This window comes from Scomber scombrus, chromosome 7, assembly GCF_963691925.1.
Source record: "Scomber scombrus chromosome 7, fScoSco1.1, whole genome shotgun sequence".
NCBI classification, from domain to species: Eukaryota; Metazoa; Chordata; class Actinopteri; order Scombriformes; family Scombridae; genus Scomber; species Scomber scombrus.
In genome coordinates this window covers 186156-258244 of record NC_084976.1, presented here as the reverse complement: position 1 = coordinate 258244, position 72089 = coordinate 186156, and the positions used below count along the sequence as shown (strand labels likewise).

The window sequence follows — 72089 nt, the reverse complement described above, 5'->3', positions numbered from 1 at the left end:
AAGAGAGGCAGGAGTGGAGGAGGGTGGGGGCTGCAGGGCCAGCCTTGTGTACAAGAACAGTGGAAAGACAGAGACTGGAAGTGCACAGGCCTGCTGCTGTCCACACTGCAGCGTCACTCGTGGACAGGACTGTCTATCCACAGGCTGAACCTCTGGACTTTGTTCTAACTGGATGTCATCATTTCTGATTTCAGATGAATTTTGTGGGACCTATGTAAGATTTCACATGTCCCACTGCATTCCCTTAATGGGATGCATTGGGATCAGATTCAGAAGTGCTGCTGTGATGTCACAGGACAGTATTAAATGAAGTACAGTTTGTACTGTTAATTAGCCTTTATTTTTCTTTTGGTTTGCCATTGCCAAGATATGTTTATCCATGAACAGTAGCTCTGTCTCATCTTAGATGCTACCTGTCTGCCTCTGAAAACCAATAACAGGTTGATATGGCTCAGAGAAATGCTGCCTTATTTAGCCAGGATTAAAATAACATGTATCATTGGAAGTCTTCAGTATTTGGATTGCATAACTGCATTTGAGCAGTATTTATCACCTCATATTGTCAGGGAATATATAAGATAACCAAATTATAATGTGAAGGTGTTTGTGATGAGGTTGTCATCAGTATCTGTTAAACCCATCATACGAAGTAGTATGAAATGCTGTTGCAGACTGTAGAAGGAACGTATAAACTCCTCTGTTTGTTCCTGTTAGTAGCCTGTTCAGCAAAACATGTTAAACTGTTAGAAGGATTAGAGAGGCAGAGTTTAAGCAATTTCTTTAATCTATAGTCAGCCACATGAACAATAATTAGTTTAATAATCTCCACAAATGTATGAAATACAGTAGATGTTTTTCCATGATGTTTTTTATCTATTGACGAACTATATTAAATGCAAAATCAGAGTACATTATACACTGGTTAAATAAGTATTGAACACGTCACCATTTTTCTTAGTAAATACATTTCTAAAGGTGCTATTGACATGACATTTTCACCAGACGTCAGTAACAACCCATGCAATCCACACATGCACAGAAATAAAACCATAGGTGTCCATAAATTAAGTTATGTGTTATTATGTGAAATGACACAGGGGAAAAGTATTGGAACACATGAAGAAAGGGATGTTCAAAAAGGCATAGAAAGCCAAAACACCAGCTAAAATCTATCAGTAATAGAACAGAAAAGACAGCAATCCTGCCACTTGCAAATCCATATCAACTGGTTCATTCCCAACTGATGGCCAATAAAAAGGTGTCTCATTACCAAGGTGTCATACAAGAAACATCTCATGATGGGTAAAAGCAAAGAGCTCTCTCAAGACCTTTGCAACCTTATTGTTGCAAAACATACTGATGGCATTAATTACAGAAAGATGTCTAAGCTTCTGAATGTTCCAGTGAGCACTGTTGGGGTTATAATCTGGAATAGGAAAGAACATCATTTCACCATAAACCAGCCACGACCAGGTGCTCCTCGCAAGATTTCTGACAGGAGCGAAAATAATTATCAGAAGAGTTGTCCAAGAGCCAAGGACTATTTGTGAATACCTTCAGAAAGACCTGGAATTAGCAGGTACAATTGTTTCAAAGAAAATAAGTAATGCACTCAACCACCATGGCCTGTATGCAAGCTCACCACGCAACACTCAATTGCTGAAGAAAAAGCATGTTGAAGCGCGTTTAAAGTTTGCTGCACAACATTTAGACAAGTCTGTAAAATACATTTTTTACAGGTGCTATTGACATGAAATTTTCTCCAGACGTCAGTAACAACCCATGCAATCCACACAGAAATCAAACCGTAGGTGTCCATAAATTAAGTTGTGTAATAATGTGAAATGACACAGGGGAAAAGTATTGAACACATGAAGAAAGGGAGGTGCAAAAAGTCATAGAAAGCCAAAACACCAGCTAAAATCTATCAGTAATAGAACAGAAAAGACAGCAATCCTGCCACTTGCAAATCAATATCAACTGGTTCATTCCCAACTGATGGCCAATAAAAAGGTGTCTCATTCTCAATTGCTGAAGAAAAAGCATGTTGAAGAGCGTTTAAAGTTTGCTGCACAACATTTAGACAAGCCTGTGAAATACTGGGAGAATATAGTCTGGTCAGTTTGGAGGTCAAATGGCACTGCACATCACCCCAAAAGCACCATACCAACAGTGAAGTTTGGAGGTGGGAACATCATGGTGTGGGGCTGTTTTTCAGCATACAGCACTGGCAAACTTCATATAATTGAAGGAAGGATGAATGGTAAAATGTACTGAGACATTCTTGATAAAAATCTGCCACCATCTACCAGGATGATGAAGATGAAACAAGGGTGGACATTTCATCAAGACAATGACACCAAACACACAGCCAAGGAAACTCTCAATTGGTTTCAGAGAAAGAAAATAAAGCTGCTACAATGGCCCAGCCAATCACCTGACTTGAATCCAATAGAAAATCTATGGAATGAACTAAAGATCAGAGCTCATAGAAGAGGCCCACGGAATCTTCAAGATTTGAAGACTGTTTGTGTGGAACAATGGGCCAAAATCACACCTGAGCAATGCATGGGACTAGTTTCTCCATACAAGAGGCGTCTTGAAGCTGTTATTACCAACAAAGGCTTTTGTCGAAGTATTAAATAAATTTCACTAAGCGCGTTCAATATTTTTTCCCTGTGTCATTCCATTTTATTAAACATAACTTAATTTCTGAACTTATTTATTTTGGTTTCTTGTATGTAGAGGTTACTTGGGTTGTTCCTGACATCTGGTGAAAATTTCATGTCGATAGCACCTATGGAAATATATTTACTGAGAAAAATGGTGATGTGTTCAATACTTATTTTAGCCACTGTATATTTAAATAACGGATTAAGCAAACACAAATTTTCTTGAATTATAAAGTACAGTATGAAATATTGACTTTGTTTATAATTTCTTCCACTCACATCTCACACTATTCAACAATTCGCCAGACAAAATGTACAACAGCAAAGTATTAAACACACCAAACAGCGGCACAACTTCCAGCTTCATTGGAGAACATACATTTTGTTCAGACTTGACATCTTGGACATGTCTTACAATTTTAACAAATGTTTTATGTAACAAATGTTATTTACTGTTGAAAACAGAAGTTTTGTAATCCTCAGCCACAATGAAAGCCTTTATGGGCAGTCTGCTCATACACTTTTAACTCAGCTCATTAAACAGCAAGAGGTACATCCAGAAACTACAGTACATTTACTGACAGTTACACTGCCCATTCATCATCTATTCACCAATAACCTGGTAACATTTCTTGCAAGTCAATCGTCATGTGTTGAAGTGTATCATCACAACTGATAGGCTACTGTAAATGTAGGTATCGTGGAACTCACCACTTGGGGTTTACACCTATTTATTTTCCACAAAAAGTAAATTTGTGTGTAGAATTTAGTTATTTGTTTTTTCTTCATAATTATCATATTCATTCCATTTGTCCTTGCTCCATCCACACTTCTTTGAATACAGTTGTGATACTAAATTGGACGTTGTTACAAGTCAGTTACAGGGATAAGCTCATTTAAATGACAGATGGATTTAATGGATTTGGTTCTGATTCGGGATAGAGATGTGTGATATACCTCAGCTTTCGCCTTTTACACAATGTTATGTTATTATGGTGGTAAGAATGTTCAACTTTTTGAGTTGATGAGGAACACATTAACTTTTATATCTGAAGACGTAGATTTATGCTTCTATATTAATATGTTCCAGATGAATGTTCCCCAGATGCCGATGCCTGTACCACCACTGCAATACAGACAGTTGTAATGTGTATTTGTTATATTTCCAAATTGTTCATCCCTACATCTTTCATTCACTTTGGTCGAAGTACATAGCCTGATTAAATATAACACTGAGGATTCTAAATTAGATTTTAACTGAATTTTTTAATTCAGTTAAAAAAGGGACCTTGCAAATGAGAAGGACCTTAGTCAGTTCATAAATGTATAGTTTGTTTACAAAAAATATCTCAGGAATTACCTTAAATAACTGGTGATGTAGTTTTTTAGCAAACATTACCAAAACAGGAGATAATAGTGTATTTGTTGGGGACTACTTTTAGGAGCAGATTAATCCACATCTAGTGCTCTAGTCACTAGAGTCTAGTGAGTATTTCTGGCTGCAGGATGGTGTGTGGGATTGAGTCAAAAAATTTAAAAAACACTGCATTTATGCTAAAGAAAGAACATGTCACCCAGTGTAATAGTGTGGCTTATTGATCTGTTTTAATCGTTTCTGGACAATAATGGAGCTCTATGACACACAGGAATAAGCTATATCGGTCTAGTACAGTCTGGACATTGTAATTTGGTACTACTTAAAATGTATATTGTCTGTTTGCCAGCAGTAACACATGTGAAATAAAACTGTTTATAGTGTAAATTTAAATTAAACGTTAATATTATGCACATTCAAACAGTGGAAGTGTCAAGAGTTTCAGATAATTAAAAAAAAAAAGCATAATAATGGAATATGCAGAGAGTGAAAAAAAGCAAGCACATCCAAGAAGAAACATAGTTGAAGCAAGCCAACAGGGTTATGTTGAGATGACATTATGTGGGGCGTAGGAATTTAGATTCTTGACTGTACTATGTGTGGAAAGCAGCACCAGTTTGGTTCCACTGAGGCACCACTGAACCCTGCTGTGTGCATACACAGTATATGTGTTTTCATTCCAATCCTTCCTCCTCATGTTTTTCCATTTCCATACCACTGACATGCCTCCTTTGACATTAAGCTGTAATAATAAACTGAACAAATGATTGCTGTAATATTCTAGTTTTTTGTGCTCTGTTGTCATCATAATATGAAATGTTGTTAGCTCAGAGCTGGAACGCAAGTATTTACTTTTACTTCATATATATCTGCATTCATTGTTTTTCGTTGTTTCTTTGCTTTTGGGTTTCTTTTGTTTGGGGTTTTTTTGGGCCCAATGGGGCAGAAGAACAAACTGACAAGCAATATTTGACACATCACCTTCTTTATTTAGCAGGTTATTTAGATCAAAAAGCTACAAAAAAACACAGCCCCAGTTGACTAGGAAAATACTAGTGCCTATACAATGTCAGGAAAGTCAGCACTGAAACAAGTAATGCTTTCATGAAGATTAGGAATTCAGAGGATTGGAATTTTGTTTGGTAGTAGTAAATATAGAAATAAAGCTGTACAATGCTTTTAAAAAGTGCTCTGATTTAATATATATGTTCCCATTATGTACACAAAAAGTGGAAGCTCACACATAGAACACCATAAAGTGCTGACTTAAATGTTTCCACACAATTGAACTGTCTCAGTCTCGGCTGTCTGTATGTAGTGAATTAGGGTAATGTGGGACACGTTTTGTAGTTCTCACATGTGTACCATTTTTGTACATGAAGCAAATACAATATATCAACACTTTATATAATTTTGAAATTCCCAAGATGTTCTCTTATTAAATCAGAAGACAATTTTCAGATAGTGTACTCAAGGGGAACATGGAACATATATTAATATTCCTTGTATCATCTTGTTTCAGAATTTATTTTGTAATCTGGGACACCTTGTGTTGAAATCTGGGACACTAGTTTTTATTTAAAATAATGTATTACAAATGTCAAATTTCAAGCAGCAAGAATTATAATAAACATGTTATGAAGTAATAAATGTAGCATTGTATTTAAAAAAGATAATCATTTTACATTGCATTTAATAATTAATTAAGTTAATATATGGATAATAAAATATATTTGTTCAATGCACTGAATTAACTGGTATATACATAAACATGGCATGTAACATTTGATGTCAGACTAAAACCTATTTCTTTGACTTGGCTATATAGGTAGCTAGTTGGCTAAACGGTATGCTAACAGTGAGCTAAGTGGCAAATCACAACTGTGTTTTAAATCCTGATCTTAAAACAAATACAATTGGTACATTTCAAGCCAAAAGTAAATAAAATATACATGGAGATATTTAACTTTAATAAATGCATATTTTCCTCAATCAAATAACATAGTACCAACTGTCCCACATTAGTCAAACCATGCTGTCCCATTTTTGAAACAACTGTTTCTAAAGTGGGACGACTAAAGATTGTGGTAAAACACCTTTTTTTTACTGTCATAATTACAAGTACCAGTACCTATAGTGCAAATTCACATGTTTTGCTGTGTTTTGATTTAGATATGTTTTGCTGTGTTTTTCTGTTTGCTGTTTTTCTTAATTTGGACATTGATTTGCTGGAAGTGCACATACGGGAACTTGGGACTGCATAATTATGAACAGCTGTGATTTGATTTGCCGAACCCTTTCTCTGCTACAATGATTGAGACTTGATTGAAGACAGGTGCGGGGTCGAGGCGGCGGGAAAAGAGATAAGAGACACAGATCAGCAGGATGTCGAGAGATGAGCAGCACGTCGGAGCAGCAGAGGGAGAGCTACACTCACCGAGAGCCGAACTGTCTGGTGGCGCGGCTTTCCTAGAGGGACTTCGTCAGTGTAGAGTTGACTTACGTGAGAGGAGCTGCTGGTACAGAGGGAGGACCGGGATCGATGTGATTCACCGTTGATGTAGAGCCAGTGCTGTGCCTCCAGGGACCTGAGCTGCAGGAGAAGCGGAGTTTGATGCTGCGCAAAATCTGAGATAAGTAAAGGAACATATTCACTTCCTCTCTCATATGTGTGTATGTGCCATCTCTGGGTGTGTATATGACTAAGCGCCTGCCTGTGTCCCTGTCAGTGCCGGCTTGCAAGGACCCGAGCTGCAGGTGATGTGGAGCTGCCTGAGATGCTGCGTATGAGCCAACGGTGGGGCCAATAGCTGTGGGGCCGGAGTCAAAGCCCCCATTGCTGCTCCCTGCTTCTTTTGTTGCTACTGGGACTGGACTTTTGGGCTGACTAAGGCCTGTGTATGAACAGTGACTTATTTGGACTCTTCTTGTATTGCCATGGGTCTCTGATCGAGTTTGGATCCCAGGAGTCTTAGTGCTTTTAATAGCTGAATAGTTTTATCTCACTGTTTATTTATTGTAATTTGTATTTTAATAAACTTGTAAAACTGAAAGAGGGTTACAGCCCCAACCCCAAGAAATGACCTTAATTATTTGGAACAATTTAAAAGCCAGCTACGCGCAGAGCTACAGCAGGGCCTGATGAGGGAAGTAAAGGAGCAGATGAAGGCTCTTTCAGCTAGTCTCATGGAGGAAGTTAAAGCCCACCTTACAACACGGGCTCCCAGTAGCCGATCCATGAACCGTGCGATGGCCTCAGCACGTGTCCCCCAGACACCTCCTCCCTATCAGGGCATAGCCAAGCTACCACGTCAGCAGCCAGTGATCATCCCTCCTCAGTCAGAGATGGTGGGGCCAGGCGGGGGAGTTCCGGTCCTCTGAAATGATGCCAACGCGGAAGTAACTTAAAACTGCATTCTATCAAAAGGCCACCAGGGGGCGACCGTTTTGGTGTCAAAAGGACTTACAAGTCAATGAAGAATTCACCAACTTCTCACTTGATTTATAACCTCAGTAAACGTTTTCAAAATGTGTTTATAGTCTCAAACGCTAGTTTAAAGCCTTCTTCAATGCAGTATGATGTTCATTTGTGAAATGTTGGCCTCCCTGATTTTATATTTGACGATAAAGCAGGGTATGCATTAGGGTGTGGCTACGTCGTGATTGACAGGTTGATTGGTTCACGATTCAGGAGGGCGCCTCATGCCCCTCCTGATGCCCATATAAGTAGAATCCGTGTTTTTATTTTTCCCGGCATGCACCGGAAATTTTCAAGATGGTGCTGCCCAGATCCGAAACTATAGGCTTCCGAGCAGCAGTCCACAAACCAATGGGTGACGTCACAGATGTTACGTCCATTTCTTATATACAGTCTATAGTTTGGACACAGGTATCGGAAGGTGCAACTAACCAGTCTTGCAGTGTCATTGTAGAACCTCTCCCCAACCAAGCAAAAGAGTGGTGCGTGGGGCGAACGCTGGCAACGCTGAATGCAGGTCGAGTGCCCTGCCGGTTATGCAACCCCAACCCGTACCCAGTGGAAGTGCCTCAGTGCCAACCCCTGGCCCAGGTGACAGAGGTAACAATGGCAGATATCCAAGGAGAACAAGAGCTCGTCTTTAGTAGTGTGGCATCAGACGTGGTGGAATTAGAGGTGAGACAAATTGGGGCTATGGGTGTTAACGATGTTACTGAACCACATCCTGCGCTGTCTTTACAGTGGGATGGGCTGACTAAAGACCAGCAGGGGGAATTGACCAGCCTGCTGTGCAAATGGATAAAGGTATTTGCCAGCCACAAGGAAGATTGTGGCTGTACTGGAGTGGTGAAACACCAGATACCTACTGGTTCTGCACCCCCTAGTCGTGAGAGGTATCGGCCCATTCCCCCAAGCCTGTACATAGAACTGCGAGCCTTACTACAGAACATGCTGGAGAGCGGCATGTCGAGGGAAAGTGCCAGCCCCTGGGCAGCGCCAATTGTGTTCGTAAAAAAAAAAAGATTCAAGTTGGAGATACTGTGTAGATTACCGTAGGCTTAATGCTGTCACCCACAAAGATGCTTACTCGCTGCCCCGTATTTAGGAGGCTCTGACCGGGCTCAAATCTGCCCAGTGGTATTCTACATTAGATCTGCAAGTGGCTATTGTCAAGTAGAAATGGACCCACTGGATAGAGAGAAAACGGATGGTTACAGAGGTAACCGTGGTTCTATGAATGAAGGTCAACACGCCACCGTATGGGTCACTCTCTCCGAGGGTGAGCTGTTTCAGGAGACAATGTAGCAAATTAACACCTCCACCCCACGGGCGCAATCAGAGCCTATTAATACAGCTGTGCGATCACCTGCTCACTCTCTTTTTCTCGACTGAGGCCGAACTAGCGTCCTGAATGACTGTTGACCCATACGGTGGCGTGTTGACCTTCATTCATAGAAGCACGGTTACCTCTGTAACCATCCGTTCTATTTCATATCTGGTCATACGGTGGCGTGTTGACCTTCATATATAGAACCACGGTTACCTCTGTAACCATCCGTTGTATTTCATATCTGGTCAACACGCCACCGTATGGGTCAACAGTATAGCAAATAAGGTCAGGCAGGAGGTGTAGTGAGGCAAAAAACATTCAGGACAACCAGTTCACAGATCAGACCACATTTTAATGAAGAAAATTAATCTTCAGGTTTGTGGTTCCAGGTTCGCGACACAATAGTCAAAGGCAGACGAAGGCCACCTGCTGTGAAAGAAAACACTTTCCACTGAAAAGGAAAAAGGTCCCCATAACAGAACATCCTTAATAAAGGTGAACACCAACCCTGAAGCCAAGGTCCAGCATGGCAGCGACCAAACATCTCACTGGCCTGCTTGCAGAACAGCAGAGGCTATGGATGAAGCAACATTTAGGCTGTGTTCGAAACCGCATACTAAATACTACATACTTCTATACTACATACTTCTATACTACACACTACACACTAAACGACCAGATAGTAAGCAGACCGTTTACACTGTAGTAAACTACACGATAACCCACAATGCGTTTCTTCCCTACCTATTTTGGGTTTTGGGTTTTTTCAGAAGTTACGTTGTATCTTGGGTAATTTGACCCAGAGCGCCCATGAGGTAGTCATCCCTCTGGTGGAGTGGGCCACCACCCCCCTAGGTGGGGGGACCCCAGCACTATCATAGGCCAGAGCTATGGCCTGGACAACCCAGCGGGCCAAACGCTGTTTGGATAGAGCTTGGCCCACCTTAGCACCCCCATAACAGACAAAGAGCTGATCAGTCTGTCTAACGGGGTTTGTACGGGCGATGTACACCCTCAGGGACCGGACTGGACAGACCAAGTGTAACCCGGCCGCCTCCACAGATGCCTAGGGTGGAGGATGAAAGGGCTCCAGAACCAAGGGCCTTAAAAAAAAAGACCAAGGGAACACCTTAGGTAAGAAGGCTGGATTTGGCAGGAGAGAGACGGCAGAGCCCTCTTCTCCCAACCTCAAACAAGACGGATGCACAGACAGGGCATGCAGTTCAGAGACCCGCTTTGCCGAGGCCAGGGCAAGAAGAAAAACCGTCTTGAGGGAAAGAAGCTCCAGCCACAAACTGGTCAAAGGCTCAAAAGGAGGCCCAGACGGAGCCTGCAACACCACCTGCAAATCCCATGATGGGACAATGCAGGACCTTGGTGGCCGGATACGCCTAGCCCCCTTCAAAAACTGGCCAATAAGGGGCTGCAAGCCCATTGTCCTACCCTCAATAGGCATGTGACGGTCACATAGCCCTTAAGGGGGACTCAATCCTCTCTCCAACAGTGACTGCAAAAATAAGAGGACCGCCTGTGTCCCACAAGAGACTGGGTCCCACCCTTCTCTGCACACCACTGGCAAAACCGTTTCCATCTGCCAGCATAAAGCACCCTGGTAGAGGGAGCTCTGGCTGCCTGCAGGGTAGCCATAACAGCAGGACTCAAGCTGCTGAGCGGCTCCCAGCCAGAGGCCAGACATGCAGCCTGTAAATCCCTGGATTCTGGTGCCAGAGCTGTCCTTGAGCCTGTGACAGCATGTCCGGCCTGACTGGGAGGCACCATGGGGTTCCTGCCAGCAGCCTCTGCAAAGTTGCCATCCATGGTTGATGTGGCCAATCTGGGGCCACAAGCAGAACCCTGGCCTCCATCATCCCCAACCTGGCCAGAACGGCTGGTACGAGGGGAAAGGGAGGAAATGCATACAACAGGCCCTGGGGCCCTGCTGCCACGTTCACGTCCCCCGGCAAGTAGATGGCCCTCAGGGACACACCCTGAGCATGATCCCAGAGGGAGGAGCTTGTGTGCCAAGTCGTGCAGGGACCCCGACCTCAGTCCACCCTGGCGGTTGACGTAAGCGACCACAGTTGAATTGTCGGTCCAAACCAACACATGCTTCCCCAGAATCGCAGGAAGGAAATACACCAAGCCTCGATACACTGCCTCCAGTTCGAGCAGGTTGATGTGAGCCCCTCTCCAAAAGGGACACCACAGGCCCAGGGCCGGGTGGGTCTCCCATATGTTCCCCCAGCCTGCTTCTGAGGCGTCGGTAGTCATGGTCACCCTTGAGCACACCGGACCCAGTGGAACTCCTTCCCTGAGGCCTAGGGCTGTGGTCCACCACGCAAGTGCTGGAAGGCAAATCGCAGACTACAGGATAGCCATCAGGCCATCTGCGTGGGGGCATACTTTGTGCCTGGCAAGCCAACGCTGCAGTGTCCGCATGTGAAGCAACCCCAGGGGCATCACCCTCCGGCCACGCTTCACTGAGACAAGTGACAAGCTGTCCATCAGTACCGCTGTCCTATTCAAGGTGAGGACAGCTCTCATTAAGGTAGAATCCAGAACCAAACCCAGATACTCCACCCTCCTCGATGGAACAAGGCAACTCTTCTCCCTGTTCAAGGCCAGCCCCAGTTTCTTGAGGTGGTTCAACACCGTCAAGGTGTCGAGCCGGGCCTGGCGTTCCGACGGGGAGCAAACCAGCCAATCGTCCAGGTAATTCAAAATATAAATGCTCTGGCGACGCAGAGGGGCCAGCGCTGCCTCCATGCACCACATAATTAAGAGTTTCTGCTCCAGCTTCCTGAAACATTGATGTTTCCTGGACAGTAGTGGTCCCTGATATGAGCGAATTGGGCAAGTGCCCAGGGCGGCATTTTGTCATGACTCATGGGGGGTGGCACAAAACCTTCAAAAAAAAAAATTCTTTGCACTCCGAAGCGTTTTTCTATTATTTGCACATTGAGTAAATCTATCACTGTATGCCGGGGAATTGGCAAAGTGGCGCCCCCTCTGTTGTGCAGGTGCCCCTGCTTGCTGAGATGGTGCCGCGCACACAGAAGCTGTGAGGTCAACCATGTCCCAGGAACGTCTAACTGGCCTTGGCATCATTAGTATCAATCACGAAATAGGGGAGCAGATTTCATATGATGACATCATTGAAGATTTTGCATCAAGGAAGGCCAGAAGGGTCAGGTTGTAGTTGGCTGTTGTGCTATTTAAACAGTGTGTTTGCTGTTCTAAGTGCAATAGTGTAATAATTAGATTCTCTTCAGTGTGTTTTCCCATTTGTGTAGAAAGGATTTGTTTTATTAAGAATATGTATTCTCTATTTTATTTGTATTCTATTATTATTCTTGCTTTCTGCTCTTCTCCATTTCTCGGGGGTCTCGCCCAGGGTGTCATTCAAACTAGAACCGCCACTGTTCCTGGAGTCCATTTCAGGATCACTTTATGCTCTATCAGATATAAGATGTTAACAATTATGTCTGTTATCAGATTATGTGCAGCAATAACAGCAGTACTTTGCACAGCCTTGATCTTACAGTACATGCACTATAAAAACGTCAACTTGATTAATGTTGACTAAATTAATTTAGTGTTGTTGGGCCAACTTGTTATAACTTAATTAGTTGAGACAACATGTTATATTGTGTTGTTAAAATATTGGAAGATACATACTGAGTGAATGCATAGTTTTAAGTTGAGCCAACTATTACCTACACTGTGGCGTGCTGACTCGCCTTTACATCTAAAGAAATACTGAACAAAAAAGAAGAGCAAACAAATAGTGTCTTTAATCTTTATACAACATAAATTGTTATTTAATGTTATTTAAGCATTTTGAATTTTCAAAATCCGATGTTTCTTGTTTAAAACATTTTATCAGGCAGACTAACTAAAGAATAAAAACTAACATTAATGTGCAGTAATTTATTTATTTTAACACTGCAGTGCATGTATATATTATTATGCTATTTTTAAATATTTTTCCCACTACCTTTGCCCTTTGCCCTTTGCCCTGGCCCACAGATATCCCTGCGCATTAGAGAAGTGTAGCAGTAAATTGTCTCAGCCTCTACCTTCAAGAAACAATGACAGTGGTGCAGACCTGTCAGGTAAGCTGATCTGTGGACAGTATGGATGTTTTTAAGCAAGTCTGACATAACAGCTGTTATTAAAACCTCAAACTGTGACCAGTATTTTGCATTCAGGTCCTGAGTGTGTTGAAATGATTTGTCTAAATAAAATGTGTGCACAAATCTATCATGGATGTCATATGAAACCATGAGTGGTTTTCTATGATGATCACTTTAGAATTGCAAAGGCATTTTTTTCACACTATGGACTGGTTGCACAGAAGACATTTTGACTCATCACAGCAGGTTAAGTACAGGGGGACAATGATGTTTCTGTTCCATTAAGTGTCCCAGTAACAGTAACAGTGAACCAGCACATACAATAACAGACCTCTCTTAAGTGGAATGCTCAGTCATTAATACACTTGTGAGTTTCCTGCTATGACATGTCAAAATGTTTGCTCAGTGTCCAGTCAGTGGTATTCAGCCATGAACAGTCACTTCATAAAGTATGAAGTGACCCCTTCCTCTATTGCATACTTTATAGTTTTATAGTGTATATTTCATTTTGAATAAATAAAATAAGTAATATCTTTTTTTTCTCTTGAGACATTTGTATACATTTCTGAAAATGTGTTCACTTTTCATTATGGGTAATTAAGTTGATATTGATGGGAAACAACCAATTTTATTCATTTAAATTAAATGTACAACACTATAAAGTGTGCAACAAGTGAAAGGGTCTTAATACCTACTGAGGAGACTAGATAGCTTCTGCTTTGTGTGGCAAGCTTTCAAGATATTTTCTGAAATGCATGTTACATTGTTGAACCACATTTATAATATTTTCATTGTTTTCTTCAACCAAAGGAGCGCTAATGTGGAGCAGAGCATCAGAGGGATGATGGTGGGCCTTCTGTAGCTGCTTGAGGAGCAAATAAACCCTGAACTGTGCAGTATTTTTTTTTTCTGTTACCTTTTAAAATGGTTGACCTGAGACTGTTGTTGTATTCTATTTTTGAAGGAAAACTTTTTTTAATGAGGGATGTAATTATAAACAGTTTTTTAAAAATTAAGATTTTAAATTGAGATGCTTGTATATTTAATTGTTGTGGTGATAACTGTGTTAGGTTAACTTACTTTCATAGAAAAACAATGAGTAGGAACAACAACTGAAGGGTTGAGCTAATTAAATATTTTGACTAGAAAAAAAGTTGGGCCAACTTGTCCTGAGAGAGAAATAATTATTTTACCCAAAAACATAATGGGTTGAGATAACTTACAGCTTGCAGAGAAGTTGGGCCAACTAGCTCTAAGAGAAGTGAATCAGATGAGCCAACTTAGATTTTTGAATTAGCAAAAGGTTGTGCCCATTTTGAACTGCATGCACATTGTGTCAACTAAATGGCAATGTAGAATTTTACATATGGTCAACAATTGTTCTAAAACTTGAGTAAACTCAAAAAAGTTGCACAACTAGTTACTTAACTTTTTTAAGTTGTCCCACCTTATTTATTTTTATAGTGTGAGGCACAAAAGTGTTTCTCCCATTTATTGTTTTATTCTATGCTTATTTCTTCTAAACCTGTTTACTCCTCTGTATCTATATCATATGTTTTATTAATGATAGTTTTATGACTATCTTAAAATTTTATTTTCTTTTGTACTTTGTAGCATAGTCAAAAAAGGGGTTATAAAACTAAGCTTATCATTAGCCTATTACATGATGCTTTATATAAACCATGCAGCTGATGTGTGAGGTGATTGTTTTGAAAATGGATCCTGCATCCTACCTGCATGAAAAATAAATCAATATTCCATACTTACCTGAAAAATGCAATATCAGTGTGGTTGAGGGGTTTGCTCTCTCCAGTGAACCACAAGCTACTGCCCACAACAATACAGCTGTGTTTACAAGTTGGTGGTTTCAGTGGAATCCTTGCCTCATTTTCTGGCAGAGATAGAAAAAAGCTCTGCACTGAAAGGGTGATAAGTTTTTCTCTGATGCTGATGTTGAAGGTTCTGGATATTGTGTAGCTGTCTTGGTTGACAATGTCTGCAATGTTTAATGGTGGTAGTAAACAACAGTTGCGGGGTTACTGGAGGATGTGCTCCACTTACAGCAGCAATGATATTGCATAACCATCTACCCAGTGTATCTTGTGCATGGTACTATGGGAGTCTGAGATGGCTGTTAGCCATTACAAACAATTCAGTCCTTGTATAACCAGGGACCTGTTTTTGTAGTCTCATCTCAGTGGCAGTTGGTTTCAGTATTCTTTTTGTTGGTGATGTGGTTCTGCTGGCTTTACACTGTGATCTATAGCAGTGATTCCCAACTGAGGGGGGCGGGTGCGACCCCCTCAGGGGTGCGCTAGAGTTCCACTGGGGGTCGTGAAGCCCTCTTGATTTTAAGGGCATGTGTAACGTGAACATTCCTCCTGCAGGATACACGGAGATTAGCTAGTAACGTAAACAGGGAGCAGATTGAGAAATGTGAAGCGTCAGGGAGAAAAGATGCAGGCCTGAGCAGTAGAGAGACAAGCAGGTGGAGAGTTGACACAACAAGTAAACTCGTTACGTTGCTGTAAGTGCAATAAGAGCTCTGTGAGTAAAAAGCCAAGAAGAGTCATTTATTAATTTATCAATGCAATCAGTGCAAAATATGGGCAGACTCATAATGATGAAAATTATTGCGGTAAAGAATGTGATTTGTGCAAAAACAAAATGAATGATAGATCATAATAGGAAACAGAAAAATGAGAATGACCACTGGTCTCAGAGTTTCTGTTGAAAGCCAGTAACTGACAAAACTGCCACTCCTAAAGTCCGGTAACTATCAAATGGCTTCCACCTTCTTATAATGCTGTTCCTTTGATGTTTAATTCTGTCACAGATATAACATAATATATAGCCTACTCAAATCAACTAAAATTAAAATGGGATTTAAAAATAGGCAGTATATCCAATATATGTTTTGATTTCTGCATCCAGCCTCGAACATATAAGCTGAGAAAATAATCATGTCAATCATTTTCAGCACACACATATATGACAGTGAAATAAAAAGGAAAAGGAAATCATAAATTGTGTTGTGTTTACAATGGTATGGGTTCCTCAAGAAAAGGTTGGGAACCACCAATCTATAGTATGTACTGGGGCTATTTGCAGCCAGGTGTGAAGCAGCCCTTTTTCAAGCAGTGGGAGCATCAGTTTATGGAGAATACATTACTAGCTTAATGCATCAATAACTGTGAACCGTTCCTCACAAGTAGTACTTTCACTTATGATGTAGTACATTTGACTGTAAATACTTTCTTTTATGTTTACTTAAATAAAATGAATGCCTGCCTTTTAGCTCACTGTGGCATTAATTCTTGTATTCATGTAAAGAATTTGAGTGCTTTTTTTCTACCACTGGCAATACCATAATGTTTTGCTGGATTATTTGCTGGGATGGGGATCAGATGATGAGGAAACAACAAGCTTAAAATGCCAGTTCAGATTAGCTTCAGTGAGCAGGAAGAGAGAGACCTGCTGTGTGAGCTGCGACAGGTCAAACCTGCAAGACATGAAGGAATTTCACTATATTCAATAAAGGACTATATCTGAATGTTTTAATAAAAAGAATATCATTTCAATAAAGTCTGTGGAGAAACTGGGTTGCTGCAGCAAATCTTTTTTGTTTGTTTTTTACACCACTGAAACACACACACACACCCACACACACACATTTAGATTACTACCTATGATATGTATACAAGTTATGACACTTTCATTAGATTTTAATTTGATCAAAGTAGTTTTAATGGCAGTTCATTGTTTATGGTAGTCAGAGGTTACTAACAGATCATTTAGCCAATGGCACAAAGAAACAAAAGTTACTTTTTCTTGAGTGATCATCAGATGACACATATCTACAGTATGTACATATTTGATATTACATATTTGAGGGCATACAGAGCAAATATGTCAGTATATATTTGGCACAATAGAACTGCTGTGTTGGTCTTACAAGTGACTTTATGTGCTCCATGTTTAAAAAAACATATTTTACAGAGAAAGTACCATGGCAGATGTCAGCCCTTATAAAACAGATATAAAACTAGTTATCAAAAAACACTTATCACACACATATAAATCCACTGACCAGACAACGCAATACAAACAATTATTAGATTTGAAAACCTACATCTTTCACTCTATCACTCTATCATTAAGTCCAACATAGTACCCCCCCCCCCCCCCCCCCCCCCCCCCCCAATGCGAATGTGATGTGATATTCTGCCAAATTGACTTTTTTGTTGTTGTTGAAATATTCAGTAATAATGATTTAAACTGCCTCGTTCTCACATGATTTTTTCTAAACCTAAATGCAGTAACAAGTGCTATTAATCCGAGTACTGCTGGACTTTCTATAATCCTATTTGTGGATGATAATCCCATTGTGGGATTTTGTATTTCTACAAATAAACTTGACTTGACTTTACCCTGAATTACACACCACCACCATGTAATAAGATATGAAAACAATAATGAATGACAACCATATTTGCTGTAAATGTTTGGAAATTAAACAAACTATATCAACACTAATAATATTTTCCACAGTTAAACTGTGGAAACATCTAAGTGAATTATTCCCACCTATATGTAGAATGTGGGGTGACTCTATTTCAATGTACACAATATTTATACGTGGCCAGAGATGTGACTTCAGTACTAAGAGAAATTACACAACATGTATACGTATAAAAATATTGTTAAGGCGCATCATTTTTTTTCTTTTGCTGAAGAAAAAAAATCAAAAAAGGAGCAAAAAATGTTAATCTGATTGTTATCTTGATTTGATATCCTTGTCTTCAATTTTTGCATGAACATTTTTTGTGAAAGTGAAAAGAGGAAAACAATGTTCTGTTATTCCTTGTTGTACATGAGAAGTGAAGGAGTGTTGCTGTGTTCAGTTGGAGGACAGAGCTATGTAGATAGTGATGGTGGGAGGTTAATCTCAGTAAATGTGCGCTATATTATCACCTGCTTACTAAGCTGATACTGTGCTTACAGTACGCTGCCTCTTGTGATGGCCATGTTTCCTCTTCCTGCAGTACACATACAGAGCTGTGAGGGGAACACAGCTGACTGATGACACCAGCAGCAGCCCAATGAAGACTTGACCAAAAACAGGATACTCGGTCACCACTGACTTTCCCTAAAAAAAACAGATACAGTTTATGCCTCCAGAAAAAAAGAATCTTTTGAATTTGGTTACCAACAGTCAGTCACTTTGGTTTGTAATCAGATCTGGTCATTTTTTTGTCCTAAGAATTGCATATGTTTTGAACATTTTGGGACACTTCTCTCAGGGACATGTCACAAAATGAGCAACTTGCTAGTGTTGAAAAATGACAAAAGTTGTATAGCCTGTTCAGGGTCCTGGATTGGCTGGACAAATCCTTGACCTACACACATTCAAACTGGTGATCTACTAAATCTGGTAGTACAAATCAAATTTAAAGCTCTAATCATTTACATCGGTCTGACTCGATACACAACAAACAAACTTATGGAATGGTAAGAATTTTGCACAAGAGACAATAAAAGTAAACTTGAATAAATTCAAACCCAAAATAAAATGAAAATACAATAGAGCACTGTAACACATTAATTAGCAAAAATATACAATCAATGTACAGAGCCCATCTAGATCTGTCACTAATCCTCACTGATATATATCCAAAAGCCGTGTTTCCATTACATTAAGGGGGCGGCTGTGGCTCAGGAGGTAGAGCGGTCATCCTCCAATTGGAAGATTGGCAGTTCGATTCCCGGCTCCTCCAGTCTACATATCGATGTGTCCTTGGGCAAGACACTTAACCCCTAGTTGCTCCCGTTGCTGTGCCAACGGTGTATGAATGCGAGTGAATGGTTAGATTCCTCCTGATGTGCAGGTTGGCACCCTGCGTGGTAGCTGCCTGTCATCAGTGTATGAATGTGTGTGAATGCGGTGAATGAGTTGTAGTGTAAAGCGCTTTGAGTGGTCGAAAAGACTAGAAAGGCGCTATATAAGTACAGGCCATTTACCATTTACCATTTACCATTAAAAAAATAATTGCAAACAAACTTTTGAAATGTTGCAAAAAAAGAAAATGCGAATTAGGTTCATTTCCATCAACTGGTTTGAAGCACATAAACTAGGCTACACAACACATAGTTTCATCAGAGGATGGTGGTCTAGGCTTAAATGATCTGTCAGTAAACAGTAGAAGTAGAGGTTGCCAATCAGAAACAAAACACAGTTAAATGGCCTTGATGACAGAAAAATGGAGAGAGGTCTTCAGGAATTTAAGTTGTTTCAACTGGGCAAGCTCTTTCATGTCAGCTAAAATTGGCCATGTTATCCAGAGATACCAGGAGTGAAAACAGCTGATCAGTCATGTGAGATCAAGCTGAGCTTTGACTTGCTTACTCATTCACCCCATTCACACACATTCATACACTGATGGCAGGGGCTACCGCAGGGTGCCAACCTGCATGGAAGTTAACCATTTACACACATTTATACACCGTTGGCACAGCAACAGGAGTTAAATACCACAAGGACACATCGACTTGTGGACTGGGGGAGCTGGGAATTGAACTGCCAATCTTCCAACTGGAGGACGACTGCTCTACATCATGAGCCACAGCCACCCTGCCTAATAAGCAGGTGAAATTCAGTACCGGCTGTGTTTGGCCCAGTTTAATCCTTGCACTTATGCACAATTTTCCTGCTTGTAAAGCAGTATGTACAAAACATCAGAAATGGAGAGGAAAAAAAGCCAAGGCTCACCAGTTCTTTGTTCCATGCTTGATAGGTTGGTGTCCCTCCCTGGATGTAGTTAACGATGTAGAAGATGAAGAGGGTGATAAGGAGAAGAGGACTAACTCCTGCCCACATGATCTTCCAAAACCAGTGGGGACGATGGCCAATCATGTCTTCTATGTCTTTTTCAAATCTAGAATGAGTAGATAACAGCACAATAATAATCTCATTCTATATAGTTTGCGTAAGAGTGATAATTATTTTAAACTTTAAACATATGCCACTATCCATTAGTGGAGCCATAACAAAAGCTGACCTGAAGGCAAAGAATTGTGGTGACTACCACATAAAAAAACACTGACCTTCTGATTCCGTAGATGTAACTGACAGTTATGACCTCAATGAGGACAATGAAGAGCAGGGAAAAAGTGGCTCCGTAGTCATTGAACATGGTAAACCAGTAATTCCCTGATGTGGTGGTGAAGCCCAGGCCAAGCAGCAGACAGAACAAACACACTAAACCTGCAAGCAAAGCACAGCACTCAGTCACGATACCCATTCGTTTACAAGTTTAACATTCACTGCATAGCAACATGTACTATGTGGTAGTAACCTGCAGACAAAACCTGCCGCCTGAACAATGTTAATAAGGAATTCTCGGAGTGCTCTGGTTGTCGAGTGGTTAGAGGGCATGCCACATAATTGCAGTGTTCCTGGTTCGAATCTGGCCTCTCTCTGCTGCAGGTCATTCCCCTCTTTCTCGCTCCCTGATTTTTTTTTTTTAAAGATTTTCTTTCTCTTTTTCTTCGAACGAGAAAGAGAGGTGTGACATGAAGCAAAGGACCTCCAGCCAGGATTCGAACCGGGGTCGGCTGCGTATGTGGCGTGCGCTCTAACAACTTGACCACCTGCACGCCTCTCTCCCTGATTCTTGTCGGCCTCTCTGCCAGTTACTAACTAAAAAAATAAAGGCATAAAAAGCCCCCCAAAAAAAGATGAAAAAAAGAGATAATTCTCACCTTAGTTCAAATGCAAGGCAAACTTTGTTTGTCTGGCTGCACAGACAAGTCAAATCAATTTTATTTGTATAATACAATATCACAAATTACAAATTTTAGTGACGGAAGAAAAATCAATGAATTCAATAAATAAATCCATCTCATGGATCCAAACACAATTCTCCCTAATAAAACTCAGAACCTCTTTATGGAGTCTTAAGCAGCTCCTCAAAAAGTAAATGTTAGTGGGTTCCTCTGTCAGTGGTTCCCAAACTGGAGAGTAACTCAGATAGCAAAATTGCCAACACACCTTAATCCAGCCCACATACTGCAGGAAGTGATGGCACATGGGAAATTTGCTCCTGTTAACCATATCTGGGCCACAAGGAAACCATAGCAATGTGACATCTCAACCAAAAACGAATCAAATAAGCCAAATCTGTACCACAGTTCTTTTTTATTTCAGCCCTGATCCGGCCCACATAACATATGGAATGATGAAATTTGGGCAGTCCACTCCTATTTGCTAGATTTGATTTTCAATTGCAAAAAATGTATTGTATAGTGTTTTGCCATATCATATGTGGGCCACTATAAGTTCACATCCAGATAAGCCCGCGCTTACTGTGTCGTATCCCATCATACTGTGCCTATGCCGTTTTGTCAAAACTGGCCATTCCACTAACAATCTGTATACAACTTCATTTAGAATGAACTGAATCATTCTGATAGAAATTCTTTTCAATTTGAAAGTGGGGATTAAAAGCATTCTGGTGACAAGATGAAAACCCTGTAATGTAAATTTTTTTATGTAAATATTCTATTGATATATCTGTTACTATGAAAATAGTTTAAAAGTTTAATTATTATGATGAAAATCTCTTAATATTCCATAATCTACAATTACAATTACTTACTGTTTTTGTAAATGCTCACTTAGTTGAGAAAAGTCTGTCATATTCCCCTAGAATATATAGATTATATTATGATGAAACTGATATTGAAACACAGCAATATCATAGTCAATAGGTCTCCATTGTGGAGAATTCGATTTGGTGTTGCTCTTTACTGTGGTGTGAGTAAACAGGACACTGTGATCAGATTTTGTTTGTAACTACAACCAGTTTGAATAACACCAACATGGCTACAGTTTAAAAGGCCTTTATAATCCACCAACACAAGCTGAAAGAATGTGCAATCAACATCAGTCTAGATCTTACCATTGAACATCTCATTGCTCATGCGAGATATGACCTTGAAGTCTCGTAGCGGGGTGATAATGGCAGTGATATTGCCCAGCATGCTGCCCATTCCTAGCAGCAGAAGCATGATGAAGTACAGCACTGACCACAGCTGAGATAATGGCATGTTCTTAATGGCTTCACTGTATACTATGAAGGCCAGACCTGTCCCTTCTACTGCCTGAAACAGATAAGTCAGAGAAACAAACAGACTGAGAAAGTTGACGATTCTGACCTATTTGCAAGGGTTTACTGCATTCTGGATTTTACTCTATAAATTAAAGGTGACAAAGGGCAAGGGTTAATGCACATTAGTCAAACCCCAGTATGTGATTACTGTTAGGGGACAAATCAGTCCCTCTGCCTCTTTATATTTCTCAATGTCAAATTGATGGTGATTTAATGTCACAATGTTTAATAGAATTTTTCCAAAGGGCTGAGTGAACATTTGTTTCCAACAACTACTGAAAAGTATCACAAGTGATAATCCATCACTTGATCACATGATCATTTGTTATTTTACTGGGAATGATTGCAGAAAGGACTTCTGAACACAGCTTGGCTAAATTTTGTCTTGATGGGGTGTATGAGCCATGTAGCCATGTATATATATAAATTCTTAAAATGTTATATTTTGTGCATATACACATATATATATATATATATATATATATATATATATATATATATATATATATATATATATATATATACACACCTGTACATGATGTGTGTGTGTGTGTGTGTGTGTGTGCAGGTAAGAATATTTGCATGCACGCTCCTAAAAATTGTGTTGTGGTTTTTGTCAAGGTGGACTGGATTTACTTTTTTGTCACTCTACACACAATAATGTGTGGGCATGGATCTTGATACCTTTCAGCCCCAATGTATATGCATACGTGTATGGTATCTTGCATGTATATATAATTTATTATTATTCTTTCTACCATATTATGTTTTTTATGTTTTTGACTGTTTATACAGAACTTCCATCCTTTTTTATACATTATTTGTCACAATAAATACACGAATTAAAAAATATCATGGGTAGACAAGTATATAATAACTTCCTACTTTATAATAAAGCAGCCACCAATCTTGTTTGTGCCATTTGTGGAAAAATATGTGCACTCACCATCTCTTAATTCTTATGTCTGAGTCACTGTTATCAAACGTGTAGTTAAAAGTCATTAAAAAACAAATGAAGGGGCACCCTGGTGGCTTACTGGTTTAAGGCACTGGCCACAAGCTGTTATGAAGCCCCCTCAGGATATTTGTTGCACATTATCCCACATGCCTGTTTTTCTTCCTGTCTTGCTAAATGAATTCTTATTCACACAAAAACAGAACAAAAAAAATTCCTCCTTTGCGTTTCCACAGTGCTTTTCATTTCCTAGATGCGTCCAGTGTTCTTACATAAATCAATAAAAAGTCACTCTACTGTTCCTATTTATTTATTTTTTAACGTTTTCTCTCTCGCTATTTGTGTAAAGCAATTTTATTCTCATTATCAAAATAATTGTAAATACGTCACTGTAAAATGAGTGTAATGATGAGGAACATACAGTGTCTAGTTCACTCTCCAGGTCACAGTTTTCCAGTTTGTTGGCAAGTTCAGCAAACTGCTGCGGGTATGTTGTGTTTAGTTTTTCAATCCACTCAAAGACATTGTCCAAAGTGATGCTGTCCTCTGCTAGACTGAAGGCATTCAAAAGCAGCAAGCGCGTCCTGGGAGAGGGAATAAAAAGACTGTAAGATGAAGGGTATACTATATTAACCCCGGCATTCACCCATAATATTAAATACTTGCAACTTCTTCCTGAAGTTCACCACATCAGTCTCAAACCGTAACACTGTGACCTGCTACACTTGAAGTGTACTCATATATATTTATATGAGCACAAAATTAGCAAACCTCTCTAGGCAGTCCTCATAGTTGATGGTGGCCTTGAACCCATAAATTGCAAAGGTGACAATGCTGGCAAAGATGGAGGTTCCACTGTTGATAAGAGAAACAATGATGGCCTGGCGCTCGAAGTTGTTGTTGTATTGGTTGTAGCTGGCAAAAGCTATGAGTGACCCGAAACCCAAACCCAGAGAGAAAAAGATCTGAGTGGCTGCATTGATCCATGTAGTGGGGTTGGCAAGCTGTTCCATCTACAATCAGGCAAAGGCACAGGTACAGATACATGCATGTACACATGCACACGCACACACACATGCACACACACAGACAGGCACATGTAAGCACAAAATATAACATTTTAAGAATTTATTAAACAATTATTTTTTTTACACTTCTGCAGAGGCTTTTCAGGTCAATGCACCTGCTGTATGCCACATTAGGCATAATAAGGTGATAATTAATGCGCTGCGTGTGTTAATTGTACATTATTCACAATATGACAGAAAGTACACTTACTCAGTGGATTACCGTACTTTTAACGTACGATTAACGTATTTTCTAGCCCTTTGTAATAAAACAGTTTTTAAATAGAAACTTTTTTCGTTGGAAAATGTCAACAAACCCCACTGTGCAGACATCACAAGCAACCTAAAAATAATGTTAAGGAACAAATGGAGTAAAATCGAGTATCAGAATCAGGTTCATTGCCAAGTAAGTTTGCACATACAGGGAACATGCCTTAGTGTTGTGGTACATAACAATCTACAAAGTAAGGTAAATAAAACAAGTACCATAAATCAGGAATTCATCAATGAAAACATAAATGTACAATAAAATATATAAAACAAATAATATTTTTTTTAAAGAGATGTAGAATTTGAAATGAAGAGAATGGAATGTATATACAGTATATTAACTATGAATATAAAATTGTCTATGATGTAAACAGTATATGCAACAATAACAAATATGGAATTGCATTAATATAACACACACAGAGTGTTGGCAGTTTGTATGCGTACATATATGGGTGCCTAGGCTATAATGAAAGGCACCCATATATGTACGCATACATGCCTATTGCCAAATCAACTCAACCTTACCTTGGGTGTGAACATGTATTTGACACCGTTGATGGCACCATGAAGAGTGACACCCCGGATCAGATAGATAAAGAGGACCACATATGGAAATGTGGCTGTGAAATACACCGCCTACAAAGGCAAAGAGGATGCTAAAGGTAGGTAGGTAGAGAGAGAGATAGATAGAGAGATAGATAGAGAGATAGATAGAGAGATAGATAGATAGATAGATAGATAGATAGAGAGAGAGAGAGAGAGAGAGAGAGAGAGAGACACACACACACACACACACACAAAATACCCTTAATGGGCTAGGACCAAGCTACATTGCTAACTTCCTATCTGCCGTCAGGAGCCCTGCGATCTTCTGCTGCTGGTTTGTTAGACATTCCCAGCAACATGCTATGGAACACAGTACTGACAGATATCAGGCTCCATAAATGTTTTTAAATTAAAGCTAAAAACTTACGTCATCACTTTAGCCTTTAAACTGTTAGTCAGCTTCTCATTTATGCACTACTGCACTTCTTTTAAAATGTTGTATGTTCCTTATTATTTTTTCACTTTGTTTTATTACATTTTATTCTTAAATTATTTATCTATTTTATCTTACTTTTATCATCAAGTTCGCTTTATTTTCAATCTTATGTTACACAGGTGCTGAGATCAGTGGTTGATAGAATTGAGAAAAAAGACTGTAGTGTGTTTGTTTAACCCCCATAGCACCACAATTTACAGACTGTGCACATGGTGAATATTCACAGTTTGTGTCTGTTACGTCTCCAATTACTACCACTTCATTCTATGAAGGTGCATGTAATTGCTTTAATTATTATTATTATTATTATGATTGTTATTATTACTACTACCTGCATGATAAGATACAGTTAACTTATCTAAACCTTCTGGTTTACAGTGCATCCGGAAAGTATTCACACCCCTTCACTTTCCCCACATTTTGTTATGTTACAGCCTTATTCCAAAATGGATTAAATTCCTTTTTTCCCTCATCAATCTACACACAATACCCCATAATGACAATGCGAAAAAGGTTGTTTAGATTTTTTTGCAAATGTATTAGAAAATAAAAAGCTGAAATATCGCATGTACATGGGTCAATGACGTATAAGGATTTTCAACAACTCAATTTTAGAATAATAAAAACAAGCATATCTAATGCAGTAGTTCAAACATTCAGAATGTTGTGTACCTGACAATTCATATCACAATTTGAAAGTGATTTTAGTGAGTTTTTCAAGATTAATTGGCACTAGCCTTAAAAAAAGTCATGTGGTGCGACCATGATTCATTTTGAAATATCTTATATGAATAAAAGATCATCATTTACAAACACTTTATATTACTGAAAACTTGTAAAAAAAAAAAAAAGAGATGTGAAGCATGTTACATAAATTAATTTATTTCAAGATGAATCATGGTCGCACCACATGACTTTTTTTAAGGCCAGTGCAAATTAATCTTGAAAAACCCACTAAAATCACTTAATTTCAAATTTATAATATGGATCTTCAGGTACACAACATTCTGAATGTTTGAACTACTGCATTAGATATGCTTGTTTTTATCATTCTACAATTGAGTTGTTGTAAATCCTTATACGTCATTGGCCCACATACGTATTCACACCCTTTACTCAGTACTTTGTTGAGGCACCCTTGGCAGCGATTACAGCCTCAAGTCTTGGGTATGAAGCTACAAGCTTGGCACACCTGTATTTGGGGTATTTCTCCCATTCTTCTCTGCAGATCCTCTCAAGCTCTGTCAGGTTAGATGGGGAGCGTTGCTGCACAGCTATTTTCAGCTCTTTCCAGGAATGTTCAATCGGGTTCAAGTCTGGGCTCTGGCTGGCCACTCAAGGACATTCACAGACTTATTCTGAAGCCACTCCTTCGTTGTCTTGGCTGTGTGCTTAGGGTTGTTGTCCTGTTGGAAGGTAAACCTTTGCCCTAGTCTGAGGTCCTGAGCGCTCTGGAGCAGGTTTTCATCAAGGATCTCTCTGTACTTTGCTCTGTTCATCTTTCCCTCGATCCTAACTAGTCTCCCAGTTTCTGTCGCTGAAAAACATCCCCACAGCATGATGCTGCCACCACCATGCTTCACCGTAGGGATGGTATTAGCCAGGTGATGAGAGGTGTCTGGTTTCTTCCAGACGTGACACTTGTCATTCAGGCCAAAGAGTTCAATCTTGGTTTCATCAGACCAGAGAATCTTGTTTCTCATGGTCTGAGAGTCCTTTAGGTGCCTTCTGGCAGACTCCAAGTGGGCTATCATGTGCCTTTTACTGAGCAGAGGCTTCCGTCTGGCCACTCTACCATAAAGGCCTCAAGGATGATCAGTGGAAACAGGATGCACCTGAGCTCAATTTTGAGTGTCATAGCAAAGGTAGTGAATACTTATGCACATGCATACATTTGAAAGAATTTACGCATTTATGCAACCTTTTTCACTTTGTCATTATGGGGTATTATGTGTAGATTGATAAGAAAAAAAAGGAATTTAATAAATTTTGGAACACGGCTGTACAAAACAACAAAATGTGGGGGAAGTGAAGGGGTGTGAATACTTTCCAGATACACTGTATATCTTTAATTATATATTGCATCCCTTAGTTTATCCCTCTTACCTTCCCAGTTGACTTTACTCCTTGGACAATGAACAGGTAAGTAATCACCCAGGCAAGAAGGAGGCACAATGCCTGGCCTGTATGAATCCCTCCATTCTCTTCAATTGAAGAGGAGATGTCCAATGTTTCCCTGTAGAAGAAGTACTGGGTGGGTGTAGCCCTTTGACACTCCTCTATAGGTGCTGTCCGATTGGAATTGATGGGGCACTCTGCCCAGGGAAGGACAGACTGGAAATGAGTAAAGTTTGGCACAATAGAGTATAGGTTTTTTCAGCTTAGTGTCCAAATGAGGTTAAACATTTTGTGAGCATATATCTGCTTTTGAAAATGTTCCAGTAATTTGTTAATTAGCGGCTTACTTGAAATGAATGAAAGAGGTACCAGAAACTCCATGCATTGATGACGTTGTAATAGAGACACAGATACAGGGATGTCACAACACTAGCAAGACCTATAACAAGAAGATTATACAAAAAGTACATTAATTAAAATGAGAAATGTATTTCTCATTTTAATTATCCTACATCCACCTTTTAATTTGTAATGCTACCAAGTCACATGTGAGTCAAAGCTGTATGATCTTTTTATAGTGTAAAGATTCCAGTTGAAGCTAACAATAAAATATTTCACTCTGAACCACAAATGATGGTAGATGAAAGGAAACATGATCCCCAGTCAATAGGATTCATCTTCTGGGGTCCATGAATGTTGGGAACATTTTTTATTGACAGTCAGTATGTTAGTACAGCTTGGGCTGCCCTTTGACATATCCAATTCACAACCCTAACATGTCTGAAATACAACAGACTGCACTGGGGACTGCATCATCCTTATTTCCTACCTTTCATCTATCCCAGACTGAACTTCTTGAGAAATTCTCACAGAAAAGGAAAGTGATTTAATCTCCAAGCCAATGGCATATATTGCTGTGTGTCCACATGGTTGGTATACATATGGTGGGACACTATAATAGACTTGGCATTACATATTTTGTGACCAGTTCAAACAAGATGAAGTTGATCCTTTTCAGATATTTTTGGTGTTTTGGGGCATTTTCAGACCTATAGTTTGATTGTTTAGTCCGCAGCAGGCAATAAATTGTTACAATGTAGCATACAGACTTTGGTGCGGTTCGGTTTCACATACGCATACTTCTAAATGAACCAAAATACGTAATAGTTCAGCTGACTACACCTCATAGGTTACTTTGGTGTTTATCTTCCGGACATAGATAAACATGTATTGCAATGTCATTAAGGGCCTTTGAAAGTCTGGCATCTCTGGCAAAGTAAGCAAGTGGTTCTCAACCTTGGAGGTGCAACCCCTTGGATTTATCTTGTAACTGCTACGGGTGTTAGACAGTAATGCATCACATACTCATTGAGTCAGCACTTACCCACGCCTCCCAAATAAGGGCTGATGGCAGACCAGGCCCCTATGCTACCCAGACGCATCTTCTGACCGATGGCAAGCTCCATGTAGAACAGGGGCACACCCTCCAAAAACAGCATGAGAAAATATGGAATCAAGAACCCCCCTGAAGGAGGAAAAATAAGTGCTCTTATAATCAACTTAGAAAAACAAAAATAAAGCAAAACCTGTGTGAGTTTCAAGTATAATAATAATAGCAATGCAATTTTATTTATAGAGCACTTTTAAAAATATTCAAAGATGCAGTCTGAACTATTGCCACCAAGTTGCAAGTCTAAGCATTCAGTATCTATACGGGGTGTAAAAATACAAAGAATTGGAACAAAGAATGCATTTTGTATCCAGCTCCTGTAGTTTCTCTTAAAGGCTCAGGAAATCACAGGTACTATACAACGAGTTACCAACCTTAACCTTATGGAGGACCACAAGGGTCACGGAAAGAGGAATAAAGCATTTCATTAATTAATAAGTACTTGTACAATTAAAAAGAGGAGTTATAGGAGTGCTTTAATAGCCTAGTGGTTACCGCGCATGCCGCATAATTGCAGCGTCCCTGGTTCGATTCTGGCAAGGGACCTTTGCTGCAAGTCAATCCCCTCTCTCTTCCTGTTTCCTGTCAGCCTCTGTGCCATTGACTGTCAAATAAAGGCAAAAAAATTAAATAGTGAAAAGTAGAAAGGAAATAGAAATACAAATAGAAAATGGATTTGCCTGATTAAATGTTGTATTCTTAATTCAGTTATTTATTTCTGTTTTTAAAACTGATTTTGAAATTCTATTGAGGAATACATTGATGTATTTCCTAAATTATGTTTTTCATGACTATTTGAAAGTTGTTTTTATAAATCCCTTTTTATAATTCCTATTTTTAATTGTACAATTACTTCATCTCGCTTAGCCTGGCAAGACAGTCTTAAAATATATAAGAAGGCCCCCTGTAATGCTAGAGCCGCCTGCTACTTGTCACTAATAGAGGAGAATAAAAACAGTCTGAGGTTTCTTTTCAGCACATTGGCTAAGCTGACAAAACAGTCTCAACTCTATTGACCCATGTCTAGCTCTATATAGCTCCTATAGCTCTCAGTAGTGATGACTTCATGAGTTTCTTTAATGATAAAATTCTAAATATTAGGGACAAAATTAATCACCTCCTTCCCTCAATAGGCACTCATTTCTCCTCAAACACAGGAAACTTAGAAACTGCTGTTAAACCTGATATTTATTTAGACTGTTAGACTGTAACTTCAATGGTTATTCATCTAAACCATCAACCTATCCCTTAGACTCAATTCCAACTAGGCTTCTTAAGTAAGTCTTTTCCTCAATTCGTACTTCTTTATTAGATTGGATCAATCTGTCTTTAGTAACAGGATATGTACCACAGTCCTGTAGAGTAGCTACAATTAAACCACTTAAGAAGCCTACCCTTGATTCAGAGGTTTTAGCCAACTATAGACCTATATCTAACCTCCCCTTCCTCTCCAAGATACTTGAGAAATGAGTTGCCAATCAGTTGTGTGACTTTCTACATAGTAATAGTTTATTTAAGGATTTTCTGTCTGGATTTAGAGCCCATCATAGCAGAGAGACAGCACTGGTGAAAGTTACAAATACCCTCTTAACCCTCTCTGTCCTGGTCCTGTTAGATCTTAGTGCTGCTTTGTAACCATTTACCATCAAATCCTGTTTTTGAGACTTGAACACTAAATCAGCATTAAACTGAATTAAACTGGTTTAAGTCCTATTTATCAGATCGATTTAAACTTGTACATGTTAATGATAAATCCTTCTTGCAAACAAAAGTCAAACACAGTGTTCCTCAGGGTTCAGTTCTTGGACCAATACAGTTTTCACCGAATAATATTACCTTAAGGAAGTATATGCTTCCTTTAGGTAATATTATTCGGAAACATATTTCCATTGTTATGCGGACGATAACAACTTGGGCACTGGCATGTAAGTCCACGCTAAAGTCTGTCGAAATTGCATACAAACAAGCTCTGAAAATTCTAAATAAAAAGCCCAACACATACCATCATTATGTCATCTTGAAGAAATATGAACTCCTGAGTTGGGAAAAAATAATAAAATATGCAGATTGTATCCTGGTCAATAAATTCCTCAGCGGACTAGCTCCACCTCCGTTAAAGGAATTTATAAAGAAAAACACAAATAGGTCAACCAGAGCAGGATCCAGGGGTGACTGTCTGGTCCCATTTAGGAAAACTGTTTTTGGGCAGTCAGCGTTCTCATACCGAGCGTCGCATACATGGAACACGATACCGAGTGACATACGAGATATACCAACCCTTACCTCATTCACTAAACACTTAAAAATATGGTTCCTAAACAATCAATACTGTACTCATAACCTATCTTAAAAATCCTCTGTATGTGCTGTATGTATTTGTGCGCTGTATATGTGGGTTTATTTGTTGGGGTGTAATTTGGGGATGTTGCTGGTGTCAAACCAGTCTTGTGACCTTGTGTACACACATACTTCTATTTATGTAGTTGATTACTGTGCAATAGTGCGTACACAAGTACATCTGTGTACATTCACCCAGTGCAATAATATCTGAGTGAAAGAAATAAGTGCAATAGGGCATTGTACAATAGACACTAGCACTTCTACACTTTTGTGCAATAGGGCCATGTGCAATATAATCAACACACTGAAACGGACAATGTGTAATAACAGCCGTTTTTAATATAACACTTAGCACTTAAGCACTCAAGCACTTTAGCACCTAAACACTTTAGCACTTAGCACTTTATGATCCCCCAAATTCTGGTCCTGTCAAGACTAACAAGGTTTTCTGTTCATTGTTTATCTGTCTGATTACATATTATTATTATTTATTTTATTTTATTATTTTTTTTCTTTCTTTCTCTATTTCCCTTTCTCTTCTTTCCTTTAAAGAACGTTATTTTACATGTCGTTGTCTTAACAACAACCTGCCCCCAGGGACTAAAGATGGAAATTAGCCACTGGCTATAATCTTGTGTATTGATCAATATACTGTACATTGTCCCTGTCTTTTAAATAAATAAAATCTAAAATCTACAAATCTATACTCAATTATATCTATCAATAAAGCCAGATTAATCTAACTAGTTAACTAAACTATAAGAATGCCTCAAGGACATAAAGGCCTTGATGATCTGCAACTTTCTGCTACTGAACTCAGAAAAAAAAGTTATTGTGCTTGGCCCCAAACACCTTAGAAATTATCTGCTGTATGTGGGACACACGGACCTAGCGGAGGCGAGGAAGTGCGCGCTCCTGCGCAATTGTCTCGGGCAGGAGGGACAGCGTATCTTCGCCACGCTCACCTTATCGGATGATAAGTACGTCACAGCCAACGCCACCTTGAAGGCTCACTTCAAGAAGCCAGCGGATGCACCGTTTTGAGTTTCGTTTCTACGGCCATTTCCCCATCTCCACTCTGGGTGTGGCGCGCCTCCCCGTCAGATATGATCAACAATGTGCACCTGCCATCAAGTTCTGCATCACCCGGAGGGGAGCCAACATTATGGGCCTAGACTTGTTCCTTGCCCTGGGTTTTACTGTGAGTGATGCTAGGGGCCTGCATGTCCTGCAGGTCGCTGCCTCCTGGCCTGACTGCTACCCACAACTGTTCAACGGGCTGGGCTGCATGACTGGATTTGTACACCAGCCTACTGTTGACCTGTCAGTCCACCCTGTTATCAAGCCCCTACGGCGCATTCCCCTGGCTCTCCGTGACGCGGTGGAGGCCGAGCTGCATCGCCTGGTGGAGGCGGACGTCATAGAGCCCATCGACGCCTCGCTGTTGGTGTCAAACCTGGTGATAGCTAAGAGGTCTTTCAGCATTTCGAGCAGCATGGCATCACACTGAACTCTGAGAAGTGCATGTTCGGTGTTGAGGAGGTTGAGTTCCTGGGCTTCAGGCTCTCGAAGGAGGGCATCGCCCCGATTATGTCCCACACTGAGGCCATTCTGTCCCTGCCAGACCCGCGGTCGGCATCCCAGCTGTCTTCCTTCCTGGGGATGGCCGCCTACTACCTCAGATTCCTGCCAAACTACTCTAACTCAACGGCCCCCCTGCGCCGGCTGCTCAGGAAGGATGTCACGTGGGACTGGAACCCGGTCTGCCACGAAGCCGTGCGTACCATCAAACGGCAGCTCACGTCCCCACCCACGCTGACCCATTTCAGCCTGACCGCGCTCACAATGGTCACCTGCGACGCCTCCGGGTGGCGCTGGGCGCTGTGCTCTCCCAGACTCAAGAGGGGGTGTAACGCCTGGTGGCTTTCGCCTCACGGGCTCTCACTCCAGCAGAGCAGAAGTATTCGGTGGGGGAGAGGGAGGCTCTGGCCTACCTGTGGGCGTGTGAACGCTGGCATGTTTACCTATATGGAAGGCCTTTCACCATTCGCACAGACCACCAAGCGCTGACTGCACTGCTGGCGACTCAAGGCTCATGCTCGCTACCTGCTGGTGCACGATCTTCATTAAAGTGGCCAGAGGTTTTTCAACTGAGCTCCATCACTGCACACTCCATCATCGACCGCCTGGACAACCTGTTTGGGCGCTGGGGCCTCCCCAGTGTCGTAACAACGTATAACGGGCCCCAATTTGCGTCAGCGGAGTTCGCAGAGTTTCTCACGATACGGCCCATCAAGCACATCAGGACCGCAGTGTATCACCCAGAGAGTAATGGGGGGGTTGAATGACTGAATAAAACTCTCAAAAATGGAATCCAAGCCTGTCTGGAGGAAGGGAAAACCTTCAGCGACGCATTCAACCAAACTCTCCTGACCATCCGAGCATCAAAGCATTCCACCACAGGAGTGTCACCGGCATTGCTCATGATTGGGCGCGAACTAAAGCAACCACTGGAATGTTTGAGAGCTGAGCCAGCTCCTGCAAGTGGGAGCCCAGGGTGAAAGGTTTGCATGCTCGGATGAAGGAGAGGTTTGATGCCACGTACAGAGTGCAGACCCCCTCAATTTCTGCAGGGGATTGGGTCAGGATTAAACACCTCAACTGCCAAAACAAGCTGCAGTCATACTGGTCAGAGCCCCTGCGGGTGACTAAGCAGCTGGGGCCGGCCACTTACAGACTGGAGAATGGGAATCGTTGGCACTCAAACCGCCTGCACAGAGTCACAGGCTCCACAGCTCCTGCATCACCTCTGTCCCCAGCAGCGGCTCTAGGTTGGCAGCCCAGGCCAAGAGCTAACCAGGTGGGGGGTAACCCACCAACACCGCCTGACACAGCTTCACAGCCAGCACGGCCTCAGAGAATGAGGGTCCCGCCCATTTGGCATGGGGACTATGTGACAGGGTGATAGTGACACTGGGGAATGTGGGCTGAATGTTGTGTTTCAGTTTCCAGTGGGGTGGGGGGAAAATGTTATGTCTGAAAACATTCAGTATTGTGTCCTGTTGGACTCTGTTATGTCATGCACTGCTTGTGACAGGTTACTGTGCCTTTAGGGTTTGCAACAGTGATGTACGGCAGTGTCGAAAAATGTAAGGTGTGCAGCAGGTCAGTAAAAGCAACACCCACAGAGCTACATAGTGTGGTTATTGAGTCCTCCTACACAAACATAATACATAATTCAGTGGAAATCTGAACCAGTCAGCAAACTACAAGGAAGGATCTGGTCCGAGCCACTTTCAACTCTAGTGCAGCTTTTTATAGCATCATTTATCCCTATAGAACCTGATAATGTAGTAATTTCCCCATAATGTAATAACTCCCAATAACGTAATAAAAAACCCTCATAACTCAATAAAAAATGTAATAAAACCTGATAATGTAATAACTTCCTGATATTGTAATAAAGTGCATTTCCCAATAATATAATAATCTCTGAGCCGATAATGTTAATAAATTATTACATTAATGGGAGGTTATTACATTATTGGGTTAACCTTTTTTTTTGCAGAACCTAATAATGTAATAATTTCCCAATATTGTAATAACTTTGGTCAATATGGTAGTAGCAGGCCACCAGTTATTTGGGACCAAGTGGTAAAGCTATGTAGGTGACCACCCACTGTTTTGCTGCCCTTCTTTCTACTTATGCTGTGCTGCTTTGTTACTTGCAGCTCTATTATTTAATTATATTATTGTGAATGCATTGTTTTCATAAAGATGTTGTTATATACTAGACTATTCATTAAAAGCTTGACACTCAGAACAGTTTTTATTCATTTATGTATTTAATATTACGCTGTGCTGCACTGACATTACCCTATTGTAAATGAAAATTAAGAGAGATTAATCAGCAAAAAAAACAATCTTAATAATATAATACTGTATTACCAAATGACATTACATGTCTTACTGCATATCCTTATTCTTTATAAAGTATAACACCAAGCACCATACAAGTACCAAAAAACTCATCAGTTAGTTGTTTAAAGTTTTAAAAGTCAATCATGTGATGATGCAGAGGATGGAGAGGGCCATTCTGCTGACCTCCAATGCACTTTACCCACAAGGAGACAAAGACAATCATTTAACAGGAAAAGATCAATGATTCAACAAAAAGCACAATGTGAAAATGAGGAAAACGTGAGGAAAGTTGCCATACAAGCCACCAAATCCACACCAGGCTTTGGTGAAGATAAAGCACACTAATAACCATGTTACCAAAAAGTATTCTGTTGTGCTAGGGGTCATTACTAATAGAAATCTGAAACTCTCCAAATACAAGGTCGAATACCGAATGTCTAAATCTGCTGTCCCTGAGGAGAAATGGTTTTCAGTGGCTTATATAATCAGTGTCACATGTAGTAAAGAAAAAAAAATCTTCTAATCAGTCAGCAAATGTGAAAAGAAAGTCCTTTCCCACTGCAGATAGTCACTCAGATCAGATTTTATCATTTGTTTCTTCTGAAATGACAGTAGCTTTTGATCCTCTCCCAGATGGCAACTGTCAGTTTGCAGCTATGGCTGACCAGCTTGGGAATTTTTCAGTCATCTACAACTCTTAGGAAATTGTTTCAGAATTTTCCGAGTTCAGTTTTGATTGTTTAAACTATTGGTGTGGATGTTTCCTTAGTCCTTTCACCAACTGCAGCATATTATGAAGACTTGCCCACTTTAGTGCTTGGTCATATAGCTGAGGGTCATGGGGATCATTATGTCAGCCTAAGTGACCCAATTAGTCCCTACATTAACAGTATTCAGGAGGAGGAGTCTCACAGGATTACATCAAGAGGACACATTGAATCAAGTCCAACAAATTAATATGAAGTGAACTCTGGTTCTGACCATCACGTCATTGATATATATTCCTGAATATCAAGAAAATAGTCACAATCCTGTCACCCCATCACCCCTTGTCATGCTTCCAGATGAAATTTGGAAACTAATTATCAAACACACCATTGAAATGGATATGAGCATGTTGGGAACAAATAACAGAATTTGGTTAGGACCAGGTTATTGTCCTAAGCTCTAAGCAGGTTTAATATTAACTAGAAAAGTCCAGGGAAATTTTGAGTGCCACAGGGCTGCTGCCGGAACGAGTACGCGATTTATTTCCAGTGTTCAAAAGTCACCCTGATCATATTCTGGTTTCGAGTATTAAGTACATCTTACTAGTCAGTATCAAGTGTAATGTACTTTATTCTCAACTTAACATCCCTGAATAAGTAAATGTTAATCATATTTAGGCATAAATAATATTTATTTAAACTAATTGATTAAAGTCTATTTCATTTTTTCACAGACAGGAATATCACTGTTATGAAATTATTAAGTAAATCTTATCATTAAGAGAGTAGATTTTATTATACTATTTTTATGACTGGAAATCTGCTTAGAAATTGACTGGAAATAAATCATGTACTCATCCCGGTTCAAAAGTCACCTTGATCATATTCTGGTAGTCAGTATCAAGTGTAATGTACTTCATTCTCAACTTAACATATCTGAAAATATTAAGTAAATGTTAATCATATTTAAGCATAAATAATATTTATTTAAACTAATTAAAGCCCCTGTAAAGTAAGAATAAATATGTGTTCTGAGTTTGACATACCACAGAAAAGTATGTTGTTAACCACCCTGCCAAATGTGAATGATTAAAAAAATCACCAAACATGTGAAATTAGGCTTCAAAGTTGTGTAAAAATCCGCCTCTGTCTCAAACGCTGTGGGCGTTCCCGCCGAGTTCGCGGAAGCCCCGCCCCCTACCACGTGTCACCTGTCAATCAAAGTCACCACTACTGTGGGCGTTCCCGCCGAGTTCGCTGAAGCCCCGCCTCCTACAGAGTGTCAACTGTCAATTAAAGTCACCACCTCTACCCTAAACATGGATGCTATTGCTGATAGCTAGCTCGGTCAACTGGCAAAATAGACAGACAGGAATTAGCCAATCACAAAAAAGTAGGTCAGTTTCTGCCCAGCAACAGGTTGCTAAGGGCAGCTAAGGCTCTACGGTTGCTACAGCGATTTGAGAATCTGCTTGGAAAAAATGCTCAAAATGCCCCAGAATTTGGCTTCTGACAAGGTCCCGAACAATTGCAAACTGTGAGAAAACCGTAACTCCTGTCCAAAAACCGAAAACACCGTGAGAGACACAGAAGCTGGCAGGTTCTGACAGTGTTTATTCTATTCAGATATTCCTTAAAATGAGCGCGTAAGCTCAGTGCGAATACAGAGTGAGATTCTTTTGAAGAAAAAAAAGACGATTACATTACAGTCAATGGGGAGCGAGCCAGGTATTGCCGCCGGTCTCGGCCCCCCCGTTTAAATTTTGTGCAGACCCCGCCTGTCAATGTCACATTTTATGAATCCCAACACCTATGTCTACATTTTGACAAAAAATTATTTGTCTCCTTTTGTTTGGCTGTGAGCTCGAGTTAAAAATAAAAATTAAGTTCATATTTTACTGCTTCTCACACTCAAGCTAACTGACGCTTCCACTCTAACTTTGAACAAAAAGTGATTTCCACTCCTCGTTTGACTGCTCATAGTTTGAAAAGTTTACATGTTATGTAAAAAATGTCCTCCGTTTTAAAGTTTGAATCACATTTCTACGTGCAGGTATGAGAGAGCTATGTGACTCTGAAAAAAGGTGAAATGTTGTGGTTTAAAAAAAAAAAAATCCCATTCATTTTCAATGGAGAAATTTCCCGGTATTTTGGGAATAACTCTGGGAAAAATTGGATTCTGGACACGTTTTGATGTATATATTGTTGGGGTTTTCTCAAAGCTGTGGGAGGAGTTACGCGCCGAAATTTGGCGGAAGAATAAGAATAAGTATGGTGAAGAATAATAGATGGAATTGTTAAACACCAATAAAGGTATAGCTTCAGTTAATGTGGCTTCAGTTCATCTGAATGCGAATGAGATACTGTTTCTAAATGTCATGATTGATTTAATCACTGCTCTGCAGTGTTACTGCTGAGAGAGTGCCTCGGAGCATAGCACCCGTGGCACTAATAAGTTTGAGCAAGATTAATAGATGCTTCGGGGCTATGCCTCTGCAGTGTTACTGCTGAGAGAGTGCCTCGGAGCATAGCACCCGTGGCACTAATTAGAGTTTAAGTTTAACACTAGCCAGGATACTCAAGGCTAACACATCAATCTCAGTTTCTAAACCTTTTACAATATGGATCTAGTGGCTGCCATAGACTCCAGTGGCGGAAGAAGTAAAGATGTGTTAAGAACCATTATACTAGTAACAATAACAACAACAATAATAATAATGACAGGCAAAAAGATAGTGGATAGTACCCTATACAGCTTTACCACTTGACCCCAAATAATTACTGGCCTGCTACTACAGCATTGACCAAAGTTATTACAATATTGGGTCATTATTACATTATTAGGTTCTGCAAAATATAAGGTTAACCCAATAATATAATATCCTCGCATTAATGTAATAATTTATTACATCATCGGTACAGAGATTGTTACATTATTGGGAAATGCACTTTATTACATTATAATGAAGTTATTACATTATCCGGTTTTATTACTTTTTTTATTGGGTTTTGAGGGTTTTTTATTACATTATTGGGAGTTATTACATTATTGGGAAATTATTACATTATCAGGTTCTACAATCCCTCCCTGTTTTCTCCCCTCAACTCACTGAATGGTCTGGTTCTGTGCTAACAGAAGGGTCTGGACTAGAACTGAACAAGTATTCGCAATATTACAGAAATGGCCAAGTGCAATTGACGAATTGACGAACAAATGAAACGTGTAATGTTACACAGCATTTTAAAATTAACATTAGACGACATACCTCTATATTGGGATTTCTTTTTCTCTTTCTCTTCTCACAGTTTTCTTCCTTGTGCACCTGAAGGCTTGAAGCTTTCCATTAGGAAATAAAATGTGAATATCTGCATCTTGACATCTCATCACAGACTTGACATCATCCCTCTTTTTCCGTGCACACAGTACAGTACCTCAAGGCAGTAAGTGAGGAAGGGCGTTCACTGGCGAATTTTTACGTTTATATTTTATTTTTTTTATTTTTTTATTTATTTTGAGGGCGACCAGCTCCCTCCAGACAAAGTGGTACCCTAGGCGACCACTTATATGGTTTAAGCCTTTAGCTGGCCCTTCTGCCAACTCTACCCTGTGGAAGACAATCGAGGATGCTGTGTTTCCATAAGCAACTAGAGGGCAACAAAGGACTGCACTGGTTTGTGTGGAGTGAATAGCCTATATGGTTCATAATATGCAGTGTTAATGAGAAGTTCTCAGAAAATTGTCATAAATATGTTTATGGCGCTTTCATATGCACTTTTCATATATCGTATAGTATTTTATATGAATAAATATGATATATTTCTGAGTATTTGGCTTTGGTTATTGTCACTGGAATTAATGCACAAGAGAGTTGAATGCATTATGTGTGGAATGCTTCCACATGCTTCCAAGAGGAATTCAAAAAACAGAATTCTAATCACACAATATTATTAATATTTTTCATAATTTAATTCACAATTTTAATTCATACATAGTTTTCCTCTTGTCTTGTGTTTGCATTGCCTTTAATGATATTTTGTTGTTATGTTGCAAGTGTGTATTGTCTCTTATCACTTCACTTTATTAGGCTATATGGTAGAAACTTAAGAGCACTGAGTGTAAAGTCAGTGCAGCTGTATTGTACTATATCTCTGTAACTCTGCTCATTCGCAGCGTCACTTCCAGGTTTTACCCTAGTTTATGGCCTGCAATTAGTTTATTGCTAGTTTCAACTTTGCCTTAACTGACTGATTAACAATAATTCATTCAGTCTGATAAGGTTGGTTTGGAAATTTACTGCACATCCGTATGACTGTATAGTAAACAAGTCAATAAACAGGCGGCCAATAAACTCCACTCCACTGAATAAATAAAGTTGGTTTTGTTTTTTGTTTGTTTGGTTGTTTGTATTTTTTTCCAAATTTAAGAATGTATCATGTAAAGGCAGGACTACCATAAGATAATACTTAAGCTACTCCACAATATTTACACCGACACAATATATCGTATGATGAGATAAATGTGTGGAATATAAAAGTGAATAGAGACGCTTGTAACGGAGGTGAAAACTGTCATAATAGAAGAAACACTGATGAAATAGTCCCTCTGTTTAAAATATACTTTGTGTGAATAAATAATTATCGGCTGGCGCCTCATAATCATGCTATTTGAAGGCACAGATCTGGATACAAACGATCGTTATGTAAGTAGTCTAGTAACTTACCTCCACCGTGCATTTGACAGAGGTATGGAAAGCGCCACACGTTTCCCAACCCGACTGCATATGATACACATGCTAGTATAAACTGAATGGGGCTGTCCCAGTTGGGTCTTGCATCTTTTTCCATATCTGTCAGAACGTCTCAAGGTTGTTGTTTAGCCAGTCAATAGAACAATAACGGCGCGGAGTCAGTGCGCGATGTGTTTCGGTGCGTCCTATCAGGCTTTTATAAGCTCACCGTGATTGTAACGTGGTCATTCTCTGGAGGCGGGCCATCCAACAGGAAAATTATTTTCTGTGTTTTTAAATAACTACACCGCCCATGAGTGTGATGTTTCAGAGCACTGCCAAAGTTTCTTGGGACGTGTAGTCCTTAAAACACATTTGTTGATATATCTGTCAAATTAAAATCTGTTCAAAAATTTCTTTCAAGGAGCTACTTTATGTATCCGTGTAGCTGTATATTTTAGGTACATCTGTAGGAAGGTATTAAGCTTTGGACATAATGTGTCAACATCACATTTTACATTTTGCAAATGGTTTTATTTCTCTTTGCAAAAATATGCACCCCATTGAGAGGCTGTAGCCAGTGGCAGTGACCCTGAGGTGGGTGGGACATGGCAAGATAACCCAGGTGAATGTTTAATTAAACAGGCGCCTTAACTAAACAACACTCAATCTTCTGTGGAAAGTCCCAGCCTACCTTTGTCTGCACCAGAGCCTCACCTGACAAAAAAAGTGACTGCTTTCATTAACTAACCTACTTCTCCACAGCTTTGGTGCTGACGTTTGACTGCTGACTGATGCAAACTTTTCCCCTTTTTTTTTTTTCTTTTTTTTTTAGAACAACCCAAGCTATTTGAGATAAGGTAGTTATGTAACTATATAATAGCCTGGAGGGTGCTATGGTAATACATGGATTATAAAATTGTCCAATTAAGAAAATAAATAGAAATGTATTAGGAGAAATTCTACTACTACTACTACTACTACTAATAATAATAATAATAATAATTAATAACTAATAATGATAGTAAATTAATGTATTAATGATCTACGAAAAATTAAATGTTTTCGATTTCTCTTTTGAATGATGCACAACTTAAAAACAAATGTTGAAGGGTTTTATTGCAGGCATGTAGATGTGTTCAGGCCTGCACTGTTATGGGACATTGTACAAAGGAGATAAATATCACTTCCTGGGTCCACTATGCAGGGTACACACTAATTATACAACATATTATTGTAAATAATGTGCAGACCACACCATGTAAATTTCATGTATATCGAGTTATGTTTGTCTGACTTCCTTTTGTCAGTAAGGGACTGTGGCTTAATATTGACATGTATATGTCTTCAGGGGGTTGTTATCAAGCGCGAAAAATCTAGTGCAGGTTGGACAATGTAAATTATAACAACTTCTGTTTTTATGGAAAAACACTTGAAATCGCTGCATTGCCACAGCAGTGGTGTTCAATGAAGAGATTGTGATCATTTTTCATCACAAAAGTCTTTAGATGACAGACTACATTTGAAATCAGTCAGGGTAAATCTGTAGGAATTAATTAAAATACAACACCTGGAAATGGCAAAAATCTAAAGTGGCAAAATTGCAAAGTAAATAACTGACTTTCTGTTAGCTTTAGGGTATGGCTCCAAGATGCTTTTTGGGGTCTGGTCATGATACACGTGCCTACCAAATGTTGCTCATCTATGTCAAGCTTAAAGGTGGGGGCTTTGATTTAGACATTTTCTAGTGGGTGCCCTGGAGTCATTTTGCCACACCCAAACCCAAGAGCCATATCAACAACTTCCCAATGTTCAACTTCTAAGTTTCACAAGTTTTCAAGCCTCCCTAGGCCCTCAAAAAAATGTTCTTGTTCCATGGTAACAGCCTTTGATGAAATGTCAAAAGCTTCACCAGTTGGCATAATCAGGAGTCTTATCAAACGTGAAATTTAGGAAAGATCCGGCAATGCGTGATCTGCAATTGTCACAATATGCACTCAAAAAAATGATTATTGGTCCTAATAAACATTAAAAAATAGTTTTAAGTAAAATGTAACTGAAATGCATTAAGTCCTAAGTTTATTCGAGCAAAACACATAAACACAATGTGAATGTGTTCAATGTAAACTGAATGTAAACAAATCAGGTAAAACTTATTTGATTGGATCATCTAAGGCAATTATGTGCGTGACACTCCAGCAAAGTAGGTGGCAGTGTTGAAGAAATGGATCGCAGAACCAGAACAAGCCCCTGGTGATCAGCATTGCAGACCCCGTAGTTCCTCCTTTTGGATTCCACCTGCTTTGAACGCAAATAATTTGTCTAAAACGAGCGCCAACTGGATTAAACTACTGAAAAAACTGACTTGGTAAGTGTTTGAATCGTTTTCCATCTTTTGTGACAACAATATATATGCCATTTGATATTTTTTGAGCATATAATATGTTGTTTTAATGTTTACAAAACGGTTTAGTCCCAGGATAGCACATGTCATGGAATCTTGATGCCGCCTGCTAGCAGCTAACTATGTGTTATGTTACTTAGAACAAGTTTGCAGCTCCAGCAAGAATAATTTTAACTTAGCGTCTTCTGATGGTTCTAAAAAGTGCTTTGTTCGGTTACAAAGCAGGTAGACTGCATTGTTTTACTGTTTTCAGCGTAACGCCAATGCTACCCTATGGTGTGGGGCTGACTTAGTTAACTCTACCACTTGGGTAGCAGCTAACCACGAAAAGTTTAATGTTACAGCGCTATGGTCCTCATCGAATTCGAGGCGAGGTATCGATTCTCGTATAAGTTATAACAGCCTACTTGAGGAATACTAGCGTCATGTTATGCATTTTTATTAATTATCCATGTGAAAGAATGATGAGCGTTGCCTGCACCATAGAATGAAATGGGGGTCCATTGCGTCCCTCCTGTAAAATGAAATGTAAATGCAAAGAAGTATTTTCGACATAAGTAGTTGTATTGTTGTTGTATTAGTTAACTTAACGTTTGCTTAGTCATTATCACACCTCCACATGCAGCTCATGTGGGATGACGGGATGATGAACAGTGCAGCGCTTCGGTGGGGGGTGGGGGGCGCTCGAGGGGAGGGAAAGTGAATTCAGTTTGTGAATATGTTCCATATGTTTGAAAACGGTTCTTTATGTTTTCAGGTATAACATCATTCGGGCAAGTTCCTGTTTCGAGGGCAACCTCTCAAATTTAGGTGAGTATGTCAAAATTGTTCAAATATTAAGGGTGTCACGAAATCGATTGAAATTGCATCTCAGTCTTGAACTTCAAACTCAAAGGTAGAATCGATGATGCAGCCACACCCAATGTCTCAACCAGCATATAAACCAAGAAGCAAAACTGCAGCGTTAATAATACTCTAATTTTAGGCTGCAGTCAGTTTAAAAATACACATCAACTGCCCGAAATAGAAGCCCCTCTTGTTACTCTGAAATCACGTTGTGAAAGCATTTTGTCGTTTATTCACGTCAATTAGCCTAACACTAATATAGCCCCCCCCCCCCCCCCCCCCAAAAAAAATTAATAAATAAATAAATAAAATGAATAGGAAAAGGCCAATTAAGTGATATTATTTTAAAAAGAAAAAATCATCTAATCGTGACTTTAAAATCGAAATTTAAATTAAATCAAGGATTTGGAGAATCGTGACACCCCTATCAAATGTACTGCAACAGCTGATTATTTATTCAATTTGTTGTTTCAAGATGATGTTAGTTAACTCGCACTGTGCCTTTTTGTTTTTGTTTGTTTGTTTTTGTTTTCTAGATGAAATATGTGAATGGGTGTGTGGGGATGTAAGGTGTGTGGAATATCTGTAGTGAGTAGGTACGAATTACTTAAACATTGCAAACTGAAACATGGCCACTATGGAAACAGGTTCAGGCATCATTGTCCATATTCTGACTGTCCTTGCACATTTAAATTATGGGATAATCTTTTAACGCATATATACCGTAGTCACAAAACTCAAACATCTTCTAAAACTTCAGAGCTATTTAATTTTTCATGTCAGCTGTGTGCTTGTCCCGAGCTTTCAAACGATCGTGAATATTTCACTCATATAAATGAGCATTTGCGGAGACAAGAAACTGTTACATGCATGTTTAAAGGTTGTGAGTTTAAAACCAATATCTACAATACATTTCATTCTCATAAAAACAGAAAGCACAATCCACATACTTTATCTGATTTTAAAAGTGAGGTTGTAACTGTATTTGCAGGGTTAGACCTACAAGAATCAGACAATTCTGATGTTGAGCCTTGTGCTGCAGACATTGAATCTGAAACAAATTTTGCTGCACATAGTTTTTCAAGCATTGATGAGCTTTCCAACGTTATTGAGCAGAACATCGCCTCAGTTGTATTGAAGTTGGAACATATTTTGTTTGTACCATCCACAGCTATTAATGAATTACTGCATGAATTGTGAGGGAATATTTGTGCAAATAACACCACTGATTTAGGCTTGGCCTATTTATTAATCATCTTCCAACCTTACATAGTGCACACATTCTCACCAGCTTAGACCTGTCACTTGTCATCGTAGGGGAGGTTTTTGCCATCATTCCTGCGTTATAACAAATAATTAATCAAAGTGGTCACTTCAGTCAAGCTCATGCATGAGTAATGATGTCAACCATAGCAACGGCACTCTTATCTTAGGAGTTGTCCATTCTCCTTACTAAGAGTAGAGCTGAGAGGCTTTGAATAACTTTTAAGAGAACTCCTAGCTAAAATATTTTAGTCCAATTTAGGAATACTCTTAGTGGTAAGATAAAACGCTTTGTGAATACGGGCCCTTATCTCACAGCTCAAAAAGAACAACACTTATTTTGAGCAGTCATCTGTCAAACAGTCATCACTGGAGTTGTCCCACTGGGATTGTCCTGAATGATTTGTTCAAATGTGTTCTATAATATGCTTCCTTTTGCAGAGTGATAACATCGAACTGAAGAGGGACTGCGTCATCAGAAGTTTGTGTGTCTACCTCAAAGAGGACAGCAGCACATTCATCAAGGAATATTTGGTCAGTAGTAGCATTTTACAGTGAGATTTTAAAATGTTCTCCCATTATTAGGATGTCAACAGTGAAGAGGCAAAGAGAGACATTGGGCAGACCACTATGGGAATATTCATGATTCGCAGAGAAGGCGCTGATGAAGAGGATGAGCCAGAGGATGTTGGAGTCGTCATCGAAGGTGTGGAGCTTCTCAGCGAGCTGAGAAATGTTGCATTTGGGTGGGTCATGTGCTTTGGACTCATTTATGCGCTCAACCTGACCTATCCCCAAGAACTCAAGTACACATTTGAGTTCTTCCAAAAGGTGCTGATGAACTTGGACGGAAACAAACTGTCCCCAAAGGTCCAAACGCTGAAGATTAAGATGCTTCAATAAGTGAGGCAGTCTTGAAGGACTTGTAGGACACATGCTGTGTTGTGCTTTTTTATTTTTTATTTTTATAAATACTTTTTCATTTGGCCTGGTTCTGCAGCCCTTCAACTCAAAACTAGACTGTTAAGTTTGCAAAGATCAGGTTGAATTGTGTTTTGGCCGGTCCATTTGACTGGGACCCAGAATGATCTGTGCTGTGTGTGATGAGACCAGACCAGGGGTTATGGGCACTAATGTTAAGTTACTTAACTTATGTAAGTTAAGTGGTAACTGTTATGCTTCAAACTCACATATTTAGTTTTGAGTAGGTCACCCTTTCTTTTCTTTACATACCCTCAAACATTGGGGTTGTAGTTTCCCCCAGCGTGCTGTGTTTGACTCGGTTAATCTCGGTTAGTCTTGGAGCCTAAATGGCACTCTGTGTGTGCGTGTTTGTGAGTGTTGAGACACAACCAGGGGTGATAGGCACTAGTGGTGTTCTCCCTAATTGCCCTCTCACGTCCCTCCCATTTCAATGCCACTGCGAGCGCCATTCTTTTCCCAGCCTGAATCCTGAATTCTGCCTTTTCTAAAATTTGGACATTCAGGCATCCCTCTCCCTCTATTGAAACCAAAAAATGAGTGTTATTTTCTATATCCATAACAGCTGACAGGAAAGAAAGGGGTCCATAGTCTTTTATTTTTTTATTTTTTGTAGTGAAGAGGGAAACAAATTCTGCTAAGTTCAGTGGTAACATTTTGAAGTTCATACTAGTACTGTATGTTCACTTTTGAGTGGGTCGCCCTTTCTTTTCTTTACTTGCTTGCAATGTTAGGCCTGGTCCATCTTGTCTGGCAGCCTAAACGGCACTCTGGTGTGTGTACTGCGTAGGCTACTGTGTACTGTGTACTGTGTGTTTGCGTGCGTGCGCTGTGTGTCTGAGAGCCCAAATGATCCTAGTAAGTCAGTCTAACTTGTTGGTATTGGTCATGTTTTTACCTGTTATTAATGAATATGGCAATAAAGTTTCTTAACTAAATTAATTGTAATGTGTTATTACAAGAGCTGGAAAGCTTATGGTTTATGTGAAATTTCAGCTTAACTTTACTCAATAATTACATATAAAGACCTAAGGTTTATGTAAAAGTTCACCTTAACTTTACATGCAAGCACATAAAGGTTATGTAAGAGTTCACCTTAACATTAAGTGAACATTTAATTACAATTTATTTGATTCATTCACATTTGTTCAACCTGATAAAAAACATACTATTAAACTTTACCCTTTACATTCAACTTATGCAATATAATTACGTGGAAAATTGTCATGTAATTAAATTACATAAAGTCTATGTTTTAGCCTTGATTATTTTTTTGAGTGCATGAGTAAAATAAGCATTGGTTTTATGGAACTGGCAACTGACTCACACATCATAAGAGCTACCACAAATCTACAACACTGTTTCTTTTTAATTCAAAAACCTACAGTTGACAATTTCTGACTACTTTAGACTGAATGGCATTAAAAATGTATTTACATTTGGCTTTTTACTGCAAAACCACAAGCAAAAAATGTATTATAATTATCTTTTATTATTATAAATTATAGCTTATAACCAAATGTGTTCCTGCCAGGTTTCCAATATTAATATAAAAATGATATTTATGATTAATTTTGAAAAAGTAAGGCACACATTTTTGGTATTTGTGGCGCCCCCTATAGGTCGAGATCAAAATTATATGGTAGGCCTTTTCACTGCAACGGGCTGAATATATCTGCCAAGATTTAAAATAATTGAACAATTTCCTGCTATGCCCCACCCCTTGTAAAGTTTATTAATCCTATGATCTGGTGCAAGTATTAACCAAGATCTGAAGTGACATATTGATTGGTGTATGTGGGCGTGGCTGATTTAGCATTATCTGCCATCTTATTCCTCAATTGCTCTGAGTTCCAACAAGCTAAAGAAATGAAACTTGGCACCACAACTATAGATGATGTGCAAACTATGTAGTATGATATCCTTATGATGTTGCTATAATTAATAGTCAGAACAGTGAAATATTTGTAAGGTATGTCCCCCCACACCATGAGTCCTATTTACTTCAAATTTGACTACAGCTCAATATACTTCGCCTCTTGGACAATAAAAGCCACCATCATGGAATTGCTGCCATTTTTCATTTCTGAACTCATTTTTGATATCTCCTACTAAACCATAGGTCTGATTGCTACACCATTTTCTACAGATCATCATAAATTACAAATTGAAACTTCTCTTCCATCATTTTTGCTCAATAAATCCAATAAATCCATCCAATCCATAGTGATTTTTGGTAAATCAAAAAAATGTTGGCCTTTTTTTATTATTTATATCAAATAAATAAATATGAATATAGCTTTGACATGGGGACTGGAGGAGCCAATAATTGAACCATTGATCTTCTGATTGGCCGATCCTTGGCAACCGCCCATATGTCTTTAGAATGATTGATTTGAAGATGCCACAATCTCCCTGGCTATGATACCTCGTGTAATCTGCCACCTTCAGGGGCTAAGAATGTCATTGGGAACTATTTCCTGCCAAAGAGCACCAGCAAACTGTATCTATCCACCCAAACTTCTTACTTGTTGAGGACAGATATATAGAATTTGCCAGTGTTTTTCACAGGAATAGGTCGCATTGAGTCTGTCACCCTCAAGAGCTGTGAATTAGGTTAGGAATCCATGCCATTGAGGCATAATAAAGCAAGTTCAGTAACCTATACATTTCTGTCTTTGAGAGAAATTATTTTGTAATATAACAAAATATTCTTTCCATACATATAAACTCTAAATATATTAAAATTATAAGGAATCTTTGAGTAAACTGCGAGTATCATTTAAGTAGGCTATCTCGTGGCCGGGCTGAGTGGCCTCTTTTTTGGAAATCAAAATATGGTCACCTTAATAATTAGTGCTTACAGAGACTTTTTCTCCTGAGCGACACCGCTGTCCAGTGTGGTCCAAGCTTCAGAGAAGTCATCTGCTATCCTCTAAAAATAATTAAAGACAAACTAATAAAATTAAAAACATAAATATGTTAGCCTACATACGCTACAAAAAAATGATCAATTCTTGTTGTTAATTTACGGCACCACGCAGAGACCGGGAATAACCAAACAGTTAGATTAGCCTCAGTCAATCATAAAATCACAAAGGTGAAGGAGTAACTCCAAGCACTGACTATTTTGATCAGCCACATATAACAATAACATATGCACAATAATCACAAAACACTTCTCTTTAAGCCATAAACTATTTATTAAAAGCTCTCAATTAACAAGTTAATCAATGTATTGTTATAAATTGTACTACCACTATACTAAACAACAAACATTAAGTAACACATAAGTAAACAGGCTGTATGAGAGTGTGTGTGTGCAGGGGTTGTGTGTGTGTGTGTGGTTGCAAGAGGGGAGGTGTTGTGTCTTCAGGAGAGGGGGCTTAAGATGGTGGCTCATGGTCTTGTCATGTTCCCACATGACAGGAGGGGCAGATACAGGGGACGTTTCCGCTAGATAAAAATTAAGATGGCGCTGACGTGGTTAACGCTCCTAAAACATTGGCTCAGCCGTAAACCACGTGGCTGCGGATAAGGCTAGGATTTAGCTTAGCTTTCCTTTGTTAGCTCTCCAACAGGTATAATGCAGGGTGTGCCTATGTGTAATGTGTAGTGTGTACGTGCGTGGTGGTTAGCAAGAGAGAGGGAAGCCAGGAAAGATGGCGACCGAAAGAGAGAGAAAAGAGGCCTTTACAGAGATAAATGTGTAAAGTATAATTTGGAGGCTGTGGCACGTCTGTGCTTGCTAAACAAATTAGATCCGCACGTGCACAACAGGGATCTGTACGTGCGTCGGCTGATTGTTGAAGGAGCTGGCTATCCTTTAACAGTAGTTTTAACAACATCCTGATGTCGTGTTTACTTGATATTAATAAGCATGGACCAACAATTTACTGAATACAGGAAAACTTTATTCAACTCTGTTGTAACTGTCCCACTCTGCTAGACCTCTCACCAGTGTACAACATACCATTCAATGACATTATAAACAACATACAATAACACCACATCTCCCCTTTCTAGAGAACAAAGGGTAGACTGTCTTTGTCTCATCAGACCTCGGAGGATTATTCTGCCTCTTATGTTGAAAGGTCTGTTCCTATCTAACAGAACAGTATGACCAAAAGCACTTATTACTGAATATTCAGTCTAATGTAATCAGGTAATTACTGTATCTTAAATCCAGTGTTACTTAAAGTGCTAAAACAACATCCCATATTACTATAACCTTTTGTAACATAATGTAACATAACATAACTCAATTGTTTTTTTTTGTTTTGTATTCAACTATCAGTTCTCAGTCCCATTTCCTGATTTACAGATTAAGCCTATTAGGTTTTATGATGGCTCTCCCAGATCTAGTTGTAATAGCAGGAGTCTCTGTAGGTGAAACTTGGGGAGGCGACATGGGTGCCTGTGTAGGCACTGGCTCCGGTGGTTGTTGCTGGAATGGAGAACCATTGTCTTGTGCAGGTGTATGTAAGGGTATCAGGTGCTGGCGGTTGCGTCTCACAACACCCTGAGGTAGATCCACTAAGTAAGACCTTGGAGCAAGGTGCGCCGGGCTGTAACCACTCTGGAGAGGTGTGGCTCTATAAGCAAGTAGAGACAGATAGGGGTCCTCTGCCTTTTCAGGAGGTTTTTCAGAGTCTGGACCGCCCGTTCTGCTTCACCATTACTCTGTGGAAACCTCGGGCTGCTGGTGATGTGCCTGAATCCATACGAAACTGCAAAGGTGGTGAAAGCTTGCCCAGAAAACTGTGGCCCGTTATCTGACATCAGGACCTTCGGGATGCCATGGCGGGCAAACATGGACTTTAAATGTACAATTACATCAGTGGACCTGGTGTGGGATAATTGTGCCATCTCAACATACCTGGACAAGTAATCCACAACAAGCAGGTAGGTTTTGTTCCCCAGGACGAACAGGTCTGTTCCCAGCTTTTGCCATGGTCCTTTAGGGCACTCTGATGGCATAAGTGGCTCTTTATGATTATGTCGCTCACGTATACAGGTTCTGCAGTTGAGCACCATGTCGGACACCTGCTGGCTGAGTCCCGGCCACCACACAGTCTGACGAGCGCAAGCTTTACACTTCACTACACCTAAGTGTCCTTCGTGTAGCCTGGCTAGCACATCGTTCCTCATTGTTGATGGTATTACAAGCCGTGCGTCTTTCAGCAGTAAGCCATCTTTCACTGTGAGTGTGGCTCGCTCTGGCAAGTAGTTTTTCAGCACTGGTTCCTTCTTTGCATGTGCCGGCCATCCTTCTGTGCACAGTGCCATGACACGTGAGCATACACTCTCAGCTTTAAGCTGCTCCTTCAGGTTCTCTATGTATGAAGGGCTGACAGGCAAGCTTTCAATGACACAGTCCACATAAATGTTTGTGCTCTCCATCAGTTCCTTTTCGTCTGCGGGCATGCTCGATTTGACAGGTGAGCATGACAGTGTGTCTGCTGTCCAAAGAGATTAGGAGTATGAGTAGCGCATCAGCGTGAAGCGCTGGATCCTCGACGGCAAAAGATCCTTTGCCTGGGCTCCCAGTAGGCTGAGAAGGGGTTTAGAAATATTTTCCTATGAGGTAATCCTGGAACCTTTCACAGGCCCATGTGAGGCCCAGGGCCTCCTTTTATACCTGTGCATACCGTTGTTCTGTGGGAGTGAGCGACCGAGATGCATAAGCCACAGGCTTCCATTCTTCCTCATCTCTCTGGAGCCCTCCCAAGCCATACGACGATGCATCGGCTGACACTTTAGTGTCTTTGTTTGGGTCACACATGGCCAGCACAGGAGGAGAAGACAGTGCTTTCTTCAGTGTTTCGAACGCTGTAGCCTGGTCGACGTCCCAGACCCAGCAGTTTTTCTTTGAGAGAAGATCGCGAAGTGGCTTATCTTTTTCTGCCAGCTGGGGAATGAACTTTCCCAGCTGGTTGACCATCCCGAGAAAACTCACCCACATTTGTTGGCTCTTTCATCTTTGAGATAGCCTCAGTCTTTCGGGGGTCGGGGCGAATGCCTGCAGTTGTGATTAGGCCCAGGAAGGCAACCTCTGTTTTTGAGAGTTCACACTTGTCCTCATTTAGAGTTATGCCTGCTCTTTCCAGTCTTTGCAGCACAGCATGGAGTCGAGTGTCGTGCTCTCCCTGGTCCCGCCCCCACACCAACAGGTCATCGATATGGCATATCACACCTTCAAGCCCCTGTATGATCTCTGCCATCCTGCACTGGAAATGTTCAGGTGCTGAGGCAATGCCAAATGGTAGACGCTTGAAGTGGAACCGCCCAAAGGGTTTAATAAAGGTAGTATACTTGGCCGATTCCTTTGTAAGTGGGATCGCCAAAACCCCATGTTGTGATCCAGCTTGCTGAAACGTAAGTGTTCCCAGGTTCTGTTCCACTGATGGCAGAATGTATTTTTCACGGCACACATACACATTCAGGCCTGTCAGGTCCACACACAGCCAAACCTTTTTCCGGTCCTTTTTGAGTACGACCACGATGCTGGCGCACCAGTCGGTTGGCTCCTCAACCCTGCTGATGACACCCAGTGCTTCCATGCGCTGGAGTTCTTCCTTGACTGGGCCCACAAGCGGTAGTGGAATCCTCCTGGGAGTTTTAACTGAAAATGGCATAGCCCCTGGCTTAAGCTTAATGGTGTATGGTTGTTACAACATACCTAGCCCACTGCACAGTTTAGGATGACTTGACTTGAGGGTCCCCATGTCTAATGCTGTTGACACGAATGAGTAAGCCAAGGGCTTTGATGGCTGTCAACCCAAGCAAAGGCGTGCTCAGGTTCTTGACCACGTAAACCTTCTCCATGGTCTGCTTGGCTCCTCTCCTTAATTGCAATCTGGCAAACCCTGACACATCCAGAGGGATCCGGCCTGGCCCAGGGGTCTCTCTGCCTTTTGAAGAACCGGCTGCTTAGAGTTTGAAAATATGTTGTTAAACTCAGGCTGTGACACAGCAGTAACAGCCGCTCCAGTGTCAAGTTTTAAAGTGATATTCTTGTCCATTATATCAATCACAGCAGTCCATTTATCATCATCAGATGTCACAGTACCAAGAAAGAAACTTTCCTCTTCTTCCTCTATGCTCTGCACTGTTTTGCCTGCACGGCACACACACTGGTAGTGACCTTTTTTCCACAGGAATGGCACTTAGCTTCATTTGCTGGACATTCATGCCTAGGGTGAGGTGTGCCACCACATTTGTAGCACTGGGAGCTTTTATTATTTCTGATCTTACTGTTGTGTGGCTTTTCTCCATAACTTTTGGATTTGGTGAATTTAGGCTTCTCTTTTTGGTGTCTGCCATGAACACTCTATCCACAGAGTTACCATCCACCTGCAGTACTCCACTAGCATCACTTGTCAGTATGGTTTGCTGCTTTTTTACCTCCTCCGATTGTCTTGCCATGTTTATAGCTTTGTCCAGGTCTAAGTCCTTCTCCATTTGCATGCGTTCTGAGAGCTGTGTGTCAGCCAAGCCAACCACTATCCTGTCCCAGATGAGTTCATCATGTAACATCACATAGTTACAATGCTCTGCCAGTGCATACAGAGCAGTCTCATTTGCTTCCTGCTTGCGCATATTAAATTGTGCGCGCTCATAAACAATGTTCTTTTTCACCACGAAGAACGACTGAAAAGCATCCCTTACAGTACTTTATCATATTGGCACTGGTCTGCATCATCAAGTTTCTGGCCTCTCAAAACATCATCAGCTTCGTCTCCCATACAATAGATCAGCGTATTTAACTGATTTTCTTCGGAGCTGGCAGATAAGTTGCCTGCTTGGTGGAATCTCTCAAATCGCTGAATCCACTTTGTCCACTCCTGCGGCTTGGAAAAATCAAAGGGCTCCGGTGGCTGAATGCTAAACGTAGCGCTAGGTTTGTTAGCCACTGTGCTAACTCCACTCCCTTCGCCGTTACCGTCAGTCATTGTGCTTGCTCACCAGCCTCTCTTTCTCTTGCAGGTGGACCTTTTCCTTTCTGACACCATGTCGTGTTTACTTGATATTAATAAGCGTGGACCAATGATTTACTGAATACAGGAAAACTTTATTCAACTCTGTTGCACGTTGTAACTCTCTAACATAGTTCCCTGTGGCCCACAGCGCCCCCGTGTGTCCCACTCTGCTAGACCTCCCACCAGTGTACAACATACCATTCAATAACATTAGAAACAACATACAATAACACTACACCTGACAGGATAAACAACAACAAAATCGCCTCACATGTAAGACCTGTTGACACAAACTTTAAGACTGTTGAAAGAGTCATCAAACAGGCCGTGAAGGTCCCAAAACACAAGCTGGATTCGATGCGAGCGGTGTGTGGCGTTCAAAGCCGGTGCGGAAAGGTCCGTTGCGGTCATATTGTGAGCGCTGTCCTGATCCTCGGCTGAAGCGATGCTGATTTCGGCCCTCTGGCGGAAAGATCAGCCTTGTCGACGAAAGGTGGCTGGCCGGGGCTTAGTTAACCGGTGATCCACGACATGGAGAGATCTTGAAAGGGCGGCTGTGGCTCAGGAGGTAGAGCGGTCGTCCTCCAATTGGAAGATTGGCAGTTCGATTCCCGGCTCCTCCAGTCTACATGTCGATGTGTCCTTGGGCAAGACACTTAACCCCTAATTGCTCCCGTTGCTGTGCCGATGGTGTATGAATGGGTAGTTTCCTCCTGATGTGCAGGTTGGCACCCTGCGTGGTAGCTGCCTGCCATCAGTGTATGCATGTGTGTGAATGAGTTGTAGTGTAAAGCGCTTTGAGTGGTCGAAAAGACTAGAAAGGCGCTATATAAGTACAGTCCATTTACCATTTACCGTTTGTAACTTGTCTCTCCCATCTGCAGGTAAATTGTAGGCTTAGCTCTGTTGCAACCTCGGATCCGTTTAGATGATGCGTTCAGGGGCAACATGGAATTTTCCCTTCTAGGCCGGCAAGCTGGGTGCTGGCGCTTCGGAAGGACACTTTGTGTAGCCTGGTGAAGAGCAAGGATGGCAAAAAGAAGAGAGCGAAGAAACCTTGCGCCTCTTCTTTTGAAGCTTCTGTGACATCAGCAGCTGGAAGTTACGTCATAGCCAATGAGTGATGAGAATCCCAGGGGTTACCTGGGTTTGGAGTTTTTAGGCTTATCCTCCCCAAGACATGGGGGAGGGGGCCTGAAAAGGTTAAATTTGAGCTTTGGGTGAGAACACAAAAGAACCATGTGCTTTGTTAAATTTCCACAATAAAGTCCAGGCCCAACACACTTTTATTGCTTTAATAAATTGAATCATGGTCAATATAATTTGGCTTTTAAAATACAATTTTTTACAAAAAAAAACTCTTTAATGTAAATGTGAAAACAGATTTCTACAAAGTAATATCAATGAATAAAAAAATATATAATTTACAATAAGTGATCACATAAATATTCACCTTCAAGTCAGTATCTAGTAGATGCGCCTTTGGACACAATCACAGCACTGAGTCTTTGTGGATAGGTCTCGATCAGGCTTGCACATCTGGACACTGCAATTGTACTTCATTATTCTTTGCAAAACTGCTTAAGCTCTGTCATGTTACAATAGAATCAGACGGGAACAGCATTTTTCAAGTCCAGCAACAAATTATTTATTGGATTGAGGTCTGGCTCTGTCTTGGCCACTCCAGAATATTCACCTTGTTGTCTTCAAACCATTTTTGTGTAGCTTTCACTGTATGCTTCAGTTCATTGTCAGGCTGGAAAATAAATCTTCTCCGACGCCGCAGTTCTCTTGCAGACTGAATCAGATTGCCCTCCAGGAATTCCCTAGCTATATTTTGTTGTATTCATTGTTCCCTCTATCTTTTCAAGCCTTCTACGGCCTGCTGCCAAGAAGCATCCCCACAGCATGATGCATGGCAGTGTTTGGTGTCCGCCAAACATAGCATCTAGTCTGATGGCCAAAAACTCAATTTTGGTCTCATCAGACCAAAGAACCTTCTTCCAGACCTAAGAGTCTCCCGCATGCCTTTGGGCAAACTCTAGCCAAGATTTAATATAAGCTTTCTACAACAGTGGCTTTCTCTTTGCCACTCTCCCATAAAGCAACAATGGTTGTTGCAGAGTCTGTCCCACCTCAGTTGCTGAAGCTTTTAACTCCTTCAGAGTAGTCACATGTGTCTTGGTGGCCTCCCTCACCAGTCTCCTTCTTGCACAGTCACTCAGTTTGTGAGGACAGCCTGCTCTAGGCAGATTTACACATGTGCCATGTTCCTTCCATTTCTTAATGATAGATTTAACTGAACTCCAGGGGATGTTCAGTGACTTGAAAAAATATATATCACACTGGCCTGTAGTACCATCCATTTTTAGAAATATGCTGGTTGTTTAGATATCAGCAGAAATAAAATACTTTCTTATTCTCTAATGTTATTGAAAATACAGGCCATATTCTTGTTAAAGTTGATACAATTGCTACGCACAGAGACGTCTACTCCTGACAGACTTGTTGACCACTGACAGGAACCCAAGCTTCACAGTCCACATCAGTTATCTAAAAAAAAAGATAACAAAATAAACATACATAGCCTGCAAACCAACCTGCATGTGACCCAAGTTGGCACGGTGTAACATGGAGTTCTTAAGATATTTTTAAGACAAAAAAGTATGATACTTGCAGCAATGTGGGGAGCATCATCTGAATCTTCAAAGCCATTGTCAGAGTCATGGTAAGATCATTTGTGATTCAGGTTCTCTTATATGAGGACCAACATGACTAACTTAACATATTTGGGTGCACTAAGTGAAATATTAATAAAATACAGAAACATGAGCTATTATTGGTCACAACTAGAGCTGGTATGAAACGATACCTGCAATCAACCCTTTTTGCACCTAGGACTACAAAATATGACTATTTGACTACGTACTGATTTTGAGCATGTTTTATTTAATAAATATTAATAATTTGAAGACTTTCAAAAGGCATTTGTATACAAATATAATAATTTCGATGTGGAGGAGTGGTGGCATTTTATGCAATTTAATGAATCTATTCACATGATTGGTATCCAATGAAGTACTCAGTTGGTATCAGTATCACTTTAAGGGTACTTGGATTGGTACTGGTATCGTCATTTTTTAAATGATACCCAGTCCTAGTCACACTATCTTTGAAACAAGAAATTAAGCAGCTGAAACTTACATTTACTTCTTCTGTACTTCCTGAAAGACTTTGTGAAGATAGTCTACTCAGGGGGCTTCAGACATCAAACACAATTAAAATTTGGTCAAAATTTAAGTATCAAATCATTAGATATGCGGCAAGGCCATTTACCATTGTCAACAATATTATGACTTAATAGCCAGAATAAAAAATAATGTTTACGATCAATTAAAACGACCACCTAGGACTCTGTAAAAAGGTAACACAGGTTCTTTGCAATCAATTTAAAATATGTCCTAAAAATACCGTCTTGTGCTCGTGAAAGCCTCCAATCCAGCTCGCAGTGGCGACGTCCTCCGCGGCCTGCAGCTCCTCTCCTGGTCACAGCTCCTCTCAGCCAGTCGTCCTCTGGAGCCCCCACTGCCTTACACTCCCTCTAGGAAGGGAAGGCTAATGCACACAACCCAAAATAACTGCCCTGACCAGGTCCTGCAGCCTTCTATGCCCGTTGAAAATGCTGAGTTCTGTACTCACGGTTTTCCAGGGTGGTAGCGGCACCCAACCAACCCAGGCTGGAGTATTTGCGCCAAACGGGCAAGGTCTGTTGCACCTGGTGGCTTGTCCTCCCGCCAGCAGTGGCTGTCACTCTTCGTCGTCGTTCCTCTCAGCTTCGCGTCTCTGATAGGGATGTGCATGAGCCCATTTTTTCATGGTCGACTAGTCGGTGGGTATAGTCGACGACTAATCGAATAGTCGCTGCATGCCAACATTCACAGGGCTGAATAAATGATGGGTCAAAAAAATAACTTTCAATATTCATAATAAACAACAAGCTTTAGGTGATCGAACATATATTTATTTACCCAAAATTTCTTCACAGAAACATGAATTAAAAGGAAACAAAATCTGACGGGCTTACAGACCTCTAACAATATAATGGTGCTTGATTGATCATTTTTTTTCTACCACTCAATTAGCGCTTAGTGCATATTGGCCTTTGAACAATTTAAACTATGATTAAAAATAAAAACTTGACTGCAAATCTCATACAAGAGTCTTCAAATGCCACCAACTATTTCTAACCTCATGAAAAGGCAATTAGGTTACTTGGAGTTGCAGACAAACAAACAAAAAAGTCCTGCAGCCCTGAACAGTAAGCCTGCGTCTTATTCAAGTAAATGAATTTTCATAACAGTGCAAAATTTTAACTTTCGATTTGGAAATAAACTTTACAGGCAGAAAAAAGTGTCTTTATGCAAATTAAACTTCTAAAAACTGTAGGCTATTAAACCTCGACATCAAAGTAGCACCGAACTGATGAAAAAAATAAATGATTTCTAAATTGTGTAATGGTTAACCGCAACTTAATTGGTAGAAAATGCTTAAAACTTGACTAAACACTAACCTATGCCTTATACTGAATTACAAAGATGTGGCTTTACATATCAAAGTGGAGTTACAACTTTATCCAACAGAAAACATCTTCTCCTCTCTGATAGAGGCTTACCTGCCTCTATCAGAGAGGTGGTTTCGTAATAATTCGTACAGAGGTAAATATGTTTTTTATTTAGAAACAACATGTCCACGTGTGAAGATAGGAGACGAGTGCGGGGTCTGTTTACCAGAAGTTTTCAATGGGAAAAAAAACGACCGCAGCGCAAAGGTTGACTTTAATACTCACGAACAAGTAATCAATTAATTGGTTTTAATGACCCATCCCTAGTCTCTGCCAGCGTCTTTATTTATTCCGCCAGCCCTTTGTTTTCCCCCACTTCCTGTGTTAGCAGAGGATGATTATGTAGCAGTTCTGGAGTGCATACCCAGTGCTAGACCGAAAAATAATTTACGGAGGAATGAGACACACAGTGGGTCATAAGCGCTTGAACCCTGAAACTGGAACTCCTTCTCTCTCACTGGAGAGGGAAGAACTTTATTGACACATGCTCAATGACATATACACGTACATCACGTTTCTTTCAGTACATCTCATTGGCTGTCATCATCTATCACACAGACTACCTGCATTTACCCATTAAGTTTGCTAATCCACAAAACAAAATAAAGGTTAATTTCACATAATTGAGAGCATATTGTCATATTTGTCAACACCCTCACTTGCTCTCACATTATTATCTTTTCAACAAACCAACAAAAACAAATGGTTTTTCACCTTCCATTGTAAGATAATTCCTTGATAACTTAACTTTAATAACTTTTAAAGTAAGAGACCGAGAACAGAAGTAGTTGAACAGCCAACTGGGATCTTTATTGAGGATGCGGTAAACACAGCAAACATCAACGAAGACTATCGAAAACAGCTCACGCCTCAGCCCCTCTCCAGGCTATTTATACTACTGGTTTGGCACGTAGGCGTCCTTTGGCATTTTGTGTGTGCCAGGTCAAGCCAACCTGGCGTGTCCAGCTAGGATCTGGTTTCCTGGAAGCCTAACACTTTCTCTTAATGTTGACTTCCTAACCTCCTTTTAGGGATATAGATATGGCAAAAGCTCCCTACACAGGCTTGTTGCGACATCCCAAACTGGTACAACTATTGACCTTTCGTCTCACTTGTTGTTGTCTCATTTTACAATGATGCACACATATTTGCCACTACACCATCATGTAAACTTTAACATGGTTAGTCTCCAAACATAAACTTTGCAAATGTATTCAACTTCAATTTTGTTACAGGTTTTGTCATTACATCTGCTACCATCTTGTCTCTTGGACAATACTCCAAACTTATTTTTCCCTTATTTACAGTAGACTTTGCGAAATGCAGTTACATCAGCTGACCAATCTGCTCTATCACTTGTGCCTTTCAAATGTTTCAGTACATGTTTCACAGTACTGTTCTTCTGTTGGCTCAGTAAAATACTGTGACAGTTTACTTACTACAAAACTCAGATTGAGTCTTGTACATGTGGTCAGATTGATTAGGCTACCTACTGCCTCTCTGTATTTTCTGACATCACTCATCACTTCTGCATCATCAGTGTAGTTAAACTTTTGTTCACAAGGCGTTGCTTTAGTTTTACAGTCTTGCATGTGTGGCATTTTGAATAGATAATAATAAGGAGAAGGCACACAGGTACTTTATACCAAGGAAGGACAGGAGACGTGGTTCACAATTTAATAAATGAATATCAATTTATTGAATGATCACAAACAAAATTATTAAAATGTAAGATTTCAAAGACTAAATTGCTAACCCCTCTGTAGTAGCTGAGGCCGAACTGAGGTGCGGGGTAATTGGGGGAAGGGAATCCAAACAAAATAAACACCCCACTCTTACATGACACACACACACGGAAATGGTGACGTGCAAAACAACAACAGCAAAAAAGAAACTGTGAGAACTAATGGATAAATTAACAACCAATAAATTCAAGAAAAACACAATAAGAAATTAACGCTGCAAGCGGGCCCTCGCATCTCCCAGTTCGACCGCTAATTGTAACACGTGCCGTACACGCAGTGGCAGGATAGTCACAGCAGGCATGTAGATGTCTTTGCTACTGCTCCTTTAATTGAACATTGTGTGATGGGGTTAATGTCTCCACTAGATGGCAAACTACTCTGTGGGCAATTTGGGGATTCTGTGAAGATCGGAAGTCCTCTAAACGATGTCGGAAAAATGGCAAATTGACGCAGGAAATGCATGATAACCGACTTCCTGTTGGAGCGAAAATTTCGAAATAATTAATTTGGGGGTTTACTATGAGCTATGAGTCCTGTAAATTTCACGAAGATCAGACAAAGTTTTTGGTCACATGAGCTGCTGTTAGGGGGCGCTATGGAGACCCACGCCCAATGATGTTGAAATTGAAACGGCTTCACCAGGGGCCTCATGTACAAAGGGTGCGTACGCACAAAAACGTGGCGTACGTTCTTTTTCACGGCAAAGTTCAGATGTATCAAGAGTGAAATGACCGTGGAAATGTGACACCAACTTCATGGCTGGCGTACGCACGTTTCTAAAGCTGTTGATCCTTTGGCAACACTTAGAGGTGATGCTGGGAAACTGTTATAATATATTAATGTGAAAACAATTAGTCATCAGACTGAGTGATGTGCACATCAGAGACACATGAACAATTAACACTATTTAACAATTAACACACCCACGTGTACGCAATTACATGAGTGGATATAAAAGCATACGTGGTGGTGCAAAAAATACCGTTAAAAACAATGGCTGCTTTAGCAGTATTGGAAGATATTGCAAATGGTGCAATAAGAAGAGAGCGTGTGTTCCAAGACAGAGGGGATTTACTGGCACATGATGACAACTGGCTCATTAGCCGCTTTACGTTCCCGAGGGCAATCCTCCTGGAACTGTGCGCAGAGCTGCCGCCGGCCTTGGAGCACGACACAGCGAGGAGCCATGCGCTGCCTGTACCGATACAGGTGCTGACCACACTGGGGTTCCTAGCAACCGGGGCATTCCAGAGGGAGCTGGCCGACCGATCGGGAATGTGCCAGCCGAGTGGGACGGAGTTATCCGCATGTCAGCAAGGTATATCAAATTCCCATATAATGCAGCTGAACAGGTCAACATTAAAGCGCAATTTGCAGCGAGAGCCGGTTTTCCTAATGTAATCGGAGCTATCGACTGCACACACATTGCTATAATAGCGCCATCACATGATGAATTTGTATATATCAACAGGATACATTTTCATTCGATCAATGTACAGATCACATGTGATGCGCAAATGCAATTAACAAACATTGTGGCGAGGTGGTCTGGTTCAACGCACGATTCATACGTTCTGAATAACAGCATGGTTGGGAACAGAACACAATCTGGCACTGTGCGCGATGGGTGGCTTCTTAGTGAGTAAATGTCTTCGTTTAAGTTCATATTTTATAACAGCATATATATTCTGAGGTATAAAAATGATGATAATACTTGTACTAATAATACATGTATGTTGCTGTGAAAAAATAATCTTTAGGGGTGGTGAGACTGCTGACATTAGATGTGTGGATCGACAGTAAATATACCTGACAGTCACAGTTGATAAAAATCAAAGGTTCCTAGGGCTATTTTATTTATATCCTCAACATTTCTTAACACAAAAACAAGAAAGTGTCCTGGATAACTCAACGAAATGTTGGGTGAATGTTATGACCATTACTTTTAATTATTTGACCTTCGATTGTGAGAAATACTGGGGTTTTTTATGTCGCTTTGGACATTAGCTGTAGTGGCTACTTTAGCCTACCCATGATCCTCAGCAAACGTAACTTGTTGTGAGGAATAAAAAGATAAATAAACGTTCATGTCTCAAATCTTCTGCTCATAGTTGTCTACAGCCTCTGCAGCTCAGATACACACTAAGGCTGTGAAACAAGCGTTTACATCAGGGGGCATTCCCAGTGACGCCATGCGCTCCCAGAAGGGAACCCCCTCCGCCCCCTCCCCCTTTTTTATATTTCATTGAGAAAAGGTCACAGCAGGTGGTGAGATAGTGAAGAAAAAGTATTCTCATATTCATTATACACAGCATGGAGCGGGTATGATTTTATAATTAGTCCCTACTGATTTTTTCACGTCTCACTACGTTGCTATGGTGGTTGCTAAGGACTCAACCCGGTATCGTTATGGCCGGTAACGTGCGTCTCCTCTTTTGGCTGTATTATCTGGAATAAAGCAACATCTTTACTTTTTCGTAACACAGATCATCTATATCTAATGCATATAATAGAAACATTGAGCAAATATAATTACATAACTTATTTCAAACAAAATGTTTGTGTGCAGGTTTTTGTGTGGTTCATAGTCTGCCCCAATTCACACACACAGTCACAACATTAGAGCGTGTGGCTTATTATTGATTAAGCAAGACTATTTTAAGAATGATGAGTTCATATTCAATATCCTATTCTTATAATATATTTAATATAAAACTAAATTAGCAACTTCACATTTAAATGGCTTTTCTGACAGGGACAGTGGCGTTTGGATTCATGATTGTCACAAAATTTGAAGCTTTGCGACTGGCTGACTGGAGGACCAACCAGGAAGTATTTTCCTCACTGTGTGAACTTTTTTTTATTTTTATATCTTCAACATTTCATAACACAAAACACTAAAGTGTCCTTGATAACTGAACAATTCGATGGGCTCATGTTAAGGCCATCAGTTTCAATTATTCCTCCTTCGATCATGAGAAGTAGGCCTAAAGTATTTCTTTTTTTGGGGGGCAGTTTTTGATAGCAGGAGCGACTACATTACCCATGAGCCCCACCCCCACCTCACGCACCCCGTCTCCCACCTCCCCTCATACGCAGACACACGCATTTGAATGACGTGTTCACAGAAGAGCTGCTGTGGGCGGAGTTGTCGCGTTAAACTCCTGTTTTGGCTAAAATATATCAAATAAACCAACATCTTTACTTTGTATTTACGTAGATCATCTAGATACAGTGTGATTATTAGTTTAGCTACTAGATATTCTGTATATTCAGTTTATGTACGCTTTTAGAAACCCTAATTTGTAACCCTAACCCTAACCAGGAAGAACTACAATTCTGTTCTGATTTGTATCAAGCTGCATGGTGCAGCTCTAGGGAATTGTAGTTTTTAATAAATGTTAGTGTTTTTCTAAAAATTGGAAGATTTGATTGCTGAAAGGAGAGTACAACAGGGAGTCTAAGAAGATGATAAACACATATATGTATTCAGATTTTAAATATGCAATTGCTAAATTGCTAAAACTAATTTTAACCATATTTTACATATTTGACAGCACCCCCTGTTATTGACATTACACTACATTTCACATGATAGCTTAGGTCCAGAGCTCTCTATAACAGTTGGTCCCATGTCTGTTGCTCTTTTCGTTGCTGAACTATAAGCCTGCAAATATGCACTGATGTCAAGGTTCAAATGTCAGTATTTCAAAGCAGGAGCCATGTAGAATCCTCATACTGACACATGTTACTCTCCAGGTGAAGGCCTTTCCAAGAATGTGTTTAGTTTTGTCGTACGACAAAGTTTTATTTTCACCTCAGTCTGGATGGATCCTCTGTCTGGTATAGTTTCTGAGACCCATTGAGGCTCCAGCCTGGATAACATATATATATATATTATTTTTTTTGGCTTATTTGATGGAAAAAATTCATGAAGCTATTGAAGCTTTTCCTAATCACATTCATATTTAGGTATTTGGCCTACTGTGTACCTTATTTTACCTACCAAATACATCTGGATTGTTGTTATAGGAGGATTAGGGTTAGGTTTTTGAAGCGCTTTAGCCCCTCCCTCAAACCTCCTAAAGGTTCTACAAGGTTAGGATTATAAAATGTTATAGCCTCAATATCCCTCTGTTACAGATGAAGTTTCCTACATATATCTCTGAAGATGACACAGTTATGAACTTATACAGTAGTAGCCACTTCAAAGTTCCCATTCAAGCTGAAAGCCAACTGAATGGCAGCCGACTCCCAGCGACCTGAGCAACCCCCTCCTTCTCCTGGGCGTGTCTATCTTTTCCTGTAAACCCACCTATTCATTGTAATACAGGGTATGACCAGGAGATGGTGCTTCTGTCACAAAATGGCCCACATTCTGATGTTCTATGAATTTTTACTGGTCATCCGAACCAGTAAACTTAACTTACTACCTAACCTAACCTACTGACTTTTTAAATGCACGCACCACAACTTAGAAAAAAATATTTTAAATTTCAAGGAAGACCATGACTGAGCAAACAATTTGCAGACACAGATGCATCACTATCTTGAATTAAAAAAATGTCGAGTGTCTATTTGCACCCCTGGTACAAACAGCCTCGGCCACACAGCTCAGCTATTTGCACCCTAGACGTATAACAACGTGAAAACATGGTGGACATTAATTTTCCACGCCAACAGAAAAGGGCGAATTTAGAAAGGTTTCATGTTTGTTCTAAAGACATTTCTGGCGGGAAAGTTGTATTATATTTTCATAATCTTTCCTCAGTGAATGCATACAAGCGTCAGTTTGTCAGTTAGACACGTCACTGCGTAGGACTGGAGTGGTGGCGTAACGGGCAGCGTGTCCGTCATTAGTGCAGGAAACTTTGGTTCAAGTCTTTGCAGCAGCAGTTATTTATTGATAATGTTTTCAGCGGAAAAACTGCTGCATTTTCATAACTTTGTTAAGTAAATGCATACAACCAGAAAATAACTGAATTTACAACATTCAGGTTGTTATATGATGGAAATCAAATCTTGACAGATAAGTCTGTTGTTGCCATGGATACCAAATACATTTCAGACCTCTGAAGTCTCAGGCATTGGCCGTGAGACACGCATTTCAAGCTGCTCTCATGCTCACACACCAACACCTGACATTTTTTCAGGATTTGGCAAGAGTTCATACTGCAAAAAATCGGAACACATTTTCAAATCAAAAAATTAAATAGCCTACTGACTGTTTATTTTGTTATTTGTTTTGAATCTAACAAAAAAAAGAAAAAAAATTGCTTTTCGACTGTATTTGATTTTAGGCAAGGCAAGACAAGGCAACGCAGCTTTATTTATATGAAAATAAACATTTGACAGTGAGAAATTAGAAACAATTGTATAGATCAAACAGGGCTGTCCCATGAGGGCACAAACAGTGTCTTGATCTTCGGTGGGGGAGGTGGAGGTGTCCAGCTACATGTAGGTGGGGGGAATGGTTGAGTGGCTGTTCCATTGTCTTTCAAAGCGACACTATGTATGAATGATGAAAACTCACGGTGTGTGTGTGTTTTTGTGTGACTAGCGTGTGAGAGAATTCAGATATAGAAAAATAATAGATCAAGAGAAAATAGATCAATATTACGAAATGGAAAAACGGGCCACAGGACTGTTGTTGATAATACGCAAGGCAAGGCGACGCAGCTTTATTTATACAACGAGAGTCCCCCCCACCACCGACACCAGAAAGCCCCTGCGCAAGACGTTGGCTGACATTTGAGAGGACAGCTGGTTTTCAGCCTGCGCAAGTCTGAGAAAGAGCTCGGATGCCGCGACGGGGGGGGTCCCATTGTCTTTCAAAGCGAATCCCCCCCCGTCCCCCGCTGACATAGGCAGACAGCTTACTCTCATAAAACATGCACAGTGTGCTCGCGTGCTGTGCTCCGGTAAAACACAACACAGCCGATCAGTTAAGACAACGCAGAGTCACTCTGAGTCATGAATGTGTGGTATGCAGTACTTGTGTAAAAAAAGTCGCCAAATGTCGCAGCAGATGTAATGAAGTCCACACAGCATGCTGAATGCCCTGGTCATTTCAAGCATATTATTGTATCATTATTAAGGCAAAATAACTCAATTTATGTCCATCTACATTATAATGAATAGGCTTAATATTAGTTTGCTTCCAGCGTGCTGCGTGGACTTCATTACATCTGCTGCACGGCTGCTACCACAATTATGAAATGCTAAGTTTATTGTCTGTGACTGTGACCCTCATAAAAGTAATATTTTACTAATCTGCATTATATAAACTAACGAAATTCGTTAAAGTAAGTCATTTGGCGACTTCTAAGTCATTAAACTAAGTCTTACTTTTACTGGCGTAAAGAGTTGAATCAGTACGTCTGCTTTTACTAGTCTTTTTTACACAAGTATCTGTAGTACTGCATACTACACAGGCATGACTCAGAACAACAAGCTTGCACTTTTTAATCATAATGCGTAGTGTTAATTGAGCGGCTGTGTTGTGTTTTACCGGCACACAGCACGCACCTGTGCAGTTTTTATGAGAGTAAACTGTCTATATTATAATACTACGTATTAAATAGCGTGTCCTGTTTTGAATCAATTGCGTCCTTCTAATGGATTAACTATATTGCACCCTTCATTAGATAGATAGATAGATAGATAGATATACTTTATTGATCCCAAGCTGGGAAATTACAGTGTAGCAGCAGCATTACACAGACACATAGTGACGATGCAGTGACAATATCAACAATATATAGTATAAGGCTACTTTATTAAGAAGAATAGAAGTAAATACAAGTAATATTAGTGTATAAAACTAACTCGGGTCTCCTGCTCCTCCCCATGGACAAATGAAGCATTGCAACTGGTTTTCACTCAGGCAGCTTAGGGGCGTTTCCAGTCGGGGCCTCATTGACCACGTCATCGCATTTCCCCCCTGCTTCCATTATCGGCCAGTCAAAGATCTATCAAGGGGCGGCCAAGGAGCCATCACGAAAACAGGGGAACTTTGAAGTGGCTTCATCTGTAACCCTTCCCATGGTGGGGTCAGCTCTATGTCCCACAGCCCGATGTTCCCACATTTCTTTTTTCAAAATTAGGCCTAGAGGTCAATCTATCATCCCGACGTCTACAGCCCCGGATTACGTGTGAGACGAGAAAGCACAGACAACTCCGGGGAGGAAGTTCAGGTTATTGAATGCATTAGTAGTACATGAATGTTAATGGATATAGATGGATGGATAGAGAGAGAGAGAGAGGGAGGAAGAGAGAGGAGCTCAGTGCATCATGGGAGTCCCCCGGCAGTCTAAACCTATGGCAGCATAAACTAGGAGCTGGTCCAGGACAAGCCTGGCCGGCCCTAACTATAATCTTTATCAAAAAGGAAAGTTTTAAGCCTACTCTTAAATGTAGAGAGGGTGTCTGCCCCCCGGACCGAATCTGGGAGATGGATCCATAGGAGAGGAACCTGATAACTGAAGGCTCTGCCTCCCATTATACTTTTAGAGATACTAGGAACCACAAGTAAGCCTGCATGCTGGGAGCGCAGTGTTCTGGTAGGCTCTTTAAGATATGATGGAACCTGATCATTAAGAGCTTTGAAGGTAAGGAGAAGGATTTTAAATTAAATTCTAGATTTTACGGGAAGCCAGTGCAGTGAAGCCAAAATGGGAGTAACATGATCTCTCTTTCTAGTTTTTGTCAGAACGCGTGAAGCTGCATTCTGGACCAGCTGGAGAGTCTTTAGAGACTTCTTAGGACACCCTGATAATAATGAATTACAATAATCCAGCATAGAATTAACAAATGCGTTAACTAGTTTTTCAGCATTATTTTGAGACAGGATGTGTCTGATTTTTGCAATATTACGCAGGTGAAAAAAGTCAGTCCTTGAATTTGTTTTATGTGGGAATTGAAGGACAAATCCTGATCAAATATAACTCCTACATTCCTTACAGTGGTGCTGGAGGCCAGAGTAATGCCATCCAGAGTAGTTATATCATTAGATAATGTGTTTTAAGGTGTTTAGGGCCAAGCACTTTTTCTGTGTTTAATAACAGGAAGTTGCAGGTCATCCAGGCCTTTATGTCCTTAATGCATGTTTGTAGTTTAGTTAACTGGTTGTTTCATCTGGCTTTATTGATAGATATAATTGAGTATCGTCTGCATAACAATGAACATTTATTGAGTGTTTCCGAATAATGTTACCAAAAGGAAGCATATATAAGGAGAATAGTATTGGTCCAAGCACTGAACCCTGAGGAACACCGTGTCTAACTTTTGTTTGCATGGAGGATTTATCATGAACATTGACAAACTAGTTCTATCAGATAAATACGCTTTAAACCATTTTAATGCAGTTCCTTTGATGCCAATTAAATGTTCAAGTCTCTGTAACAGGATTTGATGATCAATGGTGTCGAAGGCAGCACTAAGATCTAACAGGACGAGGACAGAGAGAAGTCCATTGTCTGATAAAGTGAAAAGGTCATTTGTAACTTTTACTAGTGCTGTCTCTGTGCTATGATTAGCTCTAAATCCAGACTGAAAGTTACACAGCTGATTGGTGACTGCTTTCTCAAGGATCTTAGAGAGAAAGGGGAGGTTAGATATAGGTCTATAGTTGGCTAGAACCTCCGAATCAAGAGTAGGCTTTTTAAGAAGTGGTTTAATTACAGCTACCTTAAAGGACTGTGGTACATATCCTGTCACTAAAGACAGATTGATCATATCTAATAAGGAAGTGCTAACTGAGGGAAAGACTTCCTTAAGCAGCCTAGTTGGAATCGAGTCTAAGAGACAGGTTGATGGTTTGGATGAAGTAATCATTGAAGTTAATTCTATAAGGTTGACTGGAGGGTCGCGGTATGAGCGGTGCCGAGTGAGGTCGCACTTTCTTGAGCTCCTCGTCAGACCTGTGTATTTTGTATATATTAGCTATATTTAGATGAATCAATGTTAACTACAGTTTAGCCTACCATCTCATTATTTACGTCTACCTCGGCTTTACCACAGTTTTTCTTCTTTTTTGCGCCCGATATATATATTTTTGCTAACAATGGCTTCATCTCAGCAAAAACGGTCCGCTGCGCTAAGTGCTAAGGCTAGAAATGGCGCTAATGCTAACACCGACCAAGAGATCAGCAACAGCGACTCATCAAATGCCACTATTCTGCAGGCGATCCAGTGTCTTAAGGACGATTTAGTTAAGAAGATGGATGAGAACACTAAGAGTCAGTCTTTGGAGCTGAAACAAGAAATTACCCTGCTGCGAGAGGAGCTAAAAGGTAGCATTGAACAAGTTAGCAGTCGGACCAAGGCACTGGAGGACAAAGTGGAGAGTATGCACACAGCGTGCAATAACCACTCCGATGCCATCTGTACACTAGATGACGAGGTTCAGCGGTTGAAACGGGACATTAAAGTACTGTCGGATAAAAACGAAGACCTTGAGGCTAGGTCAAGGAGGTGCAATCTCCGGATCACCGGGGTGAGGGAGAAGCGGGAGGCCGGGAAAGCACCGTTGGAGTTCATGGCAGGGCTGCTACATGACACGCTGGGCCTGGACACCTGCCCAACGCTCGACAGATCTCATCGGACTTTGCGTGAACGCCCTGGAGACGACCAACCACCTCAAGCTTTTGTGATTAAATGTCACTACTACCAGGAAAAAGAGGCAATCCTTCGCAAAGCAGCCAAGGCTGAAGAACTGATAACACCGGACGGGGATAGGATGAGGGTTTACCCGGACTACACACAGACTGTGCTGCAGCAACGAAACGCTTTTAGAGAAGCTAAGGGCATCCTCAGGGGCTGCAGTGGGGAAGAGTACAGGCTGAGGTACCCGGCGGTGTTGCAAATTACCACCAAGTCTGACGGCCAGCGGCACAGCTTTGCGGATCCGATCAAGGCAAGGGACTTTGCTTTGCGTCTACCTGGTGCTACGCAGAATGGCTGAGGTAATGTTTGTATCCCTCTCGCTGTAGCTAAGTCTAGTGGCTGCAGGGGGTTACAGCTAACTATCTGCAAACGGTCATACTCAGGTTCATAAACATTCTCTACTTTTCTTGTCCTATCGACCGGTTACTAACGTTGGTAGCCCTTGGGCTGACGTGCTTCATGTATTACGTTAAGTCGGTTATTTGCAAATGGTTCTATGTTATGTTACTGCTGTCTGGGTGCGAGATAACTTCCCGCTGGCTAACGGCAAACACTGTCATAACGTTACTCAATTTATGAATACACCCAGGCAGTTGAATACTGATCTGCTAATAGATAGCTAATATGCATAATTAATAATAACATTACAAAAGGTTCTGGCGAGGCTCAGTCTCGCTAGGTAAGCTGTTCACTCGGAGTTACGAGTGTTATCGGGGGTGGGTTGCAGTCTCTCTACTGCAGAGAGACCGGCTGCATTTGCATTATGTTCTCTTGGGTTATGAGTGGGTGGTTCAGACTGACGTGTTTAATAGTCTTATACAGTGTTGTGATGTTTCTGATTGTATGTGTTGTATTTTGTGTTGTATTGTTAGTGTTTTTCAGTCAAGTTTCTTTTCCCCTCCTCACTTCTCCCTTCTCCCCCCTCCCTGCAACGGAAGGCCATATGTGTTATGCTACTTAACATGAGGAAGTCAGACCGATTGGGCAATGCTGTCACTAACCTTGTAAGCTGGAATGTTAAGGGCCTTAATCATCCTGTGAAGCGAAGTAAGGTTTTTGCCCACTTAAAAAAACTAAGTGCTGATATTGTGTATTTACAGGAGACACACCTCTGTCAGAAAGACCATACTAGACTTAAGCGGGATGGTTTCTCTCAAATTTTCCATTCTAAATTCCAGGCGAAAGGTAGAGGGGCCGCAATATTGATACGCAGGCAGGTGCAGTTTGTTCAGTCTAATATTATTGCTGATCCAGGTGGGAGATATGTTGTTGTGCAGGGCCTCTTATACAATATACCGGTGGTGTTGGCATGTGTCTATGCCCCTAACTGGGACGATGCCGATTTTATTAAAAAATTCTTTGCGGTACTGCCCAACTTGAATTCCCACCGTTTAATCTTGTCTGGGGATTGGAACTGTGTTCTGCATAGTTCTCTTGATCGTTCGGCAACTTCCTCTAGGTCACTATCAAATTCTGCCAAAGTGATCAATTCTTTCATAGAGATTTATGGGATTGTGGACCCATGGCGTTTTAAAAATCCTACAACTAAAAACTTTTCTTTCATCTCTCCGGCACACCAATCTTACTCTAGAATAGATTATTTTCTGCTTGACAAAAATCTACTTTCTATCCTGAAATCCACTGAATACGAGAGTATAGTAATTTCAGACCACAGTCCAGTGGTGTTACAGCTTTGCTTTCCAGATCATATACCCCCACACCGAACTTGGCGATTTAACCAGCGTTTTTTATCTGACGAAAATTTTATTCATTTTGTCTCGACAAACATTGATGTTTTCCTGAAGACTAATATGCCATCT

General features: G+C 40.4%; 2 protein-coding genes across 3 annotated transcripts in view; one reads left to right on the top strand and one right to left on the bottom strand.

Moving 5' to 3' along the window:
- Positions 1-3141, top strand: part of LOC133983869 (phosphatidylinositol-3-phosphatase SAC1-B) — a 36886-nt gene extending 33745 nt beyond the window's left edge. Inside the window, exon 20 of the mRNA XM_062423082.1 lies at positions 1-3141. This exon is cut by the window's left edge and continues 242 nt beyond it. The gene's annotated coding sequence lies outside the window, so the exon portion shown is untranslated.
- A 14408-nt stretch (positions 3142-17549) lies between these two features.
- On the bottom strand, positions 17550-40953 carry LOC133983868 (sodium- and chloride-dependent transporter XTRP3-like). Of its 2 annotated transcripts, XM_062423079.1 has the most exons (12): positions 40756-40953; positions 29562-29670; positions 29001-29141; positions 27964-28055; positions 27605-27832; positions 24982-25092; positions 23888-24129; positions 23538-23700; positions 21952-22153; positions 20096-20255; positions 19761-19926; positions 17550-18140 (listed from the first exon to the last, which is right to left on the bottom strand). In XM_062423079.1, exons 1-12 carry the CDS (start codon positions 40813-40815, stop codon positions 17973-17975), a joined length of 1842 nt encoding a protein of 613 aa, XP_062279063.1. In that variant the 5' UTR covers positions 40816-40953; the 3' UTR covers positions 17550-17972. The 2 variants fall into 2 exon arrangements, with proteins under 2 accessions (XP_062279063.1, XP_062279064.1); XM_062423080.1 differs by lacking the exon at positions 29562-29670.
- Between the last annotated feature and the right edge of the window lie 31136 nt (positions 40954-72089).

Excerpts from the sequence above, each read along its gene's own strand:
- LOC133983868 (XM_062423079.1), bottom strand. The coding sequence starts at position 40,815 with ATGCAGTCGGGTTGGGAAACGTGTGGCGCTTTCCATACCTCTGTCAAA. Across the intron at positions 25,093-27,604 it reads GAGTAAAGTCAACTGGGAAG|GCGGTGTATTTCACAGCCAC; the intron begins GTAAGAGGGATA and ends TTGCCTTTGTAG. Across the intron at positions 23,701-23,887 it reads TATGAGGACTGCCTAGAGAG|GACGCGCTTGCTGCTTTTGA; the intron begins GTTTGCTAATTT and ends TCCCTCTCCCAG.